Source organism: Phyllobates terribilis, unplaced genomic scaffold (genome assembly GCF_046119375.1).
Source record: "Phyllobates terribilis strain yellow unplaced genomic scaffold, ASM4611937v1 Scaffold_329__1_contigs__length_2103183, whole genome shotgun sequence".
Classification (NCBI taxonomy): Eukaryota; Metazoa; Chordata; class Amphibia; order Anura; family Dendrobatidae; genus Phyllobates; species Phyllobates terribilis.
The window spans coordinates 1,774,619-1,846,707 of NW_027363089.1; positions in this window are offsets into that span (position 1 = coordinate 1,774,619).

Genomic DNA, 72,089 nt, shown 5'->3' on the forward strand with positions numbered 1-72,089 from the left:
ATAGAGGATCTGTCAGCTCTCCTGTGTGGTGTAGTATATAGAGGATCTGTCAGCTCTCCTGTGTGGTGTAGTATATAGAGGATCTGTCAGCTCTCCTGTGTGGTGTAGTATATAGAGGATGTGTCAGCTCTCCTGTGTGGTGTAGTATATAGAGGATCTGTCAGCTCTCCTGTGTGGTGTAGTATATAGAGGATCTGTCAGCTCTCCTGTGTGGTGTAGTATATAGAGGATGTGTCAGCTCTCCTGTGTGGTGTAGTATATAGAGGATCTGTCGGCTCTCCTGTATTGTGTAGTATATAGAGGATGTGTCAGCTCTCCTGTGTGGTGTAGTATATAGAGGATCTGTCGGCTCTCCTGTATTGTGTAGTATATAGAGGATCTGTCAGCTCTCCTGTGTGGTGTAGTATATAGAGGATGTGTCAGCTCTCCTGTGTGGTGTAGTATATAGAGGATGTGTCAGCTCTCCTGTGTGGTGTAGTATATAGAGGATCTGTCAGCTCTCCTGTGTGGTGTAGTATATAGAGGATGTGTCAGCTCTCCTGTGTGGTGTAGTATATAGAGGATCTGTCGGCTCTCCTGTGTGGTGTAGTATATAGAGGATGTGTCGGCTCTCCTGTGTGGTGTAGTATATAGAGGATGTGTCAGCTCTCCTGTGTGGTGTAGTATATAGAGGATCTGTCAGCTCTCCTGTATTGTGTAGTATATAGAGGATATGTCAGCTCTCCTGTGTGGTGTAGTATATAGAGGATATGTCAGCTCTCCTGTGTGGTGTAGTATATAGAGGATCTGTCGGCTCTCCTGTGTGGTGTAGTATATAGAGGATCTGTCAGCTCTCCTGTGTGGTGTAGTATATAGAGGATCTGTCAGCTCTCCTGTGTGGTGTAGTATATAGAGGATGTGTCAGCTCTCCTGTGAGGTGTAGTATATAGAGGATCTGTCAGCTCTCCTGTGTGGTGTAGTATATAGAGGATCTGTCGGCTCTCCTGTGTGGTGTAGTATATAGTGGATCTGTCAGCTCTCCTGTATTGTGTAGTATATAGAGGATGTGTCAGCTCTCCTGTGTGGTGTAGTATATAGAGGATCTGTCAGCTCTCCTGTGTGGTGTAGTGTATAGAGGATCTGTCAGCTCTCCTGGGTGGTGTAGTATATAGACGATCTGTCAGCTCTCCTGTGTGGTGTAGTATATAGAGGATCTGTCAGCTCTCCTGTGTGGTGTAGTATATAGTGGATCTGTCAGCTCTCCTGTATTGTGTAGTATATAGAGGATGTGTCAGCTCTCCTGTGTGGTGTAGTATATAGAGGATGTGTCAGCTCTCCTGTGTGGTGTAGTATATAGACGATCTGTCAGCTCTCCTGTGTGGTGTAGTATATAGAGGATCTGTCAGCTCTCCTGTGTGGTGTAGTATATAGTGGATCTGTCAGCTCTCCTGTATTGTGTAGTATATAGAGGATCTGTCAGCTCTCCTGTGTGGTGTAGTATATAGAGGATCTGTCAGCTCTCCTGTGTGGTGTAGTATATAGAGGATCTGTCAGCTCTCCTGTGTGGTGTAGTATATAGTGGATCTGTCAGCTCTCCTGTATTGTGTAGTATATAGAGGATGTGTCAGCTCTCCTGTGTGGTGTAGTATATAGAGGATCTGTCGGCTCTCCTGTGTGGTGTAGTATATAGTGGATCTGTCAGCTCTCCTGTATTGTGTAGTATATAGAGGATCTGTCAGCTCTCCTGTGTGATGTAGTATATAGTGGATCTGTCAGCTCTCCTGTATTGTGTAGTATATAGAGGATGTGTCAGCTCTCCTGTGTGGTGTAGTATATAGAGGATCTGTCGGCTCTCCTGTGTGGTGTAGTATATAGAGGATCTGTCGGCTCTCCTATGTGGTGTAGTATATAGAGGATCTGTCAGCTCTCCTGTGTGGTGTAGTATATAGTGGATCTGTCAGCTCTCCTGTGTGGTGTAGTATATAGAGGATCTGTCGGCTCTCCTGTGTGGTGTAGTATATAGAGGATGTGTCAGCTCTCCTGTGTGGTGTAGTATATAGAGGATCTGTCGGCTCTCCTGTGTGGTGTAGTATATAGAGGATGTGTCGGCTCTCCTGTGTGGTGTAGTATATAGAGGATGTGTCAGCTCTCCTGTGTGGTGTAGTATATAGAGGATCTGTCAGCTCTCCTGTGTGGTGTAGTATATAGAGGATCTGTCAGCTCTCCTGTGTGGTGTAGTATATAGAGGATCTGTCAGCTCTCCTGTGTGGTGTAGTATATAGAGGATCTGTCAGCTCTCCTGTATTGTGTAGTATATAGAGGATGTGTCAGCTCTCCTGTGTGGTGTAGTATATAGTGGATCTGTCAGCTCTCCTGTGTGGTGTAGTATATAGTGGATCTGTCAGCTCTCCTGTGTGGTGTAGTATATAGTGGATCTGTCAGCTCTCCTGTATTGTGTAGTATATAGAGGATGTGTCAGCTCTCCTGTGTGGTGTAGTATATGGAGGATCTGTCGGCTCTCCTGTGTGGTGTAGTATATAGAGGATGTGTCAGCTCTCCTGTGTGGTGTAGTATATAGTGGATCTGTCAGCTCTCCTGTATTGTGTAGTATATAGAGGATGTGTCAGCTCTCCTGTGTGGTGTAGTATATAGAGGATCTGTCAGCTCTCCTGTGTGGTGTAGTATATAGAGGATCTGTTAGCTCTCCTGTGTGGTGTAGTATATAGAGGATCTGTCAGCTCTCCTGTGTGGTGTAGTATATAGAGGATCTGTCAGCTCTCCTGTGTGGTGTAGTATATAGAGGATCTGTCAGCTCTCCTGTGTGGTGTAGTATATAGAGGATCTGTCAGCTGTCATGTGTGGTGTAGTATATAGAGGATCTGTCAGCTCTCCTGTGTGGTGTAGTATATAGAGGATCTGTCAGCTCTCCTGTGTGGTGTAGTATATAGAGGATCTGTCAGCTGTCCTGTGTGGTGTAGTATATAGAGGATCTGTCAGCTCTCCTGTGTGGTGTAGTATATAGAGGATCTGTCAGCTCTCCTGTGTGGTGTAGTATATAGAGGATCTGTTAGCTCTCCTGTGTGGTGTAGTATATAGAGGATGTGTCAGCTCTCCTGTGTGGTGTAGTATATAGAGGATGTTTCAACTCTCCTGTGTGGTGTAGTATATAGAGGATCTGTCAGCTCTCCTGTGTGGTGTAGTATATAGAGGATCTGTCAGCTCTCCTGTGTGGTGTAGTATATAGAGGATCTGTCAGCTCTCCTGTGTGGTGTAGTATATAGAGGATGTGTCAGCTCTCCTGTGTGGTGTAGTATATAGAGGATCTGTCAGCTCTCCTGTGTGGTGTAGTATATAGAGGATCTGTCAGCTCTCCTGTGTGGTGTAGTATATAGAGGATGTGTCAGCTCTCCTGTGTGGTGTAGTATATAGAGGATCTGTCGGCTCTCCTGTATTGTGTAGTATATAGAGGATGTGTCAGCTCTCCTGTGTGGTGTAGTATATAGAGGATGTGTCAGCTCTCCTGTGTGGTGTAGTATATAGAGGATGTGTCAGCTCTCCTGTGTGGTGTAGTATATAGAGGATCTGTCAGCTCTCCTGTGTGGTGTAGTATATAGAGGATGTGTCAGCTCTCCTGTGTGGTGTAGTATATAGAGGATCTGTCGGCTCTCCTGTGTGGTGTAGTATATAGAGGATGTGTCGGCTCTCCTGTGTGGTGTAGTATATAGAGGATGTGTCAGCTCTCCTGTGTGGTGTAGTATATAGAGGATCTGTCAGCTCTCCTGTATTGTGTAGTATATAGAGGATATGTCAGCTCTCCTGTGTGGTGTAGTATATAGAGGATATGTCAGCTCTCCTGTGTGGTGTAGTATATAGAGGATCTGTCGGCTCTCCTGTGTGGTGTAGTATATAGAGGATCTGTCAGCTCTCCTGTGTGGTGTAGTATATAGAGGATCTGTCAGCTCTCCTGTGTGGTGTAGTATATAGTGGATCTGTCAGCTCTCCTGTATTGTGTAGTATATAGAGGATGTGTCAGCTCTCCTGTGTGGTGTAGTATATAGAGGATCTGTCGGCTCTCCTGTGTGGTGTAGTATATAGAGGATGTGTCAGCTCTCCTGTATTGTGTAGTATATAGAGGATGTGTCAGCTCTCCTGTGAGGTGTAGTATATAGAGGATCTGTCAGCTCTCCTGTGTGGTGTAGTATATAGAGGATCTGTCGGCTCTCCTGTGTGGTGTAGTATATAGTGGATCTGTCAGCTCTCCTGTATTGTGTAGTATATAGAGGATGTGTCAGCTCTCCTGTGTGGTGTAGTATATAGAGGATCTGTCAGCTCTCCTGTGTGGTGTAGTGTATAGAGGATCTGTCAGCTCTCCTGTGTGGTGTAGTGTATAGAGGATCTGTCAGCTCTCCTGGGTGGTGTAGTATATAGACGATCTGTCAGCTCTCCTGTGTGGTGTAGTATATAGAGGATCTGTCAGCTCTCCTGTGTGGTGTAGTATATAGTGGATCTGTCAGCTCTCCTGTATTGTGTAGTATATAGAGGATGTGTCAGCTCTCCTGTGTGGTGTAGTATATAGAGGATGTGTCAGCTCTCCTGTGTGGTGTAGTATATAGACGATCTGTCAGCTCTCCTGTGTGGTGTAGTATATAGAGGATCTGTCAGCTCTCCTGTGTGGTGTAGTATATAGTGGATCTGTCAGCTCTCCTGTATTGTGTAGTATATAGAGGATCTGTCAGCTCTCCTGTGTGGTGTAGTATATAGAGGATCTGTCAGCTCTCCTGTGTGGTGTAGTATATAGAGGATCTGTCAGCTCTCCTGTGTGGTGTAGTATATAGTGGATCTGTCAGCTCTCCTGTATTGTGTAGTATATAGAGGATGTGTCAGCTCTCCTGTGTGGTGTAGTATATAGAGGATCTGTCGGCTCTCCTGTGTGGTGTAGTATATAGTGGATCTGTCAGCTCTCCTGTATTGTGTAGTATATAGAGGATCTGTCAGCTCTCCTGTGTGATGTAGTATATAGTGGATCTGTCAGCTCTCCTGTATTGTGTAGTATATAGAGGATGTGTCAGCTCTCCTGTGTGGTGTAGTATATAGAGGATCTGTCGGCTCTCCTGTGTGGTGTAGTATATAGTGGATCTGTCAGCTCTCCTGTATTGTGTAGTATATAGAGGATCTGTCAGCTCTCCTGTGTGATGTAGTATATAGTGGATCTGTCAGCTCTCCTGTATTGTGTAGTATATAGAGGATGTGTCAGCTCTCCTGTGTGGTGTAGTATATAGAGGATCTGTCGGCTCTCCTGTGTGGTGTAGTATATAGAGGATCTGTCGGCTCTCCTATGTGGTGTAGTATATAGAGGATCTGTCAGCTCTCCTGTGTGGTGTAGTATATAGTGGATCTGTCAGCTCTCCTGTGTGGTGTAGTATATAGAGGATCTGTCGGCTCTCCTGTGTGGTGTAGTATATAGAGGATGTGTCAGCTCTCCTGTGTGGTGTAGTATATAGAGGATCTGTCGGCTCTCCTGTGTGGTGTAGTATATAGAGGATGTGTCGGCTCTCCTGTGTGGTGTAGTATATAGAGGATGTGTCAGCTCTCCTGTGTGGTGTAGTATATAGAGGATCTGTCAGCTCTCCTGTGTGGTGTAGTATATAGAGGATCTGTCAGCTCTCCTGTGTGGTGTAGTATATAGAGGATCTGTCAGCTCTCCTGTGTGGTGTAGTATATAGAGGATCTGTCAGCTCTCCTGTATTGTGTAGTATATAGAGGATGTGTCAGCTCTCCTGTGTGGTGTAGTATATAGTGGATCTGTCAGCTCTCCTGTGTGGTGTAGTATATAGTGGATCTGTCAGCTCTCCTGTATTGTGTAGTATATAGAGGATGTGTCAGCTCTCCTGTGTGGTGTAGTATATAGAGGATCTGTCGGCTCTCCTGTGTGGTGTAGTATATAGAGGATGTGTCAGCTCTCCTGTGTGGTGTAGTATATAGTGGATCTGTCAGCTCTCCTGTATTGTGTAGTATATAGAGGATGTGTCAGCTCTCCTGTGTGGTGTAGTATATAGAGGATCTGTCAGCTCTCCTGTGTGGTGTAGTATATAGAGGATCTGTTAGCTCTCCTGTGTGGTGTAGTATATAGAGGATCTGTCAGCTCTCCTGTGTGGTGTAGTATATAGAGGATCTGTCAGCTCTCCTGTGTGGTGTAGTATATAGAGGATCTGTCAGCTCTCCTGTGTGGTGTAGTATATAGAGGATCTGTCAGCTCTCCTGTGTGGTGTAGTATATAGAGGATCTGTCAGCTGTCCTGTGTGGTGTAGTATATAGAGGATCTGTCAGCTCTCCTGTGTGGTGTAGTATATAGAGGATCTGTCAGCTCTCCTGTGTGGTGTAGTATATAGAGGATCTGTTAGCTCTCCTGTGTGGTGTAGTATATAGAGGATGTGTCAGCTCTCCTGTGTGGTGTAGTATATAGAGGATCTGTCAGCTCTCTTGTGTGGTGTAGTAAATAGAGGATCTGTCAGCTCTCCTGTGTGGTGTAGTATATAGAGGATGTTTCAACTCTCCTGTGTGGTGTAGTATATAGAGGATCTGTCAGCTCTCTTGTGTGGTGTAGTAAATAGAGGATCTGTCAGCTCTCCTGTGTGGTGTAGTATATAGAGGATCTGTCAGCTCTCCTGTGTGGTGTAGTATATAGAGGATGTGTCAGCTCTCCTGTGTGGTGTAGTATATAGAGGATCTGTCGGCTCTCCTGTATTGTGTAGTATATAGAGGATGTGTCAGCTCTCCTGTGTGGTGTAGTATATAGAGGATGTGTCAGCTCTCCTGTGTGGTGTAGTATATAGAGGATGTGTCAGCTCTCCTGTGTGGTGTAGTATATAGAGGATCTGTCGGCTCTCCTGTGTGGTGTAGTATATAGAGGATGTGTCGGCTCTCCTGTGTGGTGTAGTATATAGAGGATGTGTCAGCTCTCCTGTGTGGTGTAGTATATAGAGGATCTGTCAGCTCTCCTGTATTGTGTAGTATATAGAGGATATGTCAGCTCTCCTGTGTGGTGTAGTATATAGAGGATATGTCAGCTCTCCTGTGTGGTGTAGTATATAGAGGATCTGTCGGCTCTCCTGTGTGGTGTAGTATATAGAGGATCTGTCAGCTCTCCTGTGTGGTGTAGTATATAGAGGATCTGTCGGCTCTCCTGTGTGGTGTAGTATATAGAGGATGTGTCAGCTCTCCTGTATTGTGTAGTATATAGAGGATGTGTCAGCTCTCCTGTGTGGTGTAGTGTATAGAGGATCTGTCGGCTCTCCTGTGTGGTGTAGTATATAGAGGATGTGTCAGCTCTCCTGTATTTTGTAGTATATAGAGGATGTGTCAGCTCTCCTGTGAGGTGTAGTATATAGAGGATCTGTCAGCTCTCCTGTGTGGTGTAGTATATAGAGGATCTGTCGGCTCTCCTGTGTGGTGTAGTATATAGTGGATCTGTCAGCTCTCCTGTATTGTGTAGTATATAGAGGATGTGTCAGCTCTCCTGTGTGGTGTAGTATATAGAGGATCTGTCAGCTCTCCTGTGTGGTGTAGTGTATAGAGGATCTGTCAGCTCTCCTGGGTGGTGTAGTATATAGACGATCTGTCAGCTCTCCTGTGTGGTGTAGTATATAGAGGATGTGTCGGCTCTCCTGTGTGGTGTAGTATATAGAGGATGTGTCAGCTCTCCTGTGTGGTGTAGTATATAGACGATCTGTCAGCTCTCCTGTGTGGTGTAGTATATAGAGGATCTGTCAGCTCTCCTGTGTGGTGTAGTATATAGTGGATCTGTCAGCTCTCCTGTATTGTGTAGTATATAGAGGATGTGTCAGCTCTCCTGTGTGGTGTAGTATATAGAGGATGTGTCAGCTCTCCTGTGTGGTGTAGTATATAGACGATCTGTCAGCTCTCCTGTGTGGTGTAGTATATAGAGGATCTGTCAGCTCTCCTGTGTGGTGTAGTATATAGTGGATCTGTCAGCTCTCCTGTATTGTGTAGTATATAGAGGATCTGTCAGCTCTCCTGTGTGGTGTAGTATATAGAGGATCTGTCAGCTCTCCTGTGTGGTGTAGTATATAGAGGATCTGTCAGCTCTCCTGTGTGGTGTAGTATATAGTGGATCTGTCAGCTCTCCTGTATTGTGTAGTATATAGAGGATGTGTCAGCTCTCCTGTGTGGTGTAGTATATAGAGGATCTGTCGGCTCTCCTGTGTGGTGTAGTATATAGTGGATCTGTCAGCTCTCCTGTATTGTGTAGTATATAGAGGATCTGTCAGCTCTCCTGTGTGATGTAGTATATAGTGGATCTGTCAGCTCTCCTGTATTGTGTAGTATATAGAGGATGTGTCAGCTCTCCTGTGTGGTGTAGTATATAGAGGATCTGTCGGCTCTCCTGTGTGGTGTAGTATATAGAGGATCTGTCGGCTCTCCTATGTGGTGTAGTATATAGAGGATCTGTCAGCTCTCCTGTGTGGTGTAGTATATAGTGGATCTGTCAGCTCTCCTGTGTGGTGTAGTATATAGAGGATCTGTCGGCTCTCCTGTGTGGTGTAGTATATAGAGGATGTGTCAGCTCTCCTGTGTGGTGTAGTATATAGAGGATCTGTCGGTTCTCCTGTGTGGTGTAGTATATAGAGGATGTGTCGGCTCTCCTGTGTGGTGTAGTATATAGAGGATGTGTCAGCTCTCCTGTGTGGTGTAGTATATAGAGGATCTGTCAGCTCTCCTGTATTGTGTAGTATATAGAGGATATGTCAGCTCTCCTGTGTGGTGTAGTATATAGAGGATATGTCAGCTCTCCTGTATTGTGTAGTATATAGAGGATGTGTCAGCTCTCCTGTGAGGTGTAGTATATAGAGGATCTGTCAGCTCTCCTGTGTGGTGTAGTATATAGAGGATCTGTCGGCTCTCCTGTGTGGTGTAGTATATAGTGGATCTGTCAGCTCTCCTGTATTGTGTAGTATATAGAGGATGTGTCAGCTCTCCTGTGTGGTGTAGTATATAGAGGATCTGTCAGCTCTCCTGTGTGGTGTAGTGTATAGAGGATCTGTCAGCTCTCCTGGGTGGTGTAGTATATAGAGGATCTGTCAGCTCTCCTGTGTGGTGTAGTATATAGAGGATCTGTCAGCTCTCCTGTGTGGTGTAGTATATAGTGGATCTGTCAGCGATCCTGTATTGTGTAGTATATAGAGGATGTGTCAGCTCTCCTGTGTGGTGTAGTATATAGAGGATGTGTCAGCTCTCCTGTGTGGTGTAGTATATAGACGATCTGTCAGCTCTCCTGTGTGGTGTAGTATATAGAGGATCTGTCAGCTCTCCTGTGTGGTGTAGTATATAGTGGATCTGTCAGCTCTCCTGTATTGTGTAGTATATAGAGGATCTGTCAGCTCTCCTGTGTGGTGTAGTATATAGAGGATCTGTCAGCTCTCCTGTGTGGTGTAGTATATAGAGGATCTGTCAGCTCTCCTGTGTGGTGTAGTATATAGTGGATCTGTCAGCTCTCCTGTATTGTGTAGTATATAGAGGATGTGTCAGCTCTCCTGTGTGGTGTAGTATATAGAGGATCTGTCGGCTCTCCTGTGTGGTGTAGTATATAGTGGATCTGTCAGCTCTCCTGTATTGTGTAGTATATAGAGGATCTGTCAGCTCTCCTGTGTGATGTAGTATATAGTGGATCTGTCAGCTCTCCTGTATTGTGTAGTATATAGAGGATGTGTCAGCTCTCCTGTGTGGTGTAGTATATAGAGGATCTGTCGGCTCTCCTGTGTGGTGTAGTATATAGAGGATCTGTCGGCTCTCCTATGTGGTGTAGTATATAGAGGATCTGTCAGCTCTCCTGTGTGGTGTAGTATATAGTGGATCTGTCAGCTCTCCTGTGTGGTGTAGTATATAGAGGATCTGTCGGCTCTCCTGTGTGGTGTAGTATATAGAGGATGTGTCAGCTCTCCTGTGTGGTGTAGTATATAGAGGATCTGTCGGTTCTCCTGTGTGGTGTAGTATATAGAGGATGTGTCGGCTCTCCTGTGTGGTGTAGTATATAGAGGATGTGTCAGCTCTCCTGTGTGGTGTAGTATATAGAGGATCTGTCAGCTCTCCTGTATTGTGTAGTATATAGAGGATATGTCAGCTCTCCTGTGTGGTGTAGTATATAGAGGATATGTCGGCTCTCCTGTGTGGTGTAGTATATAGAGGATCTGTCAGCTCTCCTGTGTGGTGTAGTATATAGAGGATCTGTCAGCTCTCCTGTGTGGTGTAGTATATAGTGGATCTGTCAGCTCTCCTGTATTGTGTAGTATATAGAGGATGTGTCAGCTCTCCTGTGTGGTGTAGTATATAGAGGATCTGTCGGCTCTCCTGTGTGGTGTAGTATATAGAGGATGTGTCAGCTCTCCTGTATTGTGTAGTATATAGAGGATGTGTCAGCTCTCCTGTGTGGTGTAGTGTATAGAGGATCTGTCAGCTCTCCTGTGTGGTGTAGTATATAGAGGATGTGTCAGCTCTCCTGTATTGTGTAGTATATAGAGGATGTGTCAGCTCTCCTGTGAGGTGTAGTATATAGAGGATCTGTCAGCTCTCCTGTGTGGTGTAGTATATAGAGGATCTGTCGGCTCTCCTGTGTGGTGTAGTATATAGAGGATGTGTCAGCTCTCCTGTATTGTGTAGTATATAGAGGATGTGTCAGCTCTCCTGTGAGGTGTAGTATATAGAGGATCTGTCAGCTCTCCTGTGTGGTGTAGTATATAGAGGATCTGTCGGCTCTCCTGTGTGGTGTAGTATATAGTGGATCTGTCAGCTCTCCTGTATTGTGTAGTATATAGAGGATGTGTCAGCTCTCCTGTGTGGTGTAGTATATAGAGGATCTGTCAGCTCTCCTGTGTGGTGTAGTGTATAGAGGATCTGTCAGCTCTCCTGGGTGGTGTAGTATATAGAGGATCTGTCAGCTCTCCTGTGTGGTGTAGTATATAGAGGATGTGTCAGCTCTCCTGTGTGGTGTAGTATATAGAGGATCTGTCAGCTCTCCTGTGTGGTGTAGTATATAGTGGATCTGTCAGCTCTCCTGTGTGGTGTAGTATATAGTGGATGTGTCAGCTCTCCTGTATTGTGTAGTATATAGAGGATGTGTCAGCTCTCCTGTGAGGTGTAGTATATAGAGGATCTGTCAGCTCTCCTGTGTGGTGTAGTATATAGAGGATCTGTTGGCTCTCCTGTGTGGTGTAGTATATAGAGGATGTGTCAGCTCTCCTGTATTGTGTAGTATATAGAGGATGTGTCAGCTCTCCTGTGAGGTGTAGTATATAGAGGATCTGTCAGCTCTCCTGTGAGGTGTAGTAGATAGTGGATCTGTCAGCTCTCCTGTGTGGTGTAGTATATAGAGGATCTGTCGGCTCTCCTGTGTGGTGTAGTATATAGTGGATCTGTCAGCTCTCCTGTATTGTGTAGTATATAGTGGATCTGTCAGCTCTCCTGTGTGGTGTAGTATATAGAGGATCTGTCAGCTCTCCTGTGTGGTGTAGTATATAGTGGATCTGTCAGCTCTCCTGTGTGGTGTAGTATATAGTGGATCTGTCAGCTCTCCTGTGTGGTGTAGTATATAGAGGATCTGTCAGCTCTCCTGTGTGGTGTAGTATATAGTGGATCTGTCAGCTCTCCTGTGTGGTGTAGTATATAGAGGATCTGTCGGCTCTCCTGTGTGGTGTAGTATATAGTGGATCTGTCAGCTCTCCTGTATTGTGTAGTATATAGAGGATGTGTCAGCTCTCCTGTGTGGTGTAGTATATAGAGGATCTGTCAGCTCTCCTGTGTGGTGTAGTGTATAGAGGATCTGTCAGCTCTCCTGGGTGGTGTAGTATATAGAGGATCTGTCAGCTCTCCTGTGTGGTGTAGTATATAGAGGATCTGTCAGCTCTCCTGTGTGGTGTAGTATATAGTGGATCTGTCAGCTCTCCTGTATTATGTAGTATATAGAGGATGTGTCAGCTCTCCTGTGTGGTGTAGTATATAGAGGATGTGTCAGCTCTCCTGTGTGGTGTAGTATATTGAGGATCTGTCAACTCTCCTATGTGATGTAGCATATAGAGGATCTGTCAGCTTTCCTGTGTGGTGTAGTGTATAGAGGATCTGTCAGCTCTCCTGTGTGGTGTAGTATATAGAGGATCTGTCAGCTCTCCTGTGTGGTGTAGTATATAGAGGATCTGTCCTGTGTGGTGTAGTATATAGAGGATCTGTCAGCTCTCCTGTGTGGTGTAGTATATAGAGGATCTGTCAGCTCTCCTGTGTGGTGTAGTATATAGTGGATCTGTCAGCTCTCCTGTATTGTGTAGTATATAGAGGATGTGTCAGCTCTCCTGTGTGGTGTAGTATATAGAGGATCTGTCGGCTCTCCTGTGTGGTGTAGTATATTGAGGATGTGTCAGCTCTCCTGTGTGGTGTAGTATATAGTGGATCTGTCAGCTCTCCTGTATTGTGTATTATATAGAGGATGTGTCAGCTCTCCTGTGTGGTGTAGTATATAGTGGATCTGTCAGCTCTCCTGTATTGTGTAGTATATGGAGGATCTGTCAGCTCTCCTGTGTGGTGTAGTATATAGAGGATCTGTCAGCTCTCCTGTGTGGTGTAGTATATAGAGGATCTGTCAGCTCTCCTGTGTGGTGTAGTATATAGAGGATCTGTCCTGTGTGGTGTAGTATATAGAGGATCTGTCAGCTCTCCTGTGTGGTGTAGTATATAGAGGATCTGTCAGCTCTCCTGTGTGGTGTAGTATATAGTGGATCTGTCAGCTCTCCTGTATTGTGTAGTATATAGAGGATGTGTCAGCTCTCCTGTGTGGTGTAGTATATAGAGGATCTGTCAGCTCTCCTGTGTGGTGTAGTATATAGAGGATGTGTCAGCTCTCCTGTGTGGTGTAGTATATAGTGGATCTGTCAGCTCTCCTGTATTGTGTAGTATATAGAGGATGTGTCAGCTCTCCTGTGTGGTGTAGTATATAGTGGATCTGTCAGCTCTCCTGTATTGTGTAGTATATGGAGGATCTGTCAGCTCTCCTGTGTGGTGTAGTATATAGAGGATCTGTCAGCTCTCCTGTGTGGTGTAGTATATAGAGGATCTGTCAGCTCTCCTGTGTGGTGTAGTATATAGAGGATCTGTCAGCTCTCCTGTGTGGTGTAGTATATAGAGGATCTGTCAGCTGTCCTGTGTGGTGTAGTATATAGAGGATCTGTCAGCTCTCCTGTGTGGTGTAGTATATAGAGGATCTGTCAGCTCTCCTGTGTGGTGTAGTATATAGAGGATCTGTCAGCTGTCCTGTGTGGTGTAGTATATAGAGGATCTGTCAGCTCTCCTGTGTGGTGTAGTATATAGAGGATCTGTCAGCTCTCCTGTGTGGTGTAGTATATAGAGGATCTGTTAGCTCTCCTGTGTGGTGTAGTATATAGAGGATGTGTCAGCTCTCCTGTGTGGTGTAGTATATAGAGGATGTTTCAACTCTCCTGTGTGGTGTAGTATATAGAGGATCTGTCAGCTCTCCTGTGTGGTGTAGTATATAGAGGATCTGTCAGCTCTCCTGTGTGGTGTAGTATATAGAGGATCTGTCAGCTCTCCTGTGTGGTGTAGTATATAGAGGATGTGTCAGCTCTCCTGTGTGGTGTAGTATATAGAGGATCTGTCAGCTCTCCTGTGTGGTGTAGTATATAGAGGATCTGTCAGCTCTCCTGTGTGGTGTAGTATATAGAGGATGTGTCAGCTCTCCTGTGTGGTGTAGTATATAGAGGATCTGTCGGCTCTCCTGTATTGTGTAGTATATAGAGGATGTGTCAGCTCTCCTGTGTGGTGTAGTATATAGAGGATGTGTCAGCTCTCCTGTGTGGTGTAGTATATAGAGGATCTGTCAGCTCTCCTGTGTGGTGTAGTATATAGAGGATCTGTCAGCTCTCCTGTGTGGTGTAGTATATAGAGGATCTGTCAGCTCTCCTGTGTGGTGTAGTATATAGAGGATGTGTCAGCTCTCCTGTGTGGTGTAGTATATAGAGGATCTGTCAGCTCTCCTGTGTGGTGTAGTATATAGAGGATGTGTCAGCTCTCCTGTGTGGTGTAGTATATAGAGGATCTGTCGGCTCTCCTGTGTGGTGTAGTATATAGAGGATGTGTCGGCTCTCCTGTGTGGTGTAGTATATAGAGGATGTGTCAGCTCTCCTGTGTGGTGTAGTATATAGAGGATCTGTCAGCTCTCCTGTATTGTGTAGTATATAGAGGATATGTCAGCTCTCCTGTGTGGTGTAGTATATAGAGGATATGTCAGCTCTCCTGTGTGGTGTAGTATATAGAGGATCTGTCGGCTCTCCTGTGTGGTGTAGTATATAGAGGATCTGTCAGCTCTCCTGTGTGGTGTAGTATATAGAGGATCTGTCAGCTCTCCTGTGTGGTGTAGTATATAGTGGATCTGTCAGCTCTCCTGTATTGTGTAGTATATAGAGGATGTGTCAGCTCTCCTGTGTGGTGTAGTATATAGAGGATCTGTCGGCTCTCCTGTGTGGTGTAGTATATAGAGGATGTGTCAGCTCTCCTGTATTGTGTAGTATATAGAGGATGTGTCAGCTCTCCTGTGAGGTGTAGTATATAGAGGATCTGTCAGCTCTCCTGTGTGGTGTAGTATATAGAGGATCTGTCGGCTCTCCTGTGTGGTGTAGTATATAGTGGATCTGTCAGCTCTCCTGTATTGTGTAGTATATAGAGGATGTGTCAGCTCTCCTGTGTGGTGTAGTATATAGAGGATCTGTCAGCTCTCCTGTGTGGTGTAGTGTATAGAGGATCTGTCAGCTCTCCTGGGTGGTGTAGTATATAGACGATCTGTCAGCTCTCCTGTGTGGTGTAGTATATAGAGGATCTGTCAGCTCTCCTGTGTGGTGTAGTATATAGTGGATCTGTCAGCTCTCCTGTATTGTGTAGTATATAGTGGATGTGTCAGCTCTCCTGTGTGGTGTAGTATATAGAGGATGTGTCAGCTCTCCTGTGTGGTGTAGTATATAGAGGATCTGTCAGCTCTCCTGTGTGGTGTAGTATATAGTGGATCTGTCAGCTCTCCTGTATTGTGTAGTATATAGAGGATCTGTCAGCTCTCCTGTGTGGTGTAGTATATAGAGGATCTGTCAGCTCTCCTGTGTGGTGTAGTATATAGAGGATCTGTCAGCTCTCCTGTGTGGTGTAGTATATAGTGGATCTGTCAGCTCTCCTGTATTGTGTAGTATATAGAGGATGTGTCAGCTCTCCTGTGTGGTGTAGTATATAGAGGATCTGTCGGCTCTCCTGTGTGGTGTAGTATATAGTGGATCTGTCAGCTCTCCTGTATTGTGTAGTATATAGAGGATCTGTCAGCTCTCCTGTGTGATGTAGTATATAGTGGATCTGTCAGCTCTCCTGTATTGTGTAGTATATAGAGGATGTGTCAGCTCTCCTGTGTGGTGTAGTATATAGAGGATCTGTCGGCTCTCCTGTGTGGTGTAGTATATGGAGGATCTGTCGGCTCTCCTATGTGGTGTAGTATATAGAGGATCTGTCAGCTCTCCTGTGTGGTGTAGTATATAGTGGATCTGTCAGCTCTCCTGTGTGGTGTAGTATATAGAGGATCTGTCGGCTCTCCTGTGTGGTGTAGTATATAGAGGATGTGTCAGCTCTCCTGTGTGGTGTAGTATATAGAGGATCTGTCGGCTCTCCTGTGTGGTGTAGTATATAGAGGATGTGTCGGCTCTCCTGTGTGGTGTAGTATATAGAGGATGTGTCAGCTCTCCTGTGTGGTGTAGTATATAGAGGATCTGTCAGCTCTCCTGTATTGTGTAGTATATAGAGGATATGTCAGCTCTCCTGTGTGGTGTAGTATATAGAGGATATGTCAGCTCTCCTGTGTGGTGTAGTATATAGAGGATCTGTCGGCTCTCCTGTGTGGTGTAGTATATAGAGGATCTGTCAGCTCTCCTGTGTGGTGTAGTATATAGAGGATCTGTCAGCTCTCCTGTGTGGTGTAGTATATAGTGGATCTGTCAGCTCTCCTGTATTGTGTAGTATATAGAGGATGTGTCAGCTCTCCTGTGTGGTGTAGTATATAGAGGATCTGTCGGCTCTCCTGTGTGGTGTAGTATATAGAGGATGTGTCAGCTCTCCTGTATTGTGTAGTATATAGAGGATGTGTCAGCTCTCCTGTGTGGTGTAGTGTATAGAGGATCTGTCAGCTCTCCTGTGTGGTGTAGTATATAGAGGATGTGTCAGCTCTCCTGTATTGTGTAGTATATAGAGGATGTGTCAGCTCTCCTGTGAGGTGTAGTATATAGAGGATCTGTCAGCTCTCCTGTGTGGTGTAGTATATAGAGGATCTGTCGGCTCTCCTGTGTGGTGTAGTATATAGTGGATCTGTCAGCTCTCCTGTATTGTGTAGTATATAGAGGATGTGTCAGCTCTCCTGTGTGGTGTAGTATATAGAGGATCTGTCAGCTCTCCTGTGTGGTGTAGTGTATAGAGGATCTGTCAGCTCTCCTGGGTGGTGTAGTATATAGAGGATCTGTCAGCTCTCCTGTGTGGTGTAGTATATAGAGGATGTGTCAGCTCTCCTGTGTGGTGTAGTATATAGAGGATCTGTCAGCTCTCCTGTGTGGTGTAGTATATAGTGGATCTGTCAGCTCTCCTGTGTGGTGTAGTATATAGTGGATGTGTCAGCTCTCCTGTATTGTGTAGTATATAGAGGATGTGTCAGCTCTCCTGTGAGGTGTAGTATATAGAGGATCTGTCAGCTCTCCTGTGTGGTGTAGTATATAGAGGATCTGTCGGCTCTCCTGTGTGGTGTAGTATATAGAGGATGTGTCAGCTCTCCTGTATTGTGTAGTATATAGAGGATGTGTCAGCTCTCCTGTGAGGTGTAGTATATAGAGGATCTGTCAGCTCTCCTGTGAGGTGTAGTAGATAGTGGATCTGTCAGCTCTCCTGTGTGGTGTAGTATATAGAGGATCTGTCGGCTCTCCTGTGTGGTGTAGTATATAGTGGATCTGTCAGCTCTCCTGTATTGTGTAGTATATAGTGGATCTGTCAGCTCTCCTGTGTGGTGTAGTATATAGAGGATCTGTCAGCTCTCCTGTGTGGTGTAGTATATAGTGGATCTGTCAGCTCTCCTGTGTGGTGTAGTATATAGTGGATCTGTCAGCTCTCCTGTGTGGTGTAGTATATAGAGGATCTGTCAGCTCTCCTGTGTGGTGTAGTATATAGTGGATCTGTCAGCTCTCCTGTGTGGTGTAGTATATAGAGGATCTGTCGGCTCTCCTGTGTGGTGTAGTATATAGTGGATCTGTCAGCTCTCCTGTATTGTGTAGTATATAGAGGATGTGTCAGCTCTCCTGTGTGGTGTAGTATATAGAGGATCTGTCAGCTCTCCTGTGTGGTGTAGTGTATAGAGGATCTGTCAGCTCTCCTGGGTGGTGTAGTATATAGAGGATCTGTCAGCTCTCCTGTGTGGTGTAGTATATAGAGGATCTGTCAGCTCTCCTGTGTGGTGTAGTATATAGTGGATCTGTCAGCTCTCCTGTATTGTGTAGTATATAGAGGATGTGTCAGCTCTCCTGTGTGGTGTAGTATATAGAGGATGTGTCAGCTCTCCTGTGTGGTGTAGTATATTGAGGATCTGTCAACTCTCCTATGTGATGTAGCATATAGAGGATCTGTCAGCTTTCCTGTGTGGTGTAGTGTATAGAGGATCTGTCAGCTCTCCTGTGTGGTGTAGTATATAGAGGATCTGTCAGCTCTCCTGTGTGGTGTAGTATATAGAGGATCTGTCCTGTGTGGTGTAGTATATAGAGGATCTGTCAGCTCTCCTGTGTGGTGTAGTATATAGAGGATCTGTCAGCTCTCCTGTGTGGTGTAGTATATAGTGGATCTGTCAGCTCTCCTGTATTGTGTAGTATATAGAGGATGTGTCAGCTCTCCTGTGTGGTGTAGTATATAGAGGATCTGTCGGCTCTCCTGTGTGGTGTAGTATATAGAGGATGTGTCAGCTCTCCTGTGTGGTGTAGTATATAGTGGATCTGTCAGCTCTCCTGTATTGTGTAGTATATAGAGGATGTGTCAGCTCTCCTGTGTGGTGTAGTATATAGTGGATCTGTCAGCTCTCCTGTATTGTGTAGTATATGGAGGATCTGTCAGCTCTCCTGTGTGGTGTAGTATATAGAGGATCTGTCAGCTCTCCTGTGTGGTGTAGTATATAGAGGATCTGTCAGCTCTCCTGTGTGGTGTAGTATATAGAGGATCTGTCCTGTGTGGTGTAGTATATAGAGGATCTGTCAGCTCTCCTGTGTGGTGTAGTATATAGAGGATCTGTCAGCTCTCCTGTGTGGTGTAGTATATAGTGGATCTGTCAGCTCTCCTGTATTGTGTAGTATATAGAGGATGTGTCAGCTCTCCTGTGTGGTGTAGTATATAGAGGATCTGTCAGCTCTCCTGTGTGGTGTAGTATATAGAGGATGTGTCAGCTCTCCTGTGTGGTGTAGTATATAGTGGATCTGTCAGCTCTCCTGTATTGTGTAGTATATAGAGGATGTGTCAGCTCTCCTGTGTGGTGTAGTATATAGTGGATCTGTCAGCTCTCCTGTATTGTGTAGTATATGGAGGATCTGTCAGCTCTCCTGTGTGGTGTAGTATATAGAGGATCTGTCAGCTCTCCTGTGTGGTGTAGTATATAGAGGATCTGTCAGCTCTCCTGTGTGGTGTAGTATATAGAGGATCTGTCAGCTCTCCTGTGTGGTGTAGTATATAGAGGATCTGTCAGCTCTCCTGTGTGGTGTAGTATATAGAGGATCTGTCCTGTGTGGTGTAGTATATAGAGAATCTGTCAGCTCTCCTGTGTGGTGTAGTATATAGAGGATCTGTCAGCTCTCCTGTGTGGTGTAGTATATAGTGGATCTGTCAGCTCTCCTGTATTGTGTAGTATATAGAGGATGTGTCAGCTCTCCTGTGTGGTGTAGTATATAGAGGATCTGTCAGCTCTCCTGTGTGGTGTAGTATATAGAGGATGTGTCAGCTCTCCTGTGTGGTGTAGTATATGGATGATCTGTCAGCTCTCCTGTGTGGTGTAGTATATAGTGGATCTGTCAGCTCTCCTGTATTGTGTAGTATATAGAGGATGTGTCAGCTCTCCTGTGTGGTGTAGTATATAGTGGATCTGTCAGCTCTCCTGTATTGTGTAGTATATGGAGGATCTGTCAGCTCTCCTGTGTGGTGTAGTATATAGAGGATCTGTCAGCTCTCCTGTGTGGTGTAGTATATAGAGGATCTGTCAGCTCTCCTGTGTGGTGTAGTATATAGAGGATGTGTCAGCTCTCCTGTGTGGTGTAGTATATAGAGGATCTGTCGGCTCTCCTGTGTGGTGTAGTATATAGAGGATCTGTCGGCTCTCCTATGTGGTGTAGTATATAGAGGATCTGTCAGCTCTCCTGTGTGGTGTAGTATATAGTGGATCTGTCAGCTCTCCTGTGTGGTGTAGTATATAGAGGATCTGTCGGCTCTCCTGTGTGGTGTAGTATATAGAGGATGTGTCAGCTCTCCTGTGTGGTGTAGTATACAGAGGATCTGTCAGCTCTCCTGTGTGGTGTAGTATATAGAGGATGTGTCAGCTCTCCTGTGTGGTGTAGTATACAGAGGATCTGTCAGCTCTCCTGTGTGGTGTAGTATATAGAGGATCTGTCGGCTCTCCTGTGTGGTGTAGTATATAGAGGATGTGTCGGCTCTCCTGTGTGGTGTAGTATATAGAGGATGTGTCAGCTCTCCTGTGTGGTGTAGTATATAGAGGATCTGTCAGCTCTCCTGTATTGTGTAGTATATAGAGGATGTGTCAGCTCTCCTGTATGGTGTAGTATATAGAGGATATGTCAGCTCTCCTGTGTGGTGTAGTATATAGAGGATATGTCAGCTCTCCTGTGTGGTGTAGTATATAGAGGATCTGTCGGCTCTCCTGTGTGGTGTAGTATATAGAGGATCTGTCAGCTCTCCTGTGTGGTGTAGTATATAGAGGATCTGTCAGCTCTCCTGTGTGGTGTAGTATATAGTGGATCTGTCAGCTCTCCTGTATTGTGTAGTATATAGAGGATGTGTCAGCTCTCCTGTGTGGTGTAGTATATAGAGGATCTGTCGGCTCTCCTGTGTGGTGTAGTATATAGTGGATCTGTCGACTCTCCTGTGTGGTGTAGTATATAGAGGATCTGTCAGCTCTCCTGTGTGGTGTAGTATATAGAGGATGTGTCGGCTCTCCTGTGTGGTGTAGTATATAGAGGATCTGTCAGCTCTCCTGTATTGTGTAGTATATAGAGGATGTGTCAGCTCTCCTGTGTGGTGTAGTGTATAGAGGATCTGTCAGCTCTCCTGGGTGGTGTAGTATATAGAGGATCTGTCAGCTCTCCTGTGTGGTGTAGTATATAGAGGATCTGTCGGCTCTCCTGTGTGGTGTAGTATATAGAGGATCTGTCAGCTCTCCTGTGTGGTGTAGTATATAGAGGATCTGTCAGCTCTCCTGTGTGGTGTAGTATATAGAGGATCTGTCAGCTCTCCTGTGTGGTGTAGTATATAGTGGATCTGTCAGCTCTCATGTATTGTGTAGTACATAGAGGATGTGTCAGCTCTCCTGTGTGGTGTAGTATATAGAGGATCTGTCGGCTCTCCTGTGTGGTGTAGTATATAGAGGATGTGTCAACTCTCCTGTGTGGTGTAGTATATAGTGGATCTGTCAGCTCTCCTGTATTGTGTAGTATATAGAGGATGTGTCAGCTCTCCTGTGTGGTGTAGTATATAGTGGATCTGTCAGCTCTCCTGTATTGTGTAGTATATGGAGGATCTGTCAGCTCTCCTGTGTGGTGTAGTATATAGAGGATCTGTCAGCTCTCCTGTGTGGTGTAGTATATAGAGGATCTGTCAGCTCTCCTGTGTGGTGTAGTATATAGAGGATCTGTCGGCTCTCCTATGTGGTGTAGTATATAGAGGATCTGTCAGCTCTCCTGTGTGGTGTAGTATATAGTGGATCTGTCAGCTCTCCTGTGTGGTGTAGTATATAGAGGATCTGTCGGCTCTCCTGTGTGGTGTAGTATATAGAGGATCTGTCAGCTCTCCTGTATTGTGTAGTATATAGAGGATCTGTCAGCTCTCCTGTGTGGTGTAGTATATAGAGGATCTGTCAGCTCTCCTGTGTGGTGTAGTATATAGAGGATCTGTCGGCTCTCCTGTGTGGTGTAGTATATAGAGGATGTGTCGGCTCTCCTGTGTGGTGTAGTATATAGAGGATGTGTCAGCTCTCCTGTGTGGTGTAGTATATAGAGGATCTGTCAGCTCTCCTGTATTGTGTAGTATATAGAGGATCTGTCAGCTCTCCTGTGTGGTGTAGTATATAGAGGATCTGTCAGCTCTCCTGTATTGTGTAGTATATAGAGGATCTGTCAGCTCTCCTGTGTGGTGTAGTTTATAGAGGATCTGTCGGCTCTCCTGTGTGGTGTAGTATGACTCGCCCAGGGGGAATATGGGTGACTCGGTACCCGGGCCTTTACCTTCTTCGGATGTCACGGGCCCGTACCCTGGGGTCACTCTTTAAAAAAAAAGGGTTTGTTAACAGTTTTGTCTCGTGACGCCACCTGTGGTTCCCGGTAATGAGTACCGGCGCTGCTGCAGACCTCTGAAGCAGATGTTAGGGCAGCTGGGTTGGCATGGCTCTCCACAGGCAGAGCACAGCTCCAGGGCAGTGTAGATGCAGATGGTGATGCTGGGCGTTGTAGTGCAGGAGCGATAGCGTTGTAGAAATAACTGACAGAAACAGTGGGGTGCAGTCATCCGAGTTTACTCATAGTTCTTTAGCTTCCTCAGGTGCACTGTACAGGTGTCAGCCTCCCATGTCGCGCTGCGTTTACCAGGCAGGGGCTCAGCACTCTCCCACGTACTTCAAGAGCACTTAACGAGACCCCCTTTCTGTATGTTCCTTTCTTAGCTGACTTCCCGCGGTGGGTCTTCTCCCTCCTGCCATGCGCCCCGCCACACAAAGTGCCGATCTGTTACCTTGAGATCCCTCTGGGCAACTTGAAGTTCCCGGACCTTGCTTGGTGCCCTTCACGGCGGCTTAGGTGAGGTTGTGGCAACTGCACAATGAAAGTTTTCCAGCCGAGACCTGAAGTAACTCGGCTAGTCCAGGGACCGGTTCCCTTCTTGCAGCCTGATCCCTCTGACACCTGGCAGATTCGGGCGTACGGGTGCCGTCCTGCACTCACCGTACCCCCTGGGATCCCTTAAGTTACTGGAGCCTTCCTCCCTAGCTCCCACTCCTCTCTCCTTCTTGGGCATGACAGGCCGAGCCTGCCTACCGAGCAGAGCTCCTGCAGAGCCCCTGCTCCTCTCACTTCTCCTCACTGAATCCACCCCTACACATGGTGATGTGACGCTCTCAGCCCTGCCCTGGGAAGATGGGGGTACTCGGAGTCGGGTCAGATGTTGAGAACGGGGGTGCAGTCGTGGCCTGGACCCGTTCCTTGCCCAGGGCCGTCACATTGAAAATTATGCTAGGGCTTTCCGGGTTGAGTGGTAATTGTCGACTACGCCACCTGTGGTGTCTGGTGATGCGCCACCAGCGCAACTACAGTCCGCTGAGGCCTGGAGTCATGGCGGCTAAAGTTCTCGCCGCTCCCTACAGGCGGAGTGCGGCCTCAGGGCCGGTAAAGCAGGATAAAGGGGGGGTAGTAGTGCGGCAGTAGGGACGCGGCGTCGCACGGAATGGCGCGTAATGAACAGTCCGGAGGCCATAGGGATGAATTTCCAAGGCTTTACTCACATTAGAGATGGCAGAAGGAAGGCGACTCCCTGCTCCCCACGGAGTCCTGCGGTCACCAGGGACCGGGGTCCGACAACCTCCGAGCAAGTCCAGCATTCAATCGGGACCCCGCACCTGAGTGTTCCTGAACTACAGACCGTATCCTCTCCTGTCTGTGTGTGTGTAGATAGGCCGGATCTCCCTCTGAACTCCTCTCAGAACAAGGGCACGGGTGGCAGCTCTGCTCCTTCCGATACCCGATGGGATCCTCTGGGCCTACCGGGCTTTACCAACCAGGACATGGAGTAGCAAGGCCGGGTGTCGGGGGCCGGTACCCCTCTTGCAGCTGGACTCCCTCTGAATATATCAGGTGGTGAGGACAGGTGGCGTACACTGCTCCGTCTGCATCCTCCCCGGGATCCATTTGCTGTGGAGCTACACTCTTTAGCTCCGGGCCTTCTTGGTCGTGGTCCTTGACCGGGTTGAGACATTCCTCGTCTGCAACCTGCCCCTCGTTCCAAGGCTGGGGTATGAGGGCTGTGTCTCCATCCACTGTAGGTTCACACAGGATCCACGTTCAGGGTGGGAGATCACAATACCTCACAGTAATTAACAGCACAAAGACCAAAACCAAAGATGGCTTTTTATTAAATATGAAATTTAAAGTGTCACTAAATTGTAAGTCCTCCACCCTCACCCACTAACTGGTTCCCCTCACTCTTGGTTCCCCAGTCTCCCTGTAACCAGGAGGGCAGCACCTGGTGCATACTAGCCCCCTCTGGTGGAGAAATGTGGTGTTGGATGCAAAGGTTGGGTCCCGACCATCACGCTGTTCTTACCTCGGAGGAGGAACACTACACTCCATTACAGAAGTGCAGCATCCCTGTGGCGGTCGAATCTTCAGGGGCGCCACAGTTCTACAGTGGGATGTGCTACATAATGAAGTTTCTCTTAAGGGGCACTTGGAAGGGAAGATGTCCTTATCACCCCGGTCAGTAAAATCTTTATAGTGGTGGCAGGATGAGCCTAACCTATCTCGAGGGGTTCCCTGGGTACTTAGGGTCACTAGAACAATTACCACAGATGCGAGTCTGAGAGGGTGGGGAGCCCATCTGGGAGATATGGTAGCCCAGGGGACCTGGTCAGATATCGAAAAGGGTCTCTCCTCCAATGCAAAAGAACTTCTGGCGGTAGACAAGGCGGTGAATAATTTCTTACCTTTCCTTCAGGGCCAGAATGTAAAGATCCTCTTGGATAATCTAGTTGCGGTAGCATATGTGAACCACCAGGGGGATACATGGTCAAGATCGCTGATGAGAGTGACAGATCATCTCTTCCAGATTACAGAAAGTCACCTCCTTTCCCTGATGGCCCTCTATATACGGGAAAAAGAAAACATGAGAGCAGATTTCCCAAGCTGCTATCCTCTGATGCAAGGGGAATGGGAACTAAATCAAGGAATTTTTACCCAAATAGCCGAAGATGGGGGGGGGCCTCCGGTCAGGTAGATCCGTTTGCCACAAAACTAAATCGGAAGACAAAGATCTTGTGTTCCCTAAATCCCCTAGCTGTGGACGCTTTCCTGATTCGTTGGTATTTCAGCCTGGCGTATGACTCCTCCCCCCCTGGTTGGCTGTTCTTCTCATGGTAATAAGAAAGATCAGGGAGGACAAGGCCAGGGTTCTGCTGATCGCACCCTTTTGGCCCAGGAGGGTGTCCATCTACGATCCTTGGGTTCTTCCAGAGATTCCATATCTCCTTCTCCGGGGTCCGATATTCCATCCTCAAGCAACTGGCCTCCACTTGACGGTGTGGAACTTGAAAGGACACTGCCAAATCAGAAAGGTTTTTCCAAAGGTCTAGTAACCATTCTGCACAGGAGAAAACCTGTTACAACCCAGATTTATGCCACAAGTTGGAGAAAGTTTTTGTCTTTCTCTGGTTCTGGGGTTCATAGGGAGGGGGTGCCAATAGGACAAATCTTTGGAGTTTTTACAAAAAAGTCTTGAACTAGGGTTATCCACCAGCACCCTTAAAGTACAGATTTCTGCCTTGGGTGCCCTATATAGCTGTGATGTAGCTTGTAACTACTGGGTTTCTCGGTTCATTAAGGCAGCTTTTAGATCTAGACTCATTATTAAAAGCAGCTTGGTTCCCTGGTATTTAAATTTGGTTCTAAAGGCCTTGACTATCTCGCTGTTTGAGCTAATAGTCAGCAACCCTTAAATCCCTCTCTCTTAAGACCGCTTTAATATCTTTAACCTCGGCCAGGAGCATTAGTGACATCCAGGCCCTGTCTATGGCCTCGCCGTTTACTCAAATTCTGGATGATAGGCAGGATCTGGTCTAAAAATCACTCTCTCTCCCTAAGGTAGCTACTCGTTTCAACAGACTTCAGGAAGTCCTCCTACCCTCCTTTTGTCCACATCCTAGTAACCAGAAAGAGGTGGAGTTACATACGTTAGAAGTGAGGAGATGTCTGGTTAGGTAACATTCAGTTACCAAAAGCTTTAGGAAAGATAACTCGTTGTTTATATCCTACCAAGGGACTAGGAACGGTCTAAGGTCACGAAGTCCACCATAGCTAGATGGAATTGGGAGGCCATTTCTCTATCATATACAGTATAGACCAAAAGTTTGGACACACCTTCGCATTTAAAGATTTTTCTGTATTTTCTTGACTATGGAAATTGTACATTCACACTGAAGGCATCAAAACTATGAATTAACACATGTGGAATTATATACTTAACAAAAAAGTGTGAAACAACTGAAAATATGTCTTATATTCTAGGTTCTTCAAAGTAGCCACCTTTTGCTTTAATGATTGCTTTGCACACTCTTGGCATTCTCTTGATGAGCTTCAAGAGGTAGTCACCGGAAATGGTCTTCCAACAATCTTGAAGGAGTTCCCAGAGATGCTTAGCACTTGTTGGCCCTTTTGCCTTCACTCTGCGGTCCAGCTCACCCCAAACCATCTCGATTGGGTTCAGGTCTGGTGACTGTGGAGGCCAGGTTATCTGGCGTAGTCCCTCATCACTCTCCTTCTTGGTCAAATAGCCCTTACACAGCCTGGAGGTGTGTTTGGGGTCATTGTCCTGTTGAAAAATAAATGATGGTCCAACTAAACGCAAAGCGGATGGAATAGCATGCTGCTGCAAGATGCTGTGGTAGCCATGCTGGTTCAGTATGCCTTCAATTTTGAATAAATCCCCAACAGTGTCACCAGCAAATCACCCCCACACCATCACACCTCCTCCTCCATGCTTCACGGTGGGAACCAGGCATGTAGAGTCCATCCGTTCACCTTTTCTGCGTCGCACAAAGACACGGTGGTTGGAACCAAAGATCTCAAATTTGGACTCATCAGACCAAAGCACAGATTTCCACTGGTCTAATGTCCATTCCTTGTGTTCTTTAGCCCAAACAAGTCTCTTCTGCTTGTTGCCTGTCCTTAGCAGTGGTTTCCTAGCAGCTATTTTACCATGAAGGCCTGCTGTACAAAGTCTCCTCTTAACAGTTGTTGAAGAGATGTGTCTGCTGCTAGAACTCTGTGTGGCATTGACCTGGTCTCTAATCTGAGCTGCTGTTAAACTGCGATTTCTGAGGCTGGTGACGCGGATAAACTTATCCTCAGAAGCAGAGGTGACTCTTGGTCTTCCTTTCCTGGGGCGGTCCTGATGTGAGCCAGTTTCTTTGTAGCGCTTGATGGTTTTTGCAACTGCACTTGGGGACACTTTCAAAGTTTTCCCAATTTTTCGGACTGACTGACCTTCATTTCTTAAAGTAATGATGGACACTCGTTTTTCTTTACTTAGCTGCTTTTTTCTTGCCATAATACACATTCTAACAGTCTGTTCAGTAGGACTATCAGCTGTGTATCCACCAGATTTCTGCACAACACAACTGATGGTCCCAACCCCATTTATAAGGCAAGAAATCCCACTTATTAAACCTGACAAGACATACCTGTGAAGTGAAAACCATTTCCAGTGACTATCTCTTGAAGCTCATCAAGAGAATGCCAAGAGTGTGCAAAGCAATCATCAAAGCAAAAGGTGGCTATTTTGAAGAACCTAGAATATAAGACATATTTTCAGCTGTTTCACACTTTTTTGTTAAGTATATAATTCCACATGTGTTAATTCATAGTTTTGATGCCTTCAGTGTGAATGTACAATTTTCATAGTCATGAAAATACAGAAAAATCTTTAAATGAGAAGGTGTGTCCAAACTTTTGGTCTGTACATCTAGCGGCGAGGAAGGGCCAGAAGGGCTGAAGGCTCATTCCACCCGTGCTGTGGCGACCTCCTGGGCTGAGAAGACAGGTGTCTCGATAGAAGACATATTTAAGGCTGCTACCTGGTCCTGTCCCTCTACATTCCATAGACACGATAGGTTAGATATAGGTGTATCGGCTGACCTCACCTTTGGGAGAAGAGTGTTCCAGGCTGTGGTCCTTCAATAGATTACTTCATCTCTGTAATTCTCTCGTGGTGCTGTCATGGTCGACCGATAAAATATTAAATTACATACCGGTAATGGGATTTTTCGGAGACCATGACAGCACCCTTATATTCCCTCCTTCCACGTTTGTGGGAACACTCCCGTTTTATTAATTATAATCTCACACTCAGTAGGTTTCGTCTGGTATGGCAATTTTGTGATTGTTTGCTGTGTTTATTAACCTGGCGGTCCTCTCAATGCTCTGTAATCCAAACTGAGGCGGGAGAGAGGTGGCGCCCTTTTAAGCCTGTAGGTTTCCTCTCCTTGGTGGGCGGATCCCCTCTCTCGTGGTGCTGTCATGGTCTCTGAAAAATCCCGTTACCGGTAAGTAACTTACGACTATTCATTTGATGGAGCAATCAAAAAGTTGTACCCCAAAATGGTATTAAAAACGGTCTTAGAAAATTGGAACACAAGCCAAACAATTTGTTTGCAAAGTTTAGAATTTTTTAAAAGCAGTAAAATGTTTTCGTTTTCTTCTGCACCATTTCACTTTATTTGGAATTCATTGCCCTTTTTTTTCTATATGTTGCACAGTAAAGTGAATGGCGTCTTTCAAAAATGCTGTAATTTTGTCCCACAAAGTACACCTCAACCCTGCTGTATTGAATAGTGTCTGTGTTATTCACTATGTGATATGTGTTTTTTTATTGTATACTAATGTATAGTGACTAGTGATGATCGAGCGTGTTCTATGAACCCATTCAGCGAGCACGCTAACAGCCGTGACACTTGCAGGCACGGCGACCTTAAAAGAAATGCCGAGCATGCCAAAATACTCGGCGAGCACCCGAGCGTGCTTGCCGAAGGGGTTGATAGAACACGCTCGATCATCACTAATAGTGACCAGATGCCTCTAAGGAATCTTTTTTGGCCTCTGTTTTACTGGTGCTTGAAGTGCAATTTTTTGTAGCTCTAATGATTAAGTAATATGCAACTATGTGAACTGCAATTGCCAATTAACAATTTAAGGGAATCCATCAGATATACCCCTCCCTCCAATTCCCATTCATGACCATGCAGGATTTGGAAAGCTAAATCCATAGACACCTCTATATCTTTTATCTGTTGCTGCATTTCTGAGTGCTCTGGGTGTAACGGAGCACTAACCAAGCCTCAGCCTTCCAAGGTTGCTTCCCTGCCCAGCACCAGCCTCTGTATCTTGATTGATAGCTCACTGTCAGTTTTTTGGGACGTCAGGCACCAAGCAAGGAAAATCAGTGAGCTAGACACTAGCACTGGGAACTTTCCCTCCGTACACGCAAAACATAAACCAAAAAAAAAGCAATTTGGCACGTTACTTAATTTATGTAGATTTATAGAATGAAATGTTGGATTTCGCATGAGCTCGATCCTTGTTTTTCACAGAACTCATATCTATTATAGTCTAGGGCTGTTCACATATTTCTGCGGACCGCGTATTTTTCACTGAAACACGTTGACCTGTCGGATTTTGATCCAAATCAAAGTTTAGAGTTTCTCGGATGCAAAACAAAGCTGATGAAAGTCTGAATGAGGCCTTACTCTATTATTTATTTTTTAAGCAGCGTTCATTCCAGGCTGCTGTACACATGAAGAGGGTTTACACACCTAAAATACATATATAAAACACAGAAACAAGCTACCATTGACAGACTAGTATGGAGGGAGACACTGCCACTACGAGCTAACAGTGTGGATTCTGGTGTCTCGCTCCTTCCCTCAGGTTGTATTCCAAAAGCCTCCTCCAATAAGCAAGTTCTGGACAAGCTGCAGGTGGAGAGGGAGCGCGGGATTACGGTGAAGGCCCTGACTGCGTCTCTGTTTTACACTTACGAGGGAAAGAAGTATCTCCTGAACCTGATCAACACTGCGGTGAGTGTGACGTTTCTTCTTGATTTGTTTCTCTGTGCTCTTGTTGCGGATGTTCAACAGGTCACGGCAGTCTCGTGACCTGTCCAATGACTAAATGACGTCATGGAAGATCCTTTCACTCCACCGCGAGCCATACAAGAGACCAGACGCAGTGGAGAAAAGACCGGGGGCCATCAGAAGGTAAGTATAATGTTATTTTCTCCAATCCCCTCCATGACAGCACACCTGGAGGTAGCATCCCCATCCTAATTAGGGACAGGAAAACAAGAGGTTAAATAGCCCCTTCCCCCAACAATCCCCAGTGTTTTCCTGTCCCTATGGGATGAAGAGGTTACCTGGGGTGCCTGCGGCCGGCAAGCAGGGCCCTATTAAATTTACCTGCCGGGCTGCAGGGAGCGATCGCCTCCGACCTTCCTTCCTTTGCAGCTCCCGTGTCTCCTTGAGAGCGGGACCCCCCCCACACACACTCGCCTGCGTGTAAAGCCGAGTAGGGTTTTGGGGGCTGGGGGCCTCCTGTTGCTCCCCGGCCGGAGTCTCCTCTGTCCTCCATGGCGGCGTGCCGGAAGTCAGGCTTTTGGCCAGCGGGACGTCACTTCTGGTGCGTTCCACCGTGGAACGCATGGGGCTGCGGCGGGAAATTCAAAAGGAGAAGCCGCATTTTGCCCTGAAAATGAGGATCCTTCACTAGATAGGTGAAAATTTGGCACTGGATCTCGGTCTCCCCTATAAAAGACCCAGATGAGAAGACTCCATTAAGGTAGGACAGAATATTCTGCTACTATGGAGGGTGCTGTTCCAAAGCCTGCGTCTGCAGAGCCCAGCGCTAACCCGGCCCCAGTAAGTACTAGGTCCTAGGTTATTCCCCACTCTCTTTTGAGCAGGATCCTAAATATATTTTAAATCTCCCCTTTTTTTATTTTTAATTTAGGGAGACAAGGATCCTGCACCGACAGTGGGAGAAAGCACTACAGTTCGCAAATGTGCCATCTGTATAAAAAAGCTAGCTTCAGGGCATAAGAAACCCCTCTGCTGGAAATGCACTGACAACATTGTGAAGGAAGAACAGCCTTCCCTTATGGAAGAAGTCAGGGGAATGGTTCGGCAGGAAATACAATCTTCCCTAGCCTCCTTCTCACAAGCCAGAGCTGAAGGTCCATCTCCCCCCAAAAGGAGAAAATATACGGTTAGGGAGACCTCTGATTCAGAATTAGGGTCTATGGAGGAACCGGAAGAAGGGGTCCTAAGTGAAGATCATGAGGAAGATAGGAAATATTACTTTTCGTCTGAGAATATGGAGGAATTGTTGTCGCAGGTGAGAGACACGATGCAGGTGGAAGAGGAGAAGGAAACCAGTACAGTTCAGGATGAAATGTTTGGCGGTCTGAAATCCAAGAAGAAGGTAGTGTTCCCTGTGCATGACAACATTTGGAGTCTTATTTTGGATGAATGGGAGTCACCTGAGAAAAGGCTTAGTATGGCAGGAGAAATGAAGGATAGATTCCCTCTAGATGAAAAGGCGGCTAAGCTATGGATGGAAGTCCCGAAGGTTGATGTACAGGTGGCAAGGGTTGCGAAGAAAACAACCCTTCCCTTTGAAGACTCGTCACAGCTCAAAGATCCTATGGATAGGAAGATGGAAAGCCTTCTAAGGAAGGCATGGGAAACATCGGCGGCTTCACTGAAGACTAATATCGCTTCAACTTGTGTAGCTCGTTCCATGTTCCTCTGGCTCCAACAACTAGAGGAACATCTCTGGAAAGGTACCACTCAAGAGGACCTCCTAGCATCTCTTCCTTTTCTGCAGAAGGCCACTGGATTCCTAGCGGATGCCTTGGCGGAGTCGGTCAAGATTGCGGCATGATTGGCAGCATTATCAAATTCTACGAGAAGAGCTTTGTGGTTGAAGATGTGGAGTGGGGACAACGCATCAAAATCTAAGCTTTGTTCCATTCCATTTAAAGGAGAGTATATGTTTGGGGCGGTCCTAGACGAGTTGTTGGAGAAAGCATCCGACAAGAAGAAGTCTCTGCCAGAGCCAAAGAATCCAAAAAGTTTCAGAAAGAGACCATTTCTTCTCCCTCAACAACAACAGCAGCAAGAATTTCAGTACAGAGGCAAGGGTAAAACTGGTCGCTGGAGTTACACAAAAGGGGGAAGAGGTAGAAATATCTTTCAAGGTTCTAGGCAGGACAGACAATGACGCCAAGAAGGTAGGAGGCAGAATTGCGAGCTTCCTTCCTCAATGGCAGCTTATTGATTGGAAAAGGATTTGTCGTGGCAACAGTAGACCAGCCAGAGGCTTACTACCACGTGCCAATTCATCCGGATTACAGAAAATTTCTCAGATTTGCTGTAACTCAGAACCGAGAGGTACTTCATTTTCAATTCAATGTACTCCCCTTCGGCATTTCGTCAGCACCCCGCCTGTTTACAAAGATCATGGCAGAGGTAGTAGGTTTATCTAAGGAAACTGAATATCTGCATCGTCCCATATTTAGACAATTTTTTGGTGATGGTTCCCTCGGTTTCAAGTTTGGAAAGAGACCTCCAGATGACCCTCCAGATCCTGGAATCCTTGGGATGGTTGATAAACTACCAAAAGTCAGATCTGATTCCCTCCACCAGGAAGACCTCCTTGGGAATTCTCCTGGATTCTCAGCAACAAGCCTCTTTTCTGCCAAAAGAGAAGCAGATTCAGTTGAGGTCGAAAGTTTATGCACTAAAGAACCAGAGCGGAGTGTCATTAAGATTCGCCATGTCCGTCCTCGGGTCCATGACCTCATCTATTCAGGCGGTACCTTGGGCTCAAGCGCATTCAAGGGTCCTTCAAAACTACATCCTTTCCTGTTGGGACAGATCTCCAAGTTCCCTCTCCAACAGAATTCATCTGCCAGAGAAGGTGAAAGCATCTTTAAATTGGTGGCTCTGTCCAGGAAATCTGGAGAAAAGTTCAGCATGGATTCAACTTCCCTTGTTATCCGTCAAAACAGACGCAAGCAAAAGGGGATGGGAGCAGTAGTCTCCCACGTGGCCTTCCAAGGGGTCTGGTCGCAAGAAATAGCAGAGCAGTACTCAAACTTAAGAGAAATGAAAGTGGTGGAAGAAACCCTATGGGCAGCCACTACTGTGCTTCAGGGGTCGCATGTCAGAGTCTACTCGGACAATATGACAACTGTAGCCCACTTGAGACATCAGGAAAGTACAAGAAACAGGAGGTTACAGATGATCTCCGAAAGGATCTTCCACTGGGCGGAGCATAATCTACTATCCTTATCGGCTCTGCATCTGAGGGGCTCCGACAACTATCATGCAGATCTTCTGAGCAGAAAAGACATTCATCCAGGGGAGTGGAGCATGAACTCGAAGATATTTCAGATGATTGTTCAAAAGTGGGAATACCCAGATGTGGACCTGTTTGCGAACCAGGAAAACGCAAAAGTAAGAGCCTTTTTCTCTTTGAAACCCGAGGATTCAGCAACAGGGATAGATGCATTCGCTCACCCTTGGAAAGTTGGGCTCGCTAATGCTTTTCCCCTGATTCTGTTAATACCAAGGACTTTACAAAAAATCAGGTCGGAAGGGGTCAAGACTATCCTAATAGCTCCAATGTGGCCAAAAAGAGCATGGTTCGGAACATTGAGCAGTCTAAGAATGGATGATCCATTGATGCTTCCTCGAATCCACGATCTGCTGCATTAGGGCCAGATTTTCCATCCGGCCCCTCAGAATTTGGCTCTAGCTGCTTGGCTTCTGAGACCGCCCTCTGAAAAGCCAGAGGCTTCTCAGTACAGGTGATCCAAATGTGGCACCCTGCTGTGCATTGGTGCCACAGAACCTAGAAGGGTGCATGGATGGATTTCTCCACAAGAGGCCCTCACTACATACAAACACCTCTACCTTCCAACTCATACCAGCAGAGGGAGCCCAGATAGAGAGAGAGCCTGAGAACGTGCCGACGCTCAGATAGCGGTGAAGACGCAGCACGTCAGCTGCCTAGTAGTGAGGGCCCCGAGTGTGGCCGACGGCAAGGAGAAAAAGGGGAGTGAAACCAAGGGGGCAGAGGAGCACAATAAGCTCACCCCGTTATATCTACCGGACACCGGGTCCGCACCTACAGGGACCCTTTACACCCAGTGGGGATAACCGGAATCCCAGGAGGACTACAAGTCCCTGGCAAACCTGAAGGCTAGACACACACAGGATCAGGAACCACGAAGGCCCCGACGTCCAGGGAAAGTGGTTACCAACTAGAGGTCCTGTTTCTGAGCATCTGGTGAAGTAAAAGCAGGACACATAAGCTATGCCCAGTTGCAGGCTGGCCAGGAGCATACATAGGGACAGACACGGATCAGGAGGCCCTATACCCGCTCCCTGGGGAGAAGTCCAATAGTGCGCCCTTCATCTGGAGAACCCTGGACGTACCTAACAGCTGTACCAGTAAAGGTAATGAAGCAAATCCCCTGTCTCTGTCTGTTACTCCTGCTGTGCCATCGCTTTCCCTGCACCACAACGCTCAGCGCAACCTGCATCATTTATACTGCCCTGAGGCCTGCTGCACCTGTGGGGAGCCGTTCCATCTCAAGCTGTCCTGACATCTGCCTCGGAGGACTGTTGCAGCGCTGGTGATCCTCACCAGACACCACAGGTGGCGTCATGACAAATTCCCTACAAATAATTCCTTTTGGCACTGACCGCCCTGGGCCAGCCACCGCGATAATCCCCGTAGGCAGTCTTAGGCCCGGCTGCCGGGTGCCCCGCGACACCCCTGGGGGCGAGTCACATACACTGCAGAAAAGCAGAAAACCAGTCACAAATTCCATCTATGGAAAAATCTAGAAAGCTTTCAAGCTATGGTATGAGCCTCGTCCATTAGATCCCTTTCGGCCTGACGTGGCCAGAATCTTGGATTTCCTACAGAACGGTCTGTCTAAAGGATTAAGACCAAGCACGCTGAAGGTCCAAGTCTCGCCTTTATGTTCCTATTTTGATGCTGATTTGGCCCAAAACAGATGGATTAAGAGGTTCATGATAGCTGCTTCTCGGATTAATCCAACAAGAGCTAAAATAGTTCCACCTTGGGATCTCAACGTAGTTCTTAGAGGTCTAACTATGCATCCTTTCGAGCCAATAGCCGAGGCACACATAGACAAATTGTCTTGGAAAGCGGCATTGCTTGTAGCTCTGACTACAGCCATAAGAGTGAGTGAAATCCAAGCCCTGTCTATCAGAGAGACTTATTGTCGTATTTTGGAGGACAGGATCATCCTCCAGTTGGATCCTTCTTTTCTACCTAAAGTGTCGTCTAATTTTCATATGTCTCAGCCCATAATTCTTCCGTCATTCTGTCAAAATCCATCAAATAGCAAGGAAGAAGAATTCCACGCGTTGGATGTAAGAAGGACTATAATCCGCTATTTGAGGCAGACTGAAACCTGGAGGAAGGATCAGAACCTATTTGTCCAATATGGAAGCCCCAATAAAGGAAAGCAAATTGCAAAAATACGCTAGCAAATTGGATTAAGAAAGCAATTTGTGAAACATACATAGTTCAAGATTTGCCTCCTCTGGAATCCTTGAAAGCTCTTTCTACTAGTGCTATGTCGGTCTCCTGGGCGGAAAAAGCTAGTGCATCCATTGAGCAGATTTGCCGGGCAGCTACATGGTCGTCTGTCCATACCTTTGCTAAGCATTATAGACTAGATGTAATATCTAATAGAGACTTAGCATTTGGAAGGAAAGTCCTTCAGGCTGTTGTCGCTCCCTAAAATTCATTCTTTGGTATTACTCCAGGTGTGCTGTCATGGAGGGGATTGGAGAAAATAGAATTAGACTTACCAGTAATTCGGTTTCTAAGACCCTCCACAACAGCATGGGTAGTTCCCTCCATCTCTTTATTGATTGGAAAAATCCTTAGTGTTAATAAATATTTAGAGCATTCATACTGTGTGGTCCTTTGAAAACACTGGGGATTGTAGCAGAGAGGGGCTATTTAACATCTTGTTTTCCTGTCCCTAATTAGGATGGGGAGGCTACCTCCAGGTGTGCTGTCGTGGAGGGTCTTAGAAACAGAATTACCGGTAAGTCTAATTCTATTTTTCTTTTTTTACCATTTTTATTCTTTTTTTCAACTATTAACTTGGTCACACTATATAAATACATGCCGGTTGCAAGGATTTATATAGCGTGACCAAGTTGTCAAGCACTTTCCAAGTGATGCTAAAATCGCTTGGAAAGCAGTTGACAACCCGCATGCGGACATGCATGTGAAAAACGCTTCACTTACGTTTGTCCCTGGCAGGAAAAACGCATGTAAAATCTGCATGCGTTTTTTCTGCCAGGGAGATGCAGAAACACTCAGGAAAAATCCGGAGCATTTCTGCATCGTGGGCATGTGGCGCCCCTGAGGGTTCAGTCGCCACAGAGGTATTGCACCTCACCCAGAGGTGTGGTGTCTCCCTTCACTCAGGTAAGATGGGAGTGCTGCAGAGAACCCCCCAAAACACCTGCATCCAACATTACACTGCTTCAGACCGGCTGGAAGGGCAACATGCAGAGAGCAGCTGCTGAGCCCTGTCCCTGGCTGGAGTGGGGGAAACCCAAAGGTAGGGGGAACCAGTAGTGGGTGTGGGTGGAGGAAGCAGTTAGAAGGAGCACACAGTAGGTATATAATGGGAAGCAATCTTAGGGTGGCAGTTCAGAACAGAATGGTCAGTCAGTACAGTACAGACGGTCAGTGAGGACTGTCTGGGAGCAGAGGCTCAGCAAGAGCTCTGCTCCACAAGAAGGGCCCGGGATAGAGGCCCCGGAGGGGAGCAGGGAGTAGACTCCATTCTAAGAAGGGATCCCAGGGGTACGGCGCGTGGAGGACAGCACCCGTACACCCCGCATCTGTCAGAAGACAGAGGGATCGGTTGCTGCATTCTAATCTCCAGGGGGTGAGGTTGGTCCCGGATCCGACGTATAGGAAGGACTTCAGCATACCCGAGCGGGATTGAGAGTGGGCAGCGCAGGGCAGCAGGGAGAAGGACCTAGTGTGAAGACGGTCAAAGTAGGAACACGGGAAAGTGGGGTTCTGCCAAGCATTCCTAAACTTCCTGAGGAAGGATTGAACCCCTGCCAGGGTGACCACGGCGCAACGTGGGAGGTCTTCACCTGTAACGTGCACTTGTGTGTTTCCTGAAGAACTGTGAATAAAAATCTTGGACGACTGCACTGAGTTGCCTCCGTCTATTCCTTCACTGGTGCCATTTCCCTCCCTGCACTATAACGCCCAGCGCACCCTCCATCAATTTACACTGCCCTGAGGCCCGCTCCACCCGTGGGGAGCCGTTCCATCTCTAGCTGCCCTAACATCTGCCTCAGAGGACTGTTGCAGCACTGGTGATCCTCACCAGACACCACAGGTGGCTTCACGACAAATCCTATAAATAATCCCTTTTGAACTGACCGCCCCGGGCCAGCCACCGTGATATTCCCCAAAGCAGCCATAAGGCCCAGCTGCCGTGTACCCCGCGGCCCAGGGGGCAGCGAGTCACCACTTGGCGTCACGAACAGGATATGTGACCAGCCCGCCATCTGCGGGTAATGTGCGCCTAAAGAAGTGTTTTCTGCCTTGAATGTGGCGCCCGCCCCAGAAGAACGGGCACCATTATGTGCGTGCTAAAGAACAACAGAATGGAACCTCCCGTCGTGGGCCGAGTCCCAGAATGGCGCCAAAAGCAGGCCCTGCCCCTTGCAACAGTGACTGTCCGCATAGATGTGTCCGTCAAAGCGGGGAGGCCGACACAGGGAGTGACCGACAGCAAAGTGCCATGGGACCGCCCCCGAAAGAGGAGAGGAGGTGGAGAGAAGCTGCGTAAAGACCGGGAGGTGTCAGGCCGAGCTGACGCAGTCGCGGGAGCAGGTAGGAGTGATGTCCCTTTCCCAAATGCGGCTGGCGCTGCTCCATCCCTGGTCCCCCTGCAGCCTGAGGCTGATGACCAGGCTGGGTCAGCCTGCAGAAACCAGGGGTTCCCCCGGAGGGGGCCCCACTGTTAAACTGTTTTAGTTAACTGGACTGTACATAAGTTGCCCGGAAGGGTGCAGTTGACTTCATGTTTGCTACCCAGTTACCCGTCAGGGTACAGAGACTGACAGGCTGAGGACTGTGAGAAGCCGGACGTTGACATTGTACATAGTTTAGCACTTCTTAAAGTGCATCCTATTGGTTTTATAATTACAAATATACCTCAGAACAAAAACCCGTTTGGCGTGGTGGAAGACGAGGTCCAGGATTGGATCGTCTATGCCCTGCAGCCATGCCCAGGGCCTACGTTGAGGGTTTGTGGACGGGTCCCTCATGCTGCTACCGTTGCACCCTGGTGCTGGAACTGTCTTGAAAATTGTTTTATATGACAATGCTCTTATGATGTTTTATAATGTAACCAGTAACATTAAAAGAAATGTGCCTCCCATAAAGGGAAGAAATGTTGTTTTATGGTCTTATATGCGGATGCATCTTAAAAATTTTGCATGTCAGTTATGCCTGGTTTTGCTCTGTTCCAGCCCCCGGACGTGCTGTGTTTTACCGGGGGGGGGAATGTGGCGCCCCTGAGTGTTCAGTCGCCACAGCGGTACTGCACCTCTCCCAGAGGTGTGGTGTCTCCCTTCACTCAGGTAAGATGGGAGTGCTGCACGGAACCCCCCAAAACACCTGCATCCAACATGCAGAGTGCAGCTGCTGAGCCCTGTCCCTGGCTGGAGTGGGGGGAACCCAAAGGTAGGGGGAACCAGTAGTGGGTGTGGGTGGAGGAAGCCGTTAGAGGGAGCACTTATACAGTAGGTATATAATGGGAAGCCATCTTAGGGTGGCAGTTCAGAACAGCATGGTCAGTCAGTCTACCATTGGGCCATATAAGACATTCTTCATCTCCCGTTGCAGTGGGGTTTTTATTTGTCAAAAAAAAAGACTGGGGGTTGCGCCCCCGCCTTGATTTTCGCGAGTTTAATCGGATCACGGTCTGGGATGCATATCCTCTCCCTCTCATCCCCGACCTCTTTAGAAAAAAATTTGGCTCCTACGATTTGATTAAACTAGACCTCAGGGGGGCTTATAATCTCATTCACATTGAGGAGATGAGTGGAAGATGGCCTTCAATACTCCTGAGGGGCACTATGAAAAGCTTGTGATGGCATTTGGGTTGACTAATGCTCCCGCTTTCTTTCAACACTGTTAGTGACATTTTTAGTCATCTGGCAGGTAGATCACAACAAACCAATCTTGATTACATATTAATTTATTTACCTCCAGTCACATCAGGTACATGTCAGGCAGGTCTTACAGATACTCAAAGATAATAAATTATTTGTCAAACCAGAGAAATGTATGTTCTCCATTCAGGGTTAGTTCTTATCATTCACCGTTTTTGCATGGATCTGGCCAAAGTCCGGACGGTACAGGATTGGTATTATATTCAAGACTTAAAGGCGTTACAAAGTTTTTTGGGTTTCGCCAGCTACTACTGTAAGTTCATCAAAAACTTTTCGGTAGTGGCCAAACCTCTGATGGATGATTTTGCCAAATAGAAAAAAAAAATAAAGATTTTATTATTTTACTTTCCATTCTTGTAGCTAAACACAATCCAGCTAAGTTTAAAATTGAAATGAAGCCCCTATACCCCCCTCTCTAGGTGCTTCTGTACCAACTCCTCCCTGGTCCAGGATGGTCTCTATATCACGGCCTCCAGCAATAACCTATTGACACATGATTGTGGCAGCCCTCACGTGCTGATATATCACACTGCCAATAGAAGTGGGAAGCGGCACAGAAATCACAAAATAAAGGCAGTGTTTGTGGTAATGCAAGAATCCAACAAGCAGAGTAATCCACACGTCATACAACAGCCCAACATGGATGATGAAAAGCTGCGTCTTCAGGCGTCTGTGTAAGAACATCACATTTTTGTTTTCCTTCCAGAATAAGCACCAAATGGAATAGCTGAATGCCAGGATACAGAGACCGGCGGGGGGCAGGGAAGCGCAGTCCGCTGGATTTTGTGCTGGTTTCACAAGCGGTCACCCTGCAGTTTTCTCCGGATAATGCTGTGGAGACTATTCACAACACATCTAATAATTGTGAACCTTCCACTCACATGTTTATTATCTTGTCCGCTGGTCAGACTGGGGGGGATGAAAGCTGGACAAGGGATGAAGAATGATCCTTATTACATATAATGGGTGCACTGAGCGATTGTGAAAAGTCGCAGAGGACTGAGAGCAGAAGGGCAGAGGGTTTCCTCTTCCTCACAGGGACCAGCACAGAAGCCGGAGCAGAAGGGCAGAGGGTTTCCTCTTCCTCACAGGGACCAGCACAGAAGCCGGAGCAGAAGGGCAGAGGGTTTCCTCTTCCTCACAAGGACCAGCACAGAAGCCGGAGCAGAAGGGGAGACAAGGGCTGAGCCACTTACACAGACAGAAAGCTGAGGAGAGGAGGACATGTTATTACTCCAGGATCCGCTCCATTCATTCCCTATGTGGCATTCAAGCGCTGAGCTCGGCTTTTCCGGAGCCCCATAGAGAATGAATGGAGCTGCAGTTGATCCCTGACTTTCCACTCCTTCCCGATCAGACGATGGCTCGCAGCGGTCAGACCCCACGATCAGTAAGTGATCACCGAGCCTGTGGATAAGTGATAACTTGTTTTCTTCAGACATCCCCTTTAAGTAATGGAGCATGCCAGCAGAGAAGGTGGGAGGAGGCGCTGGTTACAGGGGAGACTTTACCTCTGGAGGCCGCATATAGGGCATGTGAGGGGCGGACACTTCCCATATTCATCATTACTGAACCTCCGCTCTGTGCGGCTCTTATCTGAGCTGCAGGAGATGCAGCAGTTACTAATCAGCCGCTCTCCGTTCACTTGCAGCCGTCCGAGCTCTGCTGTGCCTGTTAGGGGTGAAGTTAGGGTCCTTCGAGGCATCTACTATGCAGCCTGCACAGCAGATCACAGCCCGAGCACAGCGTCTCCGGGTAAATCTCCACCTTGTGAGTTGCTTCTTGTGCAGCAGCCCCATGCAAGTTGCTCTGCTCTCCTCGGCCAGCTCCTGCTGAATACTGAGCTCCTCTGCGCAATCTAGGAGCTCAACAGCCCTGATCACGTCAGTGGTAGCCCAGCGCTGCTGGATCAGATTTACAAATGGCAAACTAATCAGCCCTAGGTATTTCTAATATGTGCAGAGCAGGCGACATAAGTCTGACCGGTGTCCTCATAGACCTTTCCTCAGCCGGGGTCTAATAGGAGCAGTAAGATGGCCGTCATGGGGTCCATTGTTAGATCTCAGCTGCCATAGAAACTCATTGGCACCATGTTCATGCCTCCCTCTCCTGTCTAAAGTGCCTAAATGCTGTGGAAGCCCCCTACTGTGTCATACAATGGATTAAGCTGCCAGGATCAAGGTTGGCTCCACTGTGGGCAGCTGAGGCAGGAGCAGGACTGTGTTACACAGCCACACTTCTGCCGCAGATCTTGTAAGGACCTGCCTGATGATAATGTGTCCTATAGAGCAGGTCTTGGTACCGGACTGCCCTGTACATATTTACCACTAGCTGGGAACCAGTTACTTACAAGGTCTAGTTTCGGATGTGTTTCCAAGATCTGTAGTTATCAGCATTTTATCCTTAAGGCCGAGTTATAATATCACTGTAACACTCTCGCCCTGTACCTGTATGCCTGCCCTGTGTGCTGCACAAAAGTATATAACAAAATGTGTGTACACAGATATCTATCTCCTGAATGGTATTACTGCTAGATCTCCTGTACATAGAAATATGAGGTTCTTAGCGCACATTTTGAGCAAATTGTGCGAGCCCATCTGCCAACGTCAAGGCGACCTCTTCAGATGGGTCCCTACACTAACATTACACTAACTTACTAACTGGGACTAGTTTTTTGTATTATTATTATTACCACCATTTTTACTATTTATTATTATTGCATTAATGCAATTAATTGTAACTGTTATAAAACTAATTAAAAAAATGTAATTCTAATTTTTTTTTATTAATCTTGTGATTCTAATAATGGTATTACTAAAATCCCTATGCCTAAAGCTGTTGATCCAGAAGAAGGCAAAAACCCCAGGACACCTTCAGCCAATTTGTGTCATAGGGGAAAAATTCCTTCTTGACCCCGGCAAAAGGCGATCAGTCCTAGGACCCTGGATCAAACCTAATAATGTTATTACAAGTTATATATTACACTAATTATTGTACTACTGGAGTTATTTTAATTTGTTTTTATAAATCTATTTGATATGGTTATTATTACATTGTGCTATCTTATTACAGTATTATTCTTCTTTCCTTTCACTACTAATACTGCCCTAAACCTACAGTGTTGATCCAGAAGAAGGCAAAAACCCCAGGACACCTTCAGCCAATTTGTGTCACAGGGGAAAAATTCCTTCTTGACCCCGGCAAAAGGCGATCAGTCCTAGGACCCTGGATCAAACCTAATAATGTTATTAGAAGTTATATAATATTACACTAATTATTGTACTACTGGAGTTATTTTAATTTGTTTTTATAAATCTATTTGATATGGTTATTATTACATTGTGCTATCTTATTACAGTATTATTCTTCTTTCCTATCACTACTAATACTGCCCTATACCTACAGTGTTGATCCAGAAGAAGGCAAAAACCCCAGGACACCTTCAGCCAATTTGTGTCACAGGGGAAAAATTCCTTCTTGACCCCGAGAAAAGGCGATCAGTTCTAGGACCCTGGATCACACTGCTATTCTACCTACTACTATTACTACTGTTATTTTATTACTTTCTTACTATTATCACTAGTATTATTACTCATATTACACTAATATGGATATACTACCACTATATTACTACCATCCCTTTCCCCCTAGGGATCTTAAGGTGCAGTTCTGTCCTCCTCCTCCTATTCTGTCCTCCTCCTCTTCCATCCTCCTCCACTTCCGTCCTCCTCCTCTTCTGTCCTCTTCCTCTTACGTCCTCCTCCTCTTCCGTCCTCCTCCTCTTCCATCCTCCTCCTCTTCCGTCCTCCTTCTCTTCCGTCCTCCTCCTCTTCTGTCCTCCGCCTCTTCCGTCCTCCGCCTCTTCTGTCCTCCGCCTCTTCCTTCCTCCGCCTTTTCTGTCCTCCGCCTCTTCCGTCCTCCTCCTCTTCCGTCCTCTTCCTCTTACGTCCTCCTCCTCTTACGTCCTCCTCATCTTCCGTCCTCCTCCTCTTCGGTCCTCCTTCTCTTCCGTCCTCCCCCTCTTCCGTCCTCCGCCTCTTTTGTCCTCCGCCTCTTCCATCCTCCGCCTCTTCCATCCTCCGCCTCTTCCGTCCTCCTTCTCTTCCATCCTCCTCCTCTTCCGTCCTCCTCCTTTTCCGTCCTCCTCCTCTTCTGTCCTCCTCCTCTTCCATCCTCCGCCTCTTCCGTCCTCCATCTCTTCCGTCCTCCGCCTCTTCCGTCCTCTTCCTCTTCCGTCCTCCTCCTGAGACGTAATAAATAGCATTAAAGCTGCAGTAATTGTTTATATTATATATACACACTGCTCAAAAAAATAAAGGGAACACTCAAATAACACATCCTAGATCTGAATGAATGAAATATTCTCATTGAATACTTTGTTCTGTACAAAGTTGAATGTGCTGACAACAAAATCACACAAAAATCATCAATAGAAATCAAATGTATTAACCAATGGAGGCCTGGATTTGGAGTCACCCCCAAAATTAAAGTGGAAAAACACACTACAGGCTGATCCAATTTTGATGTAATGTCCTTAAAACAAGTCAAAATGAGGCTCAGTATTGTGTGTGGCCTCCACGTGCCTGTATAACCTCCCTACAACGCCTGGACATGCTTCTGATGAGGTTGCGGATGGTCTCCTGTGGGATCTCCTCCCAGACCTGGACTAAAGCATCCACCAACTCCTGGACAGTCTGTGGTGCAACGTGACGTTGGTGGATGGAGTGAGACATGATGTCCCAGATGTGCTCAATGGGATTCAGGTCTGGGGAACGGGCGGGCCAGTCCATAGCTTCAATGCCTTCATCTTGCAGGAACTGCTGACACTCTCCAGCCACATGAGGTCTGGCATTGGGCACAACCCCCATCTGTGGACGTCTGGCCCTCATCCCACTCTCATGGAGTCGGTTTCTAACAGTTTATGCAGACACATGCACATTTGTGGCCTGCTGTAGGTCATTTTGCATGGCTCTGGAAGTGCTCCTCCTGTTCCTCCTTGCACAAAGGCGGAGGTAGGGGTCCTGCTGCTGGGTTGTTGCCCTCCTATGGCTCCCTCCACGTCTCCTGGTGTACTGGCATGTCTACTGGTAGCGCCTCCAGCCTCTGGAACTACGCTGACAGACGCAGCAAACCTTCTTGCCACAGCTCGCATTGATGTGCCATCCTGGATGAGCTGCACTACCTGAGCAACTTCTGTGGGTTGTAGAGTCCGTTTCATGCTACCACGAGTGTGAAAGCACAACCAACATTCAAAAGTGACCAAAACATCAGCCAAAAAGCATTGGTATTGAGATATGGTCTGTGGTCTCCACCTGCAGAACCACTCCTTTATTGAGTGTGTCTTGATAATTGCCAATAATTTCCCTCTATTGTCTTCCATTTGCACAACAGCATGTGAAATTGATTGTCAATCTGTGTTGCTTCCTAAGTGGACAGTTTGATTTCACAGCAGTTTGATTTACTTGGAGTTATATTCTGTTGTTTAAGTGTTCCCTTTATTTTTTTGAGCAGTGTATATTTTCTCATGTCATGTATTTACTACTAAAAGTAATTTTTTACATTTAGGTTTCATTAAGTGTTTTTCACCGGCTATTACAGACTTATTGTTTCCCTGCACATTCAAGTTTTGTGTTTTCTTTGGGCATAGATCAGCTAATAGGCACTCAGGAAAAAAAAACAGATTAAAGATCTACAAACTCTCCCTTAAGACTAAGGAGCTCACTGATAGATTCTCAGTTAGCTAATTTTGCAGCCAGCAATAGACAGTGCAGCACAGATGCTACAGAAGGCAACATTTTTAATGAAACTCAATTACAGAAATCAATTTTAGCCCCAAATACTTGCATTAAAGTAAAAAAAATGGCCCCAAAGCTGGACAACCGCTTTAACTCCTTACCAACATCTGCCGTACATGTATGGTATAAGTCAGTAGCGGGTGTATGGAGCAGGGTCAGCTCGCCCCGTACATGGCAGATAATGGCTGTAACAAACAACCAGGACCTGCCTCTAACAGCTGCGAGTGGAGCGAAGATCTGCCCACCACTGTTAACCTGTTCAGTGCTGCTGTCAATCTCTAACAGCAGCATTAACAGCGCGCCAGCATTGGGACGCGTCGTTCCATGCGCCCACCGATGCTCCTGTGACGCGATCATAGGGCGCCGATGGACTGCTATGACATCCGGGGGTCTGCTGAAGCCTCCGTGCCTGTCATCATAAAGCTTCATTTGGGCTGTAAAGAAGACCGTGGTTTTGCTATATGGAGCATTACTGTGGTATCGCTGTATATAGCACAAGCAATCAGATGATGTATACAAATACAGTGAAAAAAAGTATATATATATTTATTAAAACCCCACACGTTCAACTCACCTCCCACTAAAAATAAAGATAATAAAAATATACACATTTTGTGGTTTGGTCTCTTTCAGAGAAATACAATCTATCAAAATATAAAAAAAAAAACGATCAGTGAACACAGAAAAAAATTCAAAAAGACAAAATTGCATTTTTTCGTTCGCCTCAATACTGCAGAAAATCCTGTAAGAAGCGATGACCATGACATATGTGTCCCAAAATGTTATCAATAAAGTCCTCTTGCCCTTCAAAAAATAAGCCCCCACACAGCTCCATCAACCCGGAAACTGAAAATGTTTCGGGTCTCAGAAAAAATGGTGACAGCATCAAAAAAAAGTTTTTTTCTTTTGCCAAAACTATTGGAGAAGTTTGGTCTTGCTGTAATCACACTGAGGAGTAGGATCCTATTACCAGGTCATTTTTACCACACAATGTGCGCCGTTAAAACCGTTCCCAGAAAAACAATGTCAGGCTTTTTTTTTCGCACTTTTACTGCACTTGAAATGTTTTTCCCGTTTTCTAGCACTATGTGGTAAATGAATGGTGTCATTTATAAGGACAGCTCATCCTACAAAATAACAAGACCTCACACTATGTGGACAGATATCAAAAAGTTATAGCCCTTGGAAAAAGCGGAGGAAAAAACAGAAAAAAAACATAAATTGGTTATGTCGGGAAGGGGTAAAGCTGAAGAAACGCATGTAAGAGCAGAATATGGAGGAAGGTCAGATATCACAGACTGGTGGATACTACCTGCTCCATCGCTGGCAGAATACTCCACCCCCATGGTGTCCGCTGATATCTTCTCTTGTAGCAACGTCTCCAAACTCTATAAAACATCGGGAACAGTCAGCAGAGGGTTTGATGATTGGCTCATATTGGCGATATACTCAGGGGCATTACTGGGGCCAGGGAAGATTGGGAATGAATAGCGTATTGACTGTTAGAGATGTGATCTCTTCCATTAAAGGGGATGTCTAGTTGGAACAAGTTATCACTGATCTCTGGATAGGTGATGACCTGTCCCAGTGGGAGCACCCCTTTATTATGTGGTATATATGGAGGATGTGATATCATGCAGAGTTCTAGCAGTATTACACTTCGGTCCGTTCTGCGTGCATCTGGGCCATTCCCTATGGAGGAGCGGAGCTGGGGGGAAATATCAGGATCTCGTCGCTGGATCCATCCAGATGGGAGATGTAACGAGTGCGGCGCCCCCCACTGGTGTCTCAGCATATCATGTGTTGGGGAATAATAACTTATTGTCTGGTAAATGTGCTGATTCCTGTCAGTTGTGGTCACTGAGTGCGTGTGATGGGATGTGGCTCCGTCCGTTATATTATATCACGTCTTATACCTATAAATCTCTCGCTGATCGCAGGTGTCTGTCTTCACACTCAGATGAGAAGGAACAAACTGACGATATAGGACTTTTTTTTTTTTTCCCAAATTCAAACCGAGCAATCCTATTGGCTGAGTATGAATGCAGTTACCATGGTGACAGAAGTAGCAGCAGATTTAAAGGGACAAAACACTAATATTGTACTAAAGTGTATTTTATTATATATTTCACATAACTGACTGGGTACACCTTGGTGCGGGTGGGATGGCTTTTTTTAAATCAAAAACCATGTTTACTAAGTACCCTATATTATATATATTCACTATTGCTTTTTACTTACTTATAGCAGGGTATATGCTCATATTGTTTCTATCCTAAGTTTATCTATTTTCTAATAGAGACATGACCAGTCCCCTTTAGAATTTTATAGTGACCCCATTGAGGTCATGGACTGATATTGGGGATTGCAGAGTTGGGGCAAGGTGACAGGTGACAGTAAGTGACATCAAATGAAGGCTATGGTGCATATGACGCGCCCCCTGGGCCAGTGTTGTTTGGGGGATACCCGGAGCCGGATCAGATGGGGGTTGTAGTCTCCGAGTGGCTGTGACCCGGTCCGTGCCCAGGGTGTCAAACTCAGTGTGCGGCAGTCCTTGCAGATGTTCTTAGTGTCGACTACGCCACCCGTTGATTTGCGGTCAATACGGCCGCCGCTGCAGGATGGTCCGCTGAGGCTGGTGGTGTGTGTGCAGCTGTGGTAGTATAACCCCCAACGGGAGGGGTATAGCCTCAGGGGGTCAGACGTGGAGGATGGTGGTTGTGAAGGTGCAGCAAGGAGACTCAGAGGCATGAAATGCAGTTCAGGGTTTTACTTACTGGTGTTGCTCGGGTCACTGTGTACAGCAGTGACCACCCAAGCCGTGCTGCGTCCACCAGGTCCTGGACTCGGTCAACTCCCGGGCAATTCTTGAGTATGGTCCTGAGCTCCTTTCTGACTCTCCCTTCTTCTGGCCGTTCCCACCAGGGATCCACTTTTGGCCGGCTCCCTCGGGTCTCTTGGTGGTCAAGCCTCCTCTGGGCTCCCTGACCCTATGCTTGGTATGCCTTTCTAGTGGATTTGGTGAGGGTCGTGGCAGATCCTGCCCACGACCTCCGGTTCCTGGCTAAGGTGTGCTGTAGCCTCCGCCAGCTTGGGATCCGGTACCCTCTTGCCGACCCTTCACCCTTTTGTCCTTATTCTGGGATCTTGGGGTCCCCTCTGCGCCTCTGGGTCTCTCTTCCTTCTCCTCTGCTCTGCTTCTCAGGCTCTCAGACAGACTGTCTGACTGACGACTGACTGGCTGACTGACGACTGACCCTGATCTAAGATGGTGCCCACCTTATATACTCCCTCTATGTGTGAGCTCAGGTGACCAGCACCCAATGAGCTCCTAGCTTTACCCAGGCTGCTCCCCCTATCTGCCCTTACACTACTGGGATGTTCCACCCCCCCTCCCACTCCAGCCAGGGACAGACGCTGTCGTACCTGCACATATATCTGGTGGGAGTACCGTTGTTCTGTCCCCCGGAAATGGGATGTATGTAGTGCATGCAGCCTACTAGCTCAGTTCCATACTCCATCCTTACCCGAGAGTGGAATACCACACCTCTGGGTTGAGGTGCAATACCCCTGTAGCAGCCGAGTCCTCAGGGTGCTACACATACACAGTAAATCAGTCGTGTTATTCCACAGAAATGCTGTTCTATAAAACACAAAATATCTTCATATGGTGAGGAGTTGTGTTGTGTTTTCATCATTTACATTCTAGCGTGGTGATCACATAAAATGTAAAATTCCTATGAAATAATTACTGAATGACAGTAGCCTGTATCCCTGGAGGACAAGTCATTTACCGCTTCACCAGGTTTGATGTTCTAATGCATTTAGATGTTTCAGTATTTGTATATATGTATATATATTTTTTTCCCCCCTTAAGGGTATTCAAGCGCAGACGGTGACCAACTTCTTCCTCGCCTTTGAAGCACAGCTTTCAATTATTCCTGTCGTAAACAAGGTAAAAAGCTTAGAGCCGAACACTATCAGACTCCTTCAGTCCCGCAGCAGGTAAATCTGTGAACATCGCCGGCACTCCTGCTGTTCCTAGTACCGATCCCTCTATGAGCGGCTGTGCAGTAATGAAGGCAGGATTCACCCCAAACTTGCTCGTCTTTTTTTTCGATTTCCAGTTCTGGTAATTAGTTATACACATGTATATATCCAGTGGTCAACTCAAAATCTGTTTATGGAAAATGAATTGTTTGCTGTATGCATCGCATTTGTAGGATGCACACTGTTCATTTCATTATGGAGCGGAGTAGGAGGAGACTTTCATTACTGTTCCCTTTACTTCCTCCCTGCTGATAGGAAATGCCATGCTGTTTGCTTGTGTCCTGTGATTACAGCAGCCTGCAACAGTTTTCAAGCGTGCACTTCCCGGCTCAGGCATCAAGCAGTAAATGATAAAATTATAACGCTGCTATCCCTTTGTTAGTCACTTTTTTATCCTCTTCCCCCTTCTACGAATGCTGTAGTCCGTTATTCTAGAACTGCTCTGAAAATGGTTCTCTCTGGAGTGTTGGGATTTGGGTTTAGGGTGGGTTAGGGAATTGAAGTTCAGATACTTTGTTCATGTTTTATACTATGGAATTACTATGTCATGTATGTTATTTGAAAGATGGAAAATTTGTATTTGGAGTTTTTCAATAAAAATGATTTGATTAAAAAAATTATGAAATTAAAATTCCTCCCGTTCTTGAGAAAGAATAGGATTTTTACTAAGAGGTAAATTGCACGTTCCTTGTTTTACAGGCACTTTACATTTTTGCTAGTTTTGTGCGATTACACAATCCCTTCTAAAGGCCAGTGCCAGTTGTACATCTCTCCCTAAACTCTTGTTCAGCACTATATTTTATGCCAGTTTTATTATATGGTTTCTAGATTTTGTCCAGCTTTGATAAATAATTAGTATTTATACTTTTGCTTTTAGATAGACTTGAAGAATGCCGATCCGGAGAGGGTGGAGAAACAAATTGAGAAGATGGTTGACATTCCCGCTAGTGACTGTATCCGGGTACAATGCGCTCCAGATCAAAATCATTCCTGTAGGCAAATTTAACTTCGCTGTCTGTACCTTGTCTTTTTTTTTTTTTCTACTAAATTTGGCTGGAAAAGGGGCAATGTAGCGAGGAATTTACATCAATTTTTGGTGTTAAAAAAACACGAAACTATTTTATGACGCATCATTTTTGCGCAAAAATGTGCAGCTTCCTATTTTACAGCACTCTTGCAACTTTTAGAAATTGGGCTTGGAAAGCTACACAGGTCTAAGAACGACGGGTGACGTTAAAAGTGGATAAAGATACACGGTGGCTCAGTGGATAAAGATACACGGTGGCTCAGTGGATAAAGATACACGGTGGCTCAGTGGATAAAGATACACGGTGGCTCAGTGGATAAAGATACACGGTGGCTCAGTGGATAAAGATACACGGTGACTCAGTGGATAAAGATACACGGTGGCTCAGTGGATAAAGATACACGGTGGCTCAGTGGATAAAGATACACGGTGGCTCAGTGGATAAAGATACACGGTGGCTCAGTGGATAAAGATACACGGTGGCTCAGTGGTTAACATTGGTGCTTTGCAGCACTGGGATCCTGGTTTCAAATCCCACCAAGGACGACATCTGCAAGACGTTTGTATGTTCTCCCCATGTTTTCGTCGGTTTCCTCCCACACTCCAAAGACATACTGATAGGGAATGTAGATTGTGAGCCCCAATGGGGACAGCAATGATAATGTCTGTAAAGCGCATCGGAATAGGTTGATGCTATATAAGTGAGTAAAATGAATAAATAAAGATGGAAGTGCTGCATAAACATTTATCAAACATCGTGCAACTCTTTGATACATTTGGCACAAATAATGGTAACACAACCACAAGCAAAACTGACCTGAGGAAGTCGCTTTATGATACATTTTTCGGAAAGAATTTGGAAGATTTAAAGCGTTAGAAATGAACAAGATTATCCAATATCACAGAAAAAGGAAAAGTCTCCAGATGTTTTTATTCCGGATGCCGGTATGTGTCCATACCTAAAGAAGAGCTGTCAGAAGAATGGGTAAGGAATCCTTTAGTAAACATAAATATCCATAGGGGATTTGAGTGTTAAAAAAAAAAGATCATCTCAAAGATTTTGTGATCTGCGTTTACATGTGTTTACATGTGTAGTCCTCCTGCTAGGCAGGGACGCTGTTCCCCTCACATCTCCGCTCCGTGCCCGGCGTCTTCCTCCAGCTCTGCTGGCAGCGCACGCTGCTTCCCGGCCACGGTGCTTAGGGCGCGCGCGGGCGCGCTCCCCCTCTCTTAAAGGGGCCGCGTGCGTCGTCCTAAGGAGTCCCCGGCCAATGGCCGGAGGACTTCACCATATATAAGGTACCTCCTCCAAAATGGAGGTGCCCGAGCAATGTTGTTGCAAAGTCTTCACTCTGCTTCAGCCCTCAGGTCCCGTTACCAGTTACCTGCCAGTCACCTGCCAGATTCCTGCTTGTTACCTGCCAGATTCCTGCTTGTTGCCTGCCAGTCACCTGCCAGATTCCTGCTTGATACCTGCCTGATATCCGCTTACCTGCTTGCAAGACTGCGGTCCGACGGTCTGCCTTCCGACACCTGTCAGTCTGTCTATGGACCAGCCTGCCCGCTCACCTGGGAGCGCTCACCTGCTACCTGCCTGCTAGCCTACCTGGAGGCTCTGCCGTCACTTGCCGTGACCACCTGCCTGTCCAGAGATTCTTGCCCGCTCACCTGGGAGCGCTCACCTGCTACCTGCCTGCTAGCCTACCTGGAGGCTCTGCCGTCACTTGCCGTGACCACCTGCCGGTCCAGAGACTCTTGCCCGCTCAACTGGGAGCGTCCACCTGCTACCTGCCTGCTAGCCTACCTGGAGGCTCTGCCGTCACTTGCCGTGACCACCTGCCTGTCCAGAGACTCTTGCCCGCTCAACTGGGAGCGTCCACCTGCTACCTGTCTGCTAGTCTACCTGGAGGCTCTGCCGTCACTTGCCGTGACCACCTGCCTGTCCAGAGACTCTCGCCTGCTCACCTGGGAGCGTCCACCTGCTACCTGTCTGCTAGTCTACCTGGAGGCTCTGCCGTCACTTGCCGTGACCACCTGCCTGTCCAGAGACTCTCGCCTGCTCACCTGGGAGCGCTCACCAGCCACCTGCCTGCTGTCCTTCTACCCAGAGACTGTCCCTGTCACTTGCCGTGACTACCTGCCCTTCTACCCAGAGACTGTCCCTGTCACTTGCCGTGACTACCTGCCCTTCTACCCAGAAACTGTCCCTGTCACTTGCTGTGACTACCTGCCCGTCTTCCCTGGGAGCCACCCGCTTCCTTACAAGGACCGCCCCCTTGTATAGTTGCTCAGAGGTTCCACCTCCCAAACCCCATTACAACATGATTGTAATAACATTACAGCCCCATTCAGACTTACAGGTTTTACCCATGAGAAACTGAGCAGAACGATATATAGGTTTGTGGGAGAAGATTCAGTATAAATTGTAATTCATTCATTAGATTTGAGAGTCCTCAGTGGTTCATACCTTTAATGGCTAACGGAAAAGATGGTAACAAATTGCAAGCTTTCCAAACTGCTCAGGCCTCTTCATCAGGCAGACCTGAGACCTGAGTAGTCTGGAAAGCTTGCAATTTGTTACCATCTTTTCCGTTAGCCATTAAAAGGTATCAACCACTGAGGCACTCAAATCTAAATACTCTTCTATCTACTCGCTAACACAGTACAAAGATAGATATTTTTCCTGTATCAATTTATTCAGTGGAATCCTGCTGTTTGTATAGATGAGTCCAGTGGGCGGTCATGCTAGTGATTGACAGCTATCTTTGCCTGCATGGTCATACAGGGAACTGTCAATCACTTAGGACCACCCACTGGACTAGTGTACATACGGCAGGACTTTCTCTGCATAAAATGCAAGTCTTACTGACTCTCTTCCCACAGATATGTCTATCAGTCTGATCAACTTCTCTGCTCTACAACCTCCCCCTACAGATCTTATACCATTTCAACATGACAGGTTCCTTTAATCACCTGCAGATGACATAAGTAGCCATGTTCTGTGTGGCTTACGGAGGGGCTTGATTGCTTGTCAGCTTCAAACAGGTTTCATTTCTTGTGATTCATTGGAGCCGAGGTCTAAACTGTATTAAGAAATTAATTTCTCTGTTTATTTCTATTAGATCTCGGCGAAGCTTGGAACAAATGTGGAAAGTGTTCTTCAAGAAGTTGTCAGGAGGCTTCCACCGTGAGTATGGACTAATGCGGCTCTATCCATCTTCTCTTTATTAAAGGGAACCTGTCACCTTGAAAAATGCTATGTACCTGCAGGTATAGGGTTAATCTGCAGATAAATATTGTTACAATGTTGCCCGGCCGCCTTATTGATAATGCAGGTACCGGGAGAAAATTAACTTCTTTCCTCCCTGCAGCTGCCGGCCTTCACTCATCGTTGTGCACAGAGCGGCTACAGTCTTGGATCACAGCACCACTCACTATATCGAAGGTGACGGCTGTAAACCTGGCCCGGATTTTGATTGACAGCTTGCTCTGCACAGATGCGCTGCAGAACCACTTACAATCTGAGTGAAGGAGAGTAGTATGTTCACAGATAGAGAATATGGCTCATCCACGTGCGGATCTGCTCCACGTCCGATTACATATTTGTGGGAGAAACCCTAGTGACAGCCTCATATTTCTGACATGGATCCTCTAGCACTATTTGTGAAACTGCGGCTCCCAGCATAACTTGATGAGAGACCGTCAGCCTGCTGGGATCTCTAGTTTCACAAGCTGCGGACCTCCGCTCACTCCAGCACTGGTCGGCATTTTCAGCACGTGAACGTACGCCATGCTTTCCGGAGACACAAGGGTGTAGATAACTTTATCAAACCCTTGACTGTAAGTTTGCTGAACCCTAAGTGGATTCGATTGTTCCCACAGTTTCAGTTTTGGACCATTTAAGGGGAATTTACAGGGTTCTGGCCACTGACCAGGGGGATCAGTATCCCTGTATGTCTTTGTATATACTTGATAAAGACCTATAACAGGTCGAAACGTTATGTGATGGCAGAATAAACTTTGTCTTTTGGAATTCATCACCCCGGACTGAACGCGGTTTACTTACCTTTATACCCCTTAACAGGATGTCTTATTTTTGTGTTTTAGTCCCAAGATTGAAAAGGGCAGCCCTCTTAAAGCCCTGCTGTTTGACTCAACGTTTGATCACTACAGAGGCGTGGTAGCCAGCATCGCCCTGTGTGGAGGTGACGTGTATAAAGGCAATAAATCGTGTCTGCCCACTCTGGCAAGTGCTATGAAGTCAATGAGGTTGGCATACTGACCCCAGAGGAAGTACCAGCTGAAAAACTAAGTTTTTTTTAATAATCTTATTAGCCTTTCCCTCTGTCTTCACCAATCAGCCCTCTGTATTGATGATCAGATCAAAGATCTAGACAGGGATTGTCTCACGCTGCATCTCCTTCCTGATTGTATCACTGATAAGACAGAAGCTGCCCCATCCCATTCTCCAAGAAATGCAGAACCCAATGCATCTGCTGTCCGTGATCCGCTTATTGTCAGAGGACATCATTAGGGACTGCATTTTCTCATTGCTTAAGAAATTGTTGGGGGATCCTGCTAATCGCTGAATAATAAAACTGCAGCACCGCTCCATTTAAGGCAGTGTTTCCCAAACTCCAGTCCTCATGGCACCCAACAGGTCAGGTTTTCCCCCCAACAGGTCAGGTTTTCAGGATTTCCTCAGTATTACACATGTGATGAAAGTATCATCAAGGAATCAGGAATTCTCTCACCTGTGCAATACTATAGAAATCCTGAAGACATGACCTGTGGGGGGCCGTGGGGACTGGAGTTTGGGAAACACTGATTTTAAAGGGACTGTCAGCACAGAATGACTGTTGAAACCAAGTACAAGCGCTCCATGGATCACGGCGTGGGCCAATCATTTATATACACCTTCCAACCTGCTTGTTTTACCTCTGTCTCCTTCCTTCTCTGGTTCTATGAAGCCAGAGCTGTCAATCAAAGAAGAGGAGGGTGTGGATAGAGGGAAAACAAGCAGGTGGGAAGGTGTATATAAATGATTGGCCCCGAAGCACCGAGAGTTGGGACTTAGTTTGAACAGTCATTCTGTGCTGACAGTCCCTTTAGGTGGACGAGATCCAGATGCAGCTCATTTCACCGCGTAAGGTTGTTTACCCACTATGCGCTCTCCACGGCGTCTCCAGACTCTGTCTCGTCTGTCGCATGAGCTCAGTGTGAACCTGCTTTCATCTATGAAGAGCACAGGGCGCCAGTGGCGACTTTGCCAATCCTGGTGTTCTGTGGAAAATGCCAAGTGTCCTTCACGGTGTTGGGCTGTGAGCACCACCCCCATCTGTGGACGTCGGGCCCTCATACCACCCTCATGGAGTCTGTTTCAAACCGTTGGTGCAGACATGCACATTTGTGGCCTGCTGGAGGTCATTTTGAAGGACTCTGGCAGTGCTCCTCCTATTCCTCCTTGCACAAAGGTGGAGGTAGCGGTCCTGCTGCTGGTTTGTTGCCCTCCTACGGCCCCCTCCACGTCTCCTGGTGTACTGGCCTGTCTCCTGGCAGCGCCTCCAGCCTCTGGACACTATGCTGACAGATGCAGCAAACCTTCTTGCCACAGCTTGCATTGATGTGCCATGTTGGATGAGCTGCACTACCTGAGCAACTTCTGTGGGTTGTAGAGTCCGTCTCATGCTACCACGCGTGTGAAAGCACAACCAACATTCAAAAGTGACCAAAACATCAGCCAGAAAGCATTGGTACTGAGATGTGATCTGTGGTCCCCACCTGCAGAACCACTCCTTTATTGAGGGTGTCTTGATAATTGCCAATAATTTCCATCTATTGACTATTCCATTTGCACAACAGCATGTGAAATTGATTGTCAATCAGTGTTGCTTCCTAAGTGGACAGTTTGATTTCACAGAAGTTTGATTTACTTGGAGTTATATTCAGTTGTTTAAGTGCTCCCTTTATATTTTTGAGCAGTTTACTTTTTCCCCCACTGTATATAGAGAAGATGCACAGCCCAAAAAGGGTGTTCTGTGTACCTATGTTCCCTGGAACTTGTAGGGTCTTATTTGTGGACCTAGGAAGGGGAAAATATTAAAAAATCCCCAAATCACCTCCCAAACCAGTGCCCTCTTATACTCATTGTTGTGTATCCCGCCATTATTCTGACATCAACATCTGGCAGGGGTGTCATGTGAGCACTACTTCTTCTGGCTTAGATGAAATATGAATGCTGCAACCAATCAGAAGCTGCAACACTCATGCGTTGCCCCCACCGGTTGTTAACCTCATGTAACCAGTGGGGTATGCAGCGCTGGTCTGGAGATATCAATTTCTTTTAGTTTTCTCACCTCCCTTGGCCCATCAATAGATGGTGTCTAGTAGTGGATAACCCAATTAAAGGGTTATTTCCCTCTCAGATATATCCACCGAAGAAGCCATAAATGGCTAATAGATGTTGGCTCCACCTCTGTAGCCCCCCGCAGCTATCGAGATAAGGCTGTATCTCTAGTTAATATGAACATAGAAGTGGCTGTGCATGATAGGCTTTCTCCATTCACTTCTATGGAGGTTCAGAATAATACAAAGGGTTGTAGATGTGTTAATAAAGACTACAATGGAAGTCTACTAACAATACATGGGCACTGATTCCCTGTGGGCACCTGAGATCAGCCACTGAAGCTGTAGGGGGCAGTGTTAGCTTATATATGCACATTTATATGGAGGGTGTTTGTACATATCCCTATGGACCTGTCCCACATCTATGGATTATTTTACATAAATGAACACTGTCCCATTGTGCAGCAAAGGTCTATACAATAAACTGTGTACACCGCTGTCTAATGAGGATAATAGAACTGTACTGGTTATTGTATCATTATGGGATCTAATTGATGGCTGTCGTAGCGCAGCGTTTTAATAATTAATTTACTACATCTTTTTACAGAAAACCACATTGGCAGCACGGCATATACAGTAAAATGTCACATGCATATCACATCAAGTGAAAAATCCCCATGGAAATGCCTCTACTAAAGCACGCTGCTATAAAAAACACTCTGTAAAGTAAGTCCACGCTGCAGCATGAATATAACGGGCCAACTAGAAAACAGGTTTGGCAAAAAAATGTATCCATCAGATAGATGTCAACTGTATACTTTTATAATATAGATCTGGACAGGGGTATATATAGCATAGACAGGATTGGGTTTATTAAGGATTGCATTCATACGACAACCCTACAAGGGAACCTGTCACGTGAAAGAAAGGCTATTAACCTGCAGATATGCAGTTAATCTGCAGGTTAATGGTCAAATGTATATAGAGGTCTCAAAAAGTCAGAAATCATAAAGGGATCTAATAATAAAATGTAACCTTTATTTATACAATGCTAAAAAGACATAAATATGATCTAGGACATAAACAAAAACTGCACCCAAAGCGTGAAAATATATGAAAGAAAAATATTATTTTTAAAACCAATTCAAATAGCTGTATGTGAACCTCTCTGATGACCCTCAAATGCTCCCATGAAGGGAGGAAAAAAAGCCCCATGTTTAGGAAGTTGGTGAAATGACGTTGAAGGGAAAGGATCTAGGCAGAGGTCCTGGACCCATGGATGAATGGCCTATGGAGTTTGAAGATCGGTTGATCACTGGGCTGGATAAATGTGCTACAGTTGTGGAATCTGTCGACTGGATTTGATGAACTTTCTTAAGGACTGTTGCTACTGGATACCTGTGTCTCTATTGTTTTATCTTGTCGTCTGGAGGAGCGAGGAATGTGAATACAAACTATACTGGTTGGCGATACGAAATCTGTGAGCCAACCAAAAGTTGGGAAACAGTGAGTATCGCCTGGTACAAAGGCAGTTGAACTACCGCCCCAGGAAGGGTATCTTGTGCACTGGGGGCAATGTATTTTGGCCATTTACCTAGAGTTATAGTAAAACCTTGGATGTAAGAGATAAACTATTGTTGCATCGTTAACTTGTCTAGGTGATTATTGCAACCCACAACCTCAGATCTTCACATACAGGATTAGAAAAACATTATTGTTTTCTTTCAAAAGCAATATCACATCTGTCCATAGATTGTGACTGGCATTGGACTTCAGCTCTACTGAAATAAATGGAGCTGAGCTGCAATACCACACAGAACCTGTAGACAGGTTGTGGTGCTGTTTTTAGACAAAAAAACACAAGTTTCTAATCATGGACAACACCTTTGAAGACTTAGGCTGCGTGCTCACCAGGGCTGTGGAGTCGGTAAGCCACAGTTGCGACTCCGACTCCTGGATTTTATCAGGTTCCGACTCCTACTCCGGCTCCGACTCCTTCATAAATGGCCAATTCGTAACAAAAAATTTACTGTTGTAAAATATTAACATCGTGCTTATTCAGTTTCTCACCATCATATAAGTAATCAGACCACTTAGAGCAAAAACTATATTTATTAGAATACAATTAGAATATAGCAAATAACTTTTATAAACTTTTCTAAACTTTTGTAAGTAAATATGCAATAAACACTGTTATGCAGTTAATAAGAAGAAATCTATAAATTTGTCCTCAGAAAAAGTATTACCTCTGTCAGATCCTCCTTCATGGATGCCCTCAAATCTGATCTAATTATTTTGAGAGCAGAGAACAACCTCTCTACACTAACTTGGGTTGGTTTCAAAGCAGTAACCACTCGGGCAACATCTCTGACAATGTCAGGATACAGAGGAATCGCTTGTTGCACTGTTATTTTTGATGAACGGTCAAATTTCTCAATTTCTTTTAGTGCACATGAAAAATTCTGCTGAAATGCACTGGCTGTGTTCTTTGATGGGGATGACTCTTCTTCTATGCGGGAACGCTTTGCACGGTCCTTGTGATTCAAATATTTTTCGAAATTAAATTCTTCATCAGTTGATGATGAGGGTGAAGATGTGGCAGGACGACCAAGCTCTTCTTGTTCCTCCTGACTGTTCTGCAACCCTTTCATCCTTACTGCTATTTCAAACAGAGCTTCTTTTCCTTTAGTTAGCTGTTGATCATCTAGAAGAATCCGATGCATTGGGTCTACATAAACAGCTGCCAAAAGAATGGTATTTTGTAATAGTAGCTCCTCTCTCCTTTCATTGATGTAGCAATGCCACTTGCAATTAACCCTCCTCTTTGGGACAGGCGAAACATCAGGTTCTTCCACTCCTTTAAGAAAATACCTGGAGTTAAGTCCTCTGCTTGTCATTTTTTAGTCACTGTAAATGGGTGCTCTAGCAATTTTTCCAGCTCAGTCACCTGATTCCACTGACTTTCATTTAGCGTCAGTTGAGGGTTAGCCATGTCTACAAGAAAGGTTTTCAGTTCAACCAAGCGCTGAATCATTAAGTAAGTACTGCCCCATCGTGTGGCTTGATCAATAATTGCCCCTTTTCCAACACGTCTCTTCAAAATTGAGTCAACTTTAGGGGTTCTGGCAACAGTAGCCAATTTTCTCTCCTTGCCAATCAGTGCAGCAGCATGTCCTTCTTGCAGACTGTCTCTTATAGCCAGCTGTAGCGTATGCACAACACAGCGCATGTGATGAATGAAAGAACGGATTGTCACAGTTTCAACAAGATCATCTAAACTATCATGTTGCTGTTCATCTGAAGCAACTTCAGTTTGCTCCTCAGTTACAATACTGTGTTCCTCTATTTCAAACATTTCTGTGTCTGTGGACCCAGAATGTTCTTCTAGCTGCTGGTCACCATCATTACTCTCATTCATTAGCTTAATAGTACTTATCATATTTGAAGCATTGAACTTGCTCTTTTTTAAGTTCATAGTCTTGCAGAACCTTTTCCACCAAGACCTGGAGAAACTCACTGGTGTGAAGAGCTTTGGTGTCTTTTACTGCCAATGTCTTGGTAACTATTTCATTTTTGTCACAAAGAAATCGGACATTGATGGCAAAATAGTTCACTCTGTGACGTGTGCAGGCATCCATTTTAAGAAGCAGAAAGCGTCCCTTGAGAGTTTTTTTAAGTTCTTCCTTTTGTTTAAAAGCTTCTTCGATTACTAATTTTCTAATACTCTCTCTCTCCAGAGAAACACCAAGCTTGCGGGCAATTTCCCCATTCAGACACATAAAAGCTGGTCGTGAAAATAATGAAATAGGCACACTATCCTTTACAACAAGCTTTATGATCTGTTTTTTTAAATGTATCTACTGTCATTGTCACAGTAACTTTGTCACTGACAAAATATCTTGCAACTGATGGCTGCAAAGTTCTCTGCTCCTTTGTTTGGCTGGAAGAGCTGGGCACTGGTTCATTGGTTTGGATGCAGTCTTTCTCATCCACTGCTTTCAGTACTTCTGGATGAAAGCACTGTAAATGTCTCTTTAGATTAGAAGCTCTGGTAGGAGCATTTTTATCTTTGTCTGAATATGCACTGATCTTGGCTTCACAGCATTTGTTTTCGTCTGGATCATTTGTCATACACTGACAGACATAATGTTTTCTATCTTGAGTGATGGTGAAATGTTCAAATACAGCTGATTTAATGTGACGCTTCTTTGACATTCTCAGGTTTTTAATTCTGCGTTTCACAATCCAAATGACAATTGTTTTTCCTAAAAACAATGGTACAAAATTATTGCCAGGTCGTACAACTGCTATAGTGGTCAGTAATACTGTTATTCCTCATGTACTCACAGTTAACTGATGCAAAGTTTGTTGAAAGGATAATACTTCTTACAGTCTTCCTCTTCTGAGTAGCAGCTGTGAGATGCTTGGAAGACGCACACCTAGTAAACATCTAGTCTAGAGGAGGAGCTTTACTACTAAGAATTTGCAACACATTTTCACTTTCAGTTTCATACATTGTAAGTAGGGGGGTTGTGGCAGCATGAGGTTAACCAAGTATAAGATTAGATAAGGGCAGTGGAGAACAGTGACACACAAGAAGTAAGAAATGTCTCTATCTCCAGCAGAACTGCTTATCACTGTTGTTCATAGTTTGATAGAACATATATATTTGAGTAACATTTATAAAATTCATATGAAAGTTCAATTATGAAATATTAATACATTTTTTTTTAAAGCTGGAGTCGGTACATTTCTACCGACTCAGACTCCAACCAAAACTAACTCCGACTCCACGACTCCGACTCCACAGCCCTGGATGTAACAGCAGAATAGTGAGTGCAGCTCTGGAGGTGACAGGAGGATAAGACATAATGTAACAGCAGAATAGTGACAGCAGCTCTGGAGGTGGCTGGAGGATAAGACCTGATGTAACAGCAGAATAGTGACAGCAGCTCTGGAGGTAACTGGAGTATAAGACACGATGTAACAGCCGAATAGTGAGTGCAGCTCTGGAGGTGACTGGAGGATAAGACCTGATGTAACAGCAGAATAGTGACAGCAGCTCTGGAGGTAACTGGAGTATAAGACACGATGTAACAGAATAGTCAGTGCAGCTCTGGAGGTGACTGGTAGATAGAACATGAGGTAACAGCAGAATAGTGAGTGCAGCTCTGGAGGTGACTGGAGGATAAGACACAATGTAACAGCAGAAAAGTGAATGCAGCTCTTGAGGTGACTGGAGGATAAGACATGAAGTAACAGCATAATAGTGAGTGCAGCTCTGGAGGTGACTGGAGGACAAGACACGATGTAACAGCAGAATAGTGACTGCAGCTCTGGAGGTGACTGGAGGATAAGACACCATGTAACAGCAGAACAGTGATTGCATCTCTGGAGGTGAATGGAGGATAAGACATGAAGTAACAGCATAATAGTGACTTCAGCTCTGGAGGTGACTGGAGGATAGGACATGATGTAACAACAGAATAGTGACAGCAGCTCTGGAGGTGATTGGAGGATAAGACATGATGTAACAGCAGAATAGTGACTTCAGCTCTGGAGGTGACTGGAGGATAGGACATGATGTAACAGCAGAATAGTGACTGCAGCTCTGGAGATGAGTGGAGGATAAGACATGAAGTAACAGCATAATAGTGAGTGCAGCTCTGGAGGTGACTGGAGGACAAGACACGATGTAACAGGAGAATAGTGACTGCAGCTCATGAGGTGACTGGAGGATAAGACATGATGTAACAGCAGAATAGTGACTGCATCTCTTGAGGTGACTGGAGGATAACACACGATGTAGCAGCAGAATAGTGACTGCAGCTCTGGAGGTGACTGGAGGATAAGACAAGATGTAACAGCAGAATAGTGAGTGCATCTCTGGAGGTGAACGGAGGATAAGACCTGATGTAACAACAGAACAGTGACAGCAGCTCTGGAAGTGACTGGAGGATAAGACCTGATGTAACATCACAATAGTGACTGCAGCTCTGGAGGTGAGTGGAGGATAAGACATGATGTAACAGCAGAATAGTGAGTGCAGCTCTGGAGTTGACTGGAGGATAAGATACGATGTAACAGCAGAATAGTGAGTGCAGCTCTGGAGGTGACTGGAGGATAGGACATGATGTAACAGCAGAATAGTGACTGCAGCTCTGGAGATGAGTGGAGGATAAGACATGAAGTAACAGCATAATAGTGAGTGCAGCTCTGGAGGTGACTGGAGGACAAGACACGATGTAACAGGAGAATAGTGACTGCAGCTCATGAGGTGACTGGAGGATAAGACATGATGTAACAGCAGAATAGTGACTGCAGCTCTGGAGGTGACTGGAGGATAAGACAAGATGTAACAGCAGAATAGTGAGTGCATCTCTGGAGGTGAACGGAGGATAAGACCTGATGTAACAACAGAATAGTGACAGCAGCTCTGGAGGTGACTGGAGGATAAGACCTAATGTAACATCAGAATAGTGACTGCAGCTCTGGAGGTGAGTGGAGGATAAGACATGATGTAACAGCAGAATAGTGAGTGCAGCTCTGGAGGTGGCTGGAGGATAAGACATGATTTAAAAGCAGAATAGTGAGTGCAGCTCTGGAGTTGACTGGAGGATAAGATACGATGTAACAGCAGAATAGTGAGTGCAGCTCTGGAGGTGACTGGAGGATAAGACATGATGTAACAGTGGAATAGTGATTGCAGCTCTGGAGGTGACAAGGGGATAAGACACGATGTAACAGCAGAATAATGATTGCAGCTCTGGAGGTGACAAGGGGATAAGACACGATCTAACAGCAGAATAATGATTGCAGCTCTGGAGGTGGCTGGAGGATAAGACCTGATGTAACAGCAGAATAGTGACTGCAGCTCTGGAGGTGACTGGAAGATAAGACATGATTTAACAGCAGAATGGTGAGTGCAGCTCTGTAGGTGACTGGAGGATAAGACATGATGTAACAGCAGAATGGTGAATTCAGCTCTGGAGGTAACTGGAGGATAAGACACGATGTAACAGTAGAAGAGTGAGTGCATCTCTGGAAGTGAATGGAGGATAAGACCTGATGTAACAGCAGAATAGTGACAGCAGCTCTGGAGGTGACTGGAGGATAAGACATGATGTAACAGCAGAATAGTGAGTGCAGCTCTGGAAGTGAGTGGAGGATAAGACCTGATGTAACAGCAGAATAGTGACTGCAGCTCTGGAGGTGGCTGGAGGATAAGACACGATGTAACAGCAGAATAGTGACTGCAGCTCTGGAGGTGACTGGAGGATAAGACACGATGTAACGGCAGACTAGTGACTGCAGCTCTGGAGGTGACTGGAGGATAAGACACGATGTAACAGCAGAATAGTGAGTGCAGCTCTGGAGGTGGCTGGAGGATAAGACATGATGTAACAGCAGAATAGTGAGTGCAGCTCTGGAGGTGGCTGGAGGATAAGACATGATGTTACAGCAGAACAGTGACTGCAGCTCTGGAGGTGACTGAAGGATAAGACATGAAGTAACAGCAGAATAGTGAGTGCAGCTCTGGAGTTGACTGGACGATAAGATACGATGTAACAGCAGAATAGAGAGTGCAGCTCTTGAGGTGATTGGAGGAATATAGATGATGTAACAGCAGAATAGTGACTGCAGCTCTGGAGGTGACTGGAGGATAAGACCTGATGTAACAGCAGAATAGTGACTGCAGCTCTGGAGGTGACAGGAAGATAAGACATGATGTAACAGCAGAATGGTGAATTCAGCTCTGGAGGTAACTGGAGGATAATACACGATGTAACAGTAGAATAGTGACTGTAGCTCTGGAGGTGGCTGGAGGATAATAGATGATGTAACAGCAGAATAGTGATTGCAGCTCTGGAGGTGACTGGAGGATAAGACATGATGTAACAGCAGAATAGTGAGTGCAGCTCTGGAGGTGGCTGGAGGATAAGACATGATGTAACAGCAGAATAGTGACAGCAGCTCTGGAGGTAACTGGAGTATAAGACACGATGTAACAGCAGAATAGTGAGTGCAGCTCTGGAGGTGACTGGAGCATAAGACACGATGTAACAGCAGAATAGTCAGTGCAGCTCTGGAGGTGACTGGTAGATAGGACATGAGGTAACAGCAGAATAGTGAGTTCAGCTCTGGAGGTGACTGGAGGATAAGACATGATGTAACAGCAGAATAGTGAGTGCAGTTCTTGAGGTGACTGGAGGATAAGACACAATGTAACAGCAGAAAAGTGAGTGCAGCTCTTGAGGTGACTGGAGGATAAGACATGAAGTAGCAGCATACTAGTGAGTGCAGCTCTGGAGGTGACTGGAGGACAAGACACGATGTAACAGCAGAATAGTGACTGCAGCTCTGGAAGTGACTGGAGGATAAGACACCATGTAACAGCAGAATAGTGACTGCATCTCTGGAGGTGACTGGAGGATAAGACATGATGTAACAACAGAATAGTGACAGCAGCTCTGGAGGTGACTGGAGGATAAGACATGATGTAACAACAGAATAGTGACAGCAGCTCTGGAGGTGACTGGAGGATAGGACATGATGTAACAGCAGAATAGTGACTGCAGCTCTGGAGATGAGTGGAGGATAAGACATGAAGTAACAGCATAATAGTGAGGGCAGCTCTGGAGGTGACTGGAGGACAAGACACGATGTAACAGGAGAATAGTGACTGCAGCTCATGAGGTGACTGGAGGATAAGACATGATGTAACAGCAGAATAGTGACTGCATCTCTTGAGGTGACTGGAGGATAACACACGATGTAGCAGCAGAATAGTGACTGCAGCTCTGGAGGTGACTGGAGGATAAGACAAGATGTAACAGCAGAATAGTGAGTGCATCTCTGGAGGTGAACGGAGGATAAGACCTGATGTAACAACAGAATAGTGACAGCAGCTCTGGAGGTGACTGGAGGATAAGACCTGATGTAACATCAGAATAGTGACTGCAGCTCTGGAGGTGAGTGGAGGATAAGACATGATGTAACAGCAGAATAGTGAGTGCAGCTCTGGAGGTGGCTGGAGGATAAGACATGATTTAAAAGCAGAATAGTGAGTGCAGCTCTGGAGTTGACTGGAGGACAAGATACGATGTAACAGCAGAATAGTGAGTGCAGCTCTGGAGGTGACTGGAGGATAAGACATGATGTAACAGTGGAATAGTGACTGCAGCTCTGGAGGTGGCTGGAGGATAAGACACGATGTAACAGCAGAATAGTGACTGCAGCTCTGGAGGTGACTGGAGGATAAGACACGATGTAACGGCAGAATAGTGACTGCAGCTCTGGAGGTGACTGGAGGATAAGACATGATGTAACAGCAGAATAGTGAGTGCAGCTCTGGAGGTGGCTGGAGGATAGGACATGATGTAACAGCAGAATAGTGACTGCAGCTCTGGAGATGAGTGGAGGATAAGACATGAAGTAACAGCATAATAGTGAGTGCAGCTCTGGAGGTGACTGGAGGACAAGACCCGATGTAACAGGAGAATAGTGAGTGCATCTCTGGAGGTGAACGGAGGATAAGACCTGATGTAACAACAGAATAGTGACAGCAGCTCTGGAGGTGACTGGAGGATAAGACCTAATGTAACATCAGAATAGTGACTGCAGCTCTGGAGGTGAGTGGAGGATAAGACATGATGTAACAGCAGAATAGGGAGTGCAGCTCTGGAGGTGGCTGGAGGATAAGACATGATTTAAAAGCAGAATAGTGAGTGCAGCTCTGGAGTTGACTGGAGGATAAGATACGATGTAACAGCAGAATAGTGAGTGCAGCTCTGGAGGTGACTGGAGGATAAGACATGATGTAACAGTGGAATAGTGATTGCAGCTCTGGAGGTGACAAGGGGATAAGACACGATGTAACAGCAGAATAATGATTGCAGCTCTGGAGGTGACAAGGGGATAAGACACGATCTAACAGCAGAATAATGATTGCAGCTCTGGAGGTGACTGGAGGATAAGACCTGATGTAACAGCAGAATAGTGACTGCAGCTCTGGAGGTGACTGGAAGATAAGACATGATTTAACAGCAGAATGGTGAGTGCAGCTCTGTAGGTGACTGGAGGATAAGACATGATGTAACAGCAGAATGGTGAATTCAGCTCTGGAGGTAACTGGAGGATAAGACACGATGTAACAGTAGAAGAGTGAGTGCATCTCTGGAAGTGAATGGAGGATAAGACCTGATGTAACAGCAGAATAGTGACAGCAGCTCTGGAGGTGACTGGAGGATAAGACATGATGTAACAGCAGAATAGTGAGTGCAGCTCTGGAAGTGAGTGGAGGATAAGACCTGATGTAACAGCAGAATAGTGACTGCAGCTCTGGAGGTGGCTGGAGGATAAGACACGATGTAACAGCAGAATAGTGACTGCAGCTCTGGAGGTGACTGGAGGATAAGACACGATGTAACGGCAGACTAGTGACTGCAGCTCTGGAGTTGACTGGAGGATAAGACACGATGTAACAGCAGAATAGTGAGTGCAGCTCTGGAGGTGGCTGGAGGATAAGACATGATGTAACAGCAGAATAGTGAGTGCAGCTCTGGAGGTGGCTGGAGGATAAGACATGATGTTACAGCAGAACAGTGACTGCAGCTCTGGAGGTGACTGAAGGATAAGACATGAAGTAACAGCAGAATAGTGAGTGCAGCTCTGGAGTTGACTGGACGATAAGATACGATGTAACAGCAGAATAGAGAGTGCAGCTCTTGAGGTGATTGGAGGAATATAGATGATGTAACAGCAGAATAGTGACTGCAGCTCTGGAGGTGACTGGAGGATAAGACCTGATGTAACAGCAGAATAGTGACTGCAGCTCTGGAGGTGACAGGAAGATAAGACATGATGTAACAGCAGAATGGTGAATTCAGCTCTGGAGGTAACTGGAGGATAATACACGATGTAACAGTAGAATAGTGACTGTAGCTCTGGAGGTGGCTGGAGGATAATAGATGATGTAACAGCAGAATAGTGATTGCAGCTCTGGAGGTGACTGGAGGATAATACATGATGTAACAGCAGAATAGTGAGTGCAGCTCTGGAGGTGACTGGAGGATAAGACATGATGTAACAGCACAATAGTGACAGCAGCTCTGGAGGTAACTGGAGTATAAGACACGATGTAACAGCAGAATAGTGAATGCAGCTCTGGAGGTGACTGGAGCATAAGACACGATGTAACAGCAGAATAGTCAGTGCAGCTCTGGAGGTGACTGGTAGATAGGACATGAGGTAACAGCAGAATAGTGAGTTCAGCTCTGGAGGTGACTGGAGGATAAGACATGATGTAACAGCAGAATAGTGAGTGCAGTTCTTGAGGTGACTGGAGGATAAGACATGAAGTAGCAGCATACTAGTGAGTGCAGCTCTGGAGGTGACTGGAGGACAAGACACGATGTAACAGCAGAATAGTGACTGCAGCTCTGGAGGTGACTGGAGGATAAGACACCATGTAACAGCAGAACAGTGATTGCATCTCTGGAGGTGAATGGAGGATAAGACATGATGTAACAACAGAATAGTGACAGCAGCTCTGGAGGTGACTGGAGGATAAGACATGATGTAACAGCAGAATAGTGACTTCAGCTCTGGAGTTGACTGGAGGATAGGACATGATGTAACAGCAGAATAGTGACTGCAGCTCTGGAGATGAGTGGAGGATAAGACATGAAGTAACAGCATAATAGTGAGTGCAGCTCTGGAGGTGACTGGAGGACAAGACCCGATGTAACAGGAGAATAGTGAGTGCATCTCTGGAGGTGAACGGAGGATAAGACCTGATGTAACAACAGAATAGTGACAGCAGCTCTGGAGGTGACTGGAGGATAAGACCTAATGTAACATCAGAATAGTGACTGCAGCTCTGGAGGTGAGTGGAGGATAAGACATGATGTAACAGCAGAATAGGGAGTGCAGCTCTGGAGGTGGCTGGAGGATAAGACATGATTTAAAAGCAGAATAGTGAGTGCAGCTCTGGAGTTGACTGGAGGATAAGATACGATGTAACAGCAGAATAGTGAGTGCAGCTCTGGAGGTGACTGGAGGATAAGACATGATGTAACAGTGGAATAGTGATTGCAGCTCTGGAGGTGACAAGGGGATAAGACACGATGTAACAGCAGAATAATGATTGCAGCTCTGGAGGTGACAAGGGGATAAGACACGATCTAACAGCAGAATAATGATTGCAGCTCTGGAGGTGACTGGAGGATAAGACCTGATGTAACAGCAGAATAGTGACTGCAGCTCTGGAGGTGACTGGAAGATAAGACATGATTTAACAGCAGAATGGTGAGTGCAGCTCTGTAGGTGACTGGAGGATAAGACATGATGTAACAGCAGAATGGTGAATTCAGCTCTGGAGGTAACTGGAGGATAAGACACGATGTAACAGTAGAAGAGTGAGTGCATCTCTGGAAGTGAATGGAGGATAAGACCTGATGTAACAGCAGAATAGTGACAGCAGCTCTGGAGGTGACTGGAGGATAAGACATGATGTAACAGCAGAATAGTGAGTGCAGCTCTGGAAGTGAGTGGAGGATAAGACCTGATGTAACAGCAGAATAGTGACTGCAGCTCTGGAGGTGGCTGGAGGATAAGACACGATGTAACAGCAGAATAGTGACTGCAGCTCTGGAGGTGACTGGAGGATAAGACACGATGTAACGGCAGACTAGTGACTGCAGCTCTGGAGTTGACTGGAGGATAAGACACGATGTAACAGCAGAATAGTGAGTGCAGCTCTGGAGGTGGCTGGAGGATAAGACATGATGTAACAGCAGAATAGTGAGTGCAGCTCTGGAGGTGGCTGGAGGATAAGACATGATGTTACAGCAGAACAGTGACTGCAGCTCTGGAGGTGACTGAAGGATAAGACATGAAGTAACAGCAGAATAGTGAGTGCAGCTCTGGAGTTGACTGGACGATAAGATACGATGTAACAGCAGAATAGAGAGTGCAGCTCTTGAGGTGATTGGAGGAATATAGATGATGTAACAGCAGAATAGTGACTGCAGCTCTGGAGGTGACTGGAGGATAAGACCTGATGTAACAGCAGAATAGTGACTGCAGCTCTGGAGGTGACAGGAAGATAAGACATGATGTAACAGCAGAATGGTGAATTCAGCTCTGGAGGTAACTGGAGGATAATACACGATGTAACAGTAGAATAGTGACTGTAGCTCTGGAGGTGGCTGGAGGATAATAGATGATGTAACAGCAGAATAGTGATTGCAGCTCTGGAGGTGACTGGAGGATAATACATGATGTAACAGCAGAATAGTGAGTGCAGCTCTGGAGGTGACTGGAGGATAAGACATGATGTAACAGCACAATAGTGACAGCAGCTCTGGAGGTAACTGGAGTATAAGACACGATGTAACAGCAGAATAGTGAATGCAGCTCTGGAGGTGACTGGAGCATAAGACACGATGTAACAGCAGAATAGTCAGTGCAGCTCTGGAGGTGACTGGTAGATAGGACATGAGGTAACAGCAGAATAGTGAGTTCAGCTCTGGAGGTGACTGGAGGATAAGACATGATGTAACAGCAGAATAGTGAGTGCAGTTCTTGAGGTGACTGGAGGATAAGACATGAAGTAGCAGCATACTAGTGAGTGCAGCTCTGGAGGTGACTGGAGGACAAGACACGATGTAACAGCAGAATAGTGACTGCAGCTCTGGAGGTGACTGGAGGATAAGACACCATGTAACAGCAGAACAGTGATTGCATCTCTGGAGGTGAATGGAGGATAAGACATGATGTAACAACAGAATAGTGACAGCAGCTCTGGAGGTGACTGGAGGATAAGACATGATGTAACAGCAGAATAGTGACTTCAGCTCTGGAGTTGACTGGAGGATAGGACATGATGTAACAGCAGAATAGTGACTGCAGCTCTGGAGATGAGTGGAGGATAAGACATGAAGTAACAGCATAATAGTGAGTGCAGCTCTGGAGGTGACTGGAGAACAAGACACGATGTAACAGGAGAATAGTGACTGCAGCTCATGAGGTGACTGGAGGATAAGACATGATGTAACAGCAGAATAGTGACTGCATCTCTTGAGGTGACTGGAGGATAACACACGATGTAGCAGCAGAATAGTGACTGCAGCTCTGGAGGTGACTGGAGGATAAGACAAGATGTAACAGCAGAATAGTGAGTGCATCTCTGGAGGTGAACGGAGGATAAGACCTGATGTAACAACAGAATAGTGACAGCAGCTCTGGAGGTGACTGGAGGATAAGACCTGATGTAACATCAGAATAGTGACTGCAGCTCTGGAGGTGAGTGGAAGATAAGACATGATGTAACAGCAGAATAGTGAGTGCAGCTCTGGAGGTGGCTGGAGGATAAGACATGATTTAAAAGCAGAATAGTGAGTGCAGCTCTGGAGTTGACTGGAGGACAAGATACGATGTAACAGCAGAATAGTGAGTGCAGCTCTGGAGGTGACTGGAGGATAAGACATGATGTAACAGTGGAATAGTGACTGCAGCTCTGGAGGTGGCTGGAGGATAAGACACGATGTAACAGCAGAATAGTGACTGCAGCTCTGGAGGTGACTGGAGGATAAGACACGATGTAACGGCAGAATAATGACTGCAGCTCTGGAGGTGACTGGAGGATAAGACATGATGTAACAGCAGAATAGTGAGTGCAGCTCTGGAGGTGGCTGGAGGATAGGACATGATGTAACAGCAGAATAGTGACTGCAGCTCTGGAGATGAGTGGAGGATAAGACATGAAGTAACAGCATAATAGTGAGTGCAGCTCTGGAGGTGACTGGAGGACAAGACCCGATGTAACAGGAGAATAGTGAGTGCAGCTCATGAGGTGACTGGAGGATAAGACATGATGTAACAGCAGAATAGTGACTGCAGCTCTGGAGGTGACTGGAGGATAAGACAAGATGTAACAGCAGAATAGTGAGTGCATCTCTGGAGGTGAACGGAGGATAAGACCTGATGTAACAACAGAATAGTGACAGCAGCTCTGGAGGTGACTGGAGGATAAGACCTAATGTAACATCAGAATAGTGACTGCAGCTCTGGAGGTGAGTGGAGGATAAGACATGATGTAACAGCAGAATAGTGAGTGCAGCTCTGGAGGTGGCTGGAGGATAAGACATGATTTAAAAGCAGAATAGTGAGTGCAGCTCTGGAGTTGACTGGAGGATAAGATACGATGTAACAGCAGAATAGTGAGTGCAGCTCTGGAGGTGACTGGAGGATAAGACATGATGTAACAGTGGAATAGTGATTGCAGCTCTGGAGGTGACAAGGGGATAAGACACGATGTAACAGCAGAATAATGATTGCAGCTCTGGAGGTGACAAGGGGATAAGACACGATCTAACAGCAGAATAATGATTGCAGCTCTGGAGGTGACTGGAGGATAAGACCTGATGTAACAGCAGAATAGTGACTGCAGCTCTGGAGGTGACTGGAAGATAAGACATGATTTAACAGCAGAATGGTGAGTGCAGCTCTGTAGGTGACTGGAGGATAAGACATGATGTAACAGCAGAATGGTGAATTCAGCTCTGGAGGTAACTGGAGGATAAGACACGATGTAACAGTAGAAGAGTGAGTGCATCTCTGGAAGTGAATGGAGGATAAGACCTGATGTAACAGCAGAATAGTGACAGCAGCTCTGGAGGTGACTGGAGGATAAGACATGATGTAACAGCAGAATAGTGACTGCAGCTCTGGAGGTGACTGGAGGATAAGACATGATGTAACAGTGGAATAGTGATTGCAGCTCTGGAGGTGACAAGGGGATAAGACACGATGTAACAGCAGAATAGTGAGTGCAGCTCTGGAGGTGACTGGAGCATAAGACACGATGTAACAGCAGAATAGTCAGTGCAGCTCTGGAGGTGAATGGTAGATAGGACATGAGGTAACAGCAGAATAGTGAGTGCAGTTCTTGAGGTGACTGGAGGATAAGACACAATGTAACAGCAGAAAAGTGAGTGCAGCTCTTGAGGTGACTGGAGGATAAGACATGAAGTAGCAGCATAATAGTGAGTGCAGCTCTGGAGGTGACTGGAGGACAAGACACGATGTAACAGCAGAATAGTGACTGCAGCTCTGGAAGTGACTGGAGGATAAGACACCATGTAACAGCAGAACAGTGATTGCATCTCTGGAGGTGAATGGAGGATAAGAAACGATTTAACAACAGAATAGTGACAGCAGCTCTGGAGGTGACTGGAGGATAAGACATGATGTAACAGCAGAATAGTGACTGCAGCTCTGGAGATGAGTGGAGGATAAGACATGAAGTAACAGCATAATAGTGAGTGCAGCTCTGGAGGTGACTGGAGGACAAGACACGATGTAACAGCAGAATAGTGACTGCAGCTCATGAGGTGACTGGAGGATAAGACATGATGTAACAGCAGAATAGTGACTGCAGCTCTTGAGGTGACTGGAGGATAAGACA